The sequence below is a fragment of the Thalassophryne amazonica genome, chromosome 18 (assembly GCF_902500255.1).
Source record: "Thalassophryne amazonica chromosome 18, fThaAma1.1, whole genome shotgun sequence".
In the NCBI taxonomy this organism is placed as follows: Eukaryota; Metazoa; Chordata; class Actinopteri; order Batrachoidiformes; family Batrachoididae; genus Thalassophryne; species Thalassophryne amazonica.
The window spans coordinates 67,423,565-67,493,847 of NC_047120.1; the positions used below are offsets into that span (position 1 = coordinate 67,423,565).

Sequence of the window (70,283 nt, forward strand, 5' to 3'; positions counted from 1 at the left end):
ATAACAACCTAAACAATTTATAAATACATTAGGACAGTAAATTAACATAAAATAATTACGTAAATCAAGCTGGTAACGTGTTAGTGACTCACTGTCATCCTACATACAGAGAATATCTCTGCTTCCTCTTTGTCTTTTCCACCAGCTTGTCTTCTTAAGACACTGGGCTTCTTAAAAGTCTTCCTCTCTGCTCTTACCGGTTTGGCACCTTAGGAGCTCTCTTAAGGCCTATGGTGCTTTGCAAACAACTTTCATCTTACCAAGGGAAAATTCTAAGAAATGTCTAAGAATTCGAGAAATTCTAAGATTTTTCTTAGAATAACGTCACTAGGACCTATTTTTAGCCTTAGGAAGCTTGGTGCATATGGGCCCAGACGCCAACACCTGGGTCAGAACCAGGTCACGGGGCTATGATGCATGAGATAAACCACACTATTAGAACACATTATTATCAAACCGAATGTGTGGACTGCACGACTGGAGCAGAAACCATGTCTTTTGGCCTGGATTTGATGTTCCTAGAGTATTATTTTTAATAGATTTATTCAGCATTGTGCAACAGAGTTCTTCGTGTTCTAATCATAATGATCCCCTTCTCATTTTGCTTTCAAACTCTGGTGCAGAGGCTGTATTCATGGCCAGAATAAAACAAGACACATCATGCATTTTTAATTCATTGTGTGGTTTTTCTACATTATTTCATTTTTGATTCATGAAGTCGTTTACTGACATTTCCAACTGCAAGTGAAGGCAGCATTGGAATAGCAGTGAAGCTTAGCCACAATAAAGTAATTAATCATCTGAGAGGAAAATAAAGAGGTAAAACAAGACTATTTAAATACCCCTGCAGTAAAAAAATGTTGGCTAATGTCTCTTATATTTCCATGAGAGACTCCTAATGTTGTCTGTTGAGTTAATGTTGGAACAGAAGTGTTAGCATTAGCCAAGCAATTTAGCAGCAGTGTTAGCTTTTTTTGGCTAACTTTAAAGTGTGTGGTATTATACTGTCCAAAGACATAAATTAATTTCATATATTATAACGCAAATTGAATTAAATCCAACTGATGTGTGTGTGTTATTCAATTTCTCCTCAAGTTAAAGAAATACAAGAACAGACGGCAGTGGAAAAAGATTGTTTTAAAAAATGTCCACTGAAAACTGCATCGTCATCTCTGAGCTGCATCCAAACTTCTCTCATCCGGTGAGCTAACAGTCAGTTAAAGGAGTTTTACTGTGCAAAATCTTCTTGTCTCTAATTGTTTACATTTACATACTGTATGGTTGGATTTTTATGCGAAATGTCACCAAATTCACACAGTAGAGATGGGCGGATCGATCCTAATATCGATAATATTGATACCAACGCAGGTATTGATATTGAACGATCCTTGTGTAAAAAGATCAATACTCAAGCTTTTTTCTCTCCCGCACGCACTGACTGCTGCGCACAAGTCTACTCTCTGTCTGTAAGAGCAGCGTTGTGCTGTGTCACACAACATGGAGCAGCGCACCCTTGTATTGTGGTTTGTCAGCCCTCTACCTCAGGAGATTTTGTTTTAAGTTGTGTTGTGTGATATTTTTTTAAACAAAAATGTTGATTGTGATAATAAAGTATTTTGTTGTCACGTACAATGTTTGGCGAAATTCTATCCTAGGTCTTTTGGATCCTTTTGATCTATGAAGCTTAAATATGAAAAAGTATCGGTATTGATGTCGATATCGGTGATACTCCTGTATTTACTTCGTATCGGATCAATACCAAAATTCCCGGTATCGCCCACCTCTATCACACAGTACTGTCTGCATAGAGAAGCTCTCTTGTTTTAAGCATAATTTAAGCTAATTTTTGGCTTCTGTGACATACGTATGTAACGGGGGTCTACATCTGGACTCTTCCGTTGACAAAGACTTTGACAGCTTTACAAAGGGTAAAGTAAATCGGTTATGAGCATAGAATACGAGCATTTTTGGAGATTCTAGATGTGTATTTACATGGATTTACATAACAAACTGACCAAAAACTTTGTGTTACAGTGTCATCAACGTCAGGTGATCAATGTAGCAGCACGGCGCCACAACCTGTCAGAATATTCATTAGCACTACACTAGCGTAGAGCGGGTAGCTCAATGGATAAAAAGCTGGCCTGCCAATATATAGACCTAGGCTCCAATCCCGCTCACACTACCTGTCTGTGTCCTTGGACAAGACCCTTAATCTAGATTCTCTCAGCCCACCCAGCTGTAATTGGGTACAAGCCTCAACTGGGAAAGTAACATGCATCAGGCTGGCGTCCTGTCTAGCAGGAGTCGTAGACTCTCATCCGCTTCAAACTACAGAATCTGGAGATAAGCACCGGTGTTCTGACGAACCATCCTACTTAGTCGAAACATCCTACTGTAGGCTGAATTTATAAACACATCTGTCAAGTGGCTTACTGTTGTTGTAAATCCAGTCATTTACCCAGTATCTGATGTTTGGAATGACATAAAGCCAGCAAAACTAGAATGCAGGGATAAATCTAAACAGAACTCTGTTGGTGATACCAAATGCACGGGGTCCACAAAGCTAACACCATGCTTACACAAGTATGCTAATACAGAGAATAGTAATCAAAAAGCTAGTATGAACAATTAATTAAATGATTCAAAATTAAGTATTTACTTTATTGAAGTTGTGTTTTGAGCATGTGCACTATGCCTCGGTACGATGTCGCAATAGGTAGGATGAGATGTTGGGACACTGGCACCAACAGGCCTTAGGGTCTATACAGGGCTTACTACGACACTAGCATAGATGGAAAGCAGGTTGACAACATACCTTCTGTAAAATATGAAGAGCAAATGTAATTTAGGCCAAAATAGTGTAGTGATAGTTAGAGGTAGCACCTCACTTGGAGTTATTTTTCTCTTCTTTCTGTCTCTGTTGTCTTTGGTTGGGATCAAGTAAAATAAGAGATTTCATTCTTAGCACTATTGCACTTTTTGCGTATGATTAAATGACAAAAATGGCACAAACCTGCCCTCACAGCTGTCCTGGGCAATGCTTTGTTTTAGCCTTTGCACTGGTCGCTAAAGCACACAGTCTTACAGACCTCAGTGACACATGGAGGAGGCGTGCTAACTGTGGCCAACCATCAACACCTGATAGATATTTTCTGCAATTTTACATATATTCGAAGACCATGACTTCAAGCGTCTTGTGTCTCCTTATGTCAGTCTAAATAAGTCTCAGAAGTTGAAGCTGTGATTGTGCTTTCTTTTATCAGAAGGTGCTTGGTATTGTGATTGGAAAATCTGATGTCAGAAGCTTCCCAGACAGAAAAAGTAAGTATATATAAATATACAAGAATGCGAAAAGGTATTAGACAGCATAGAATTGTAATAAAAACCAATGGTTCAACAGAAAATCAACTTTGAAATGTCTGAGCACTTCTGTTCAAACTAAAATCAAATGTAATGTTTTATTATTATTATTGTTATTATTATTCATAGTAGTAGTAGTAGTATTCATTAATTTACATTACGTACCTTACATTCAGAATTGTTTTACAAAATGTGAACTCTTTGTTGATGTATGGTACACAAAAATAAAAAGGCAGTTCCTGATAGCTGCTCGGCAATAAAGGCCACACCTTTTACTTATATATAAGAGTTATATATTTAGCAGTTTTCCATCCGTTTAGGAAATAATTGATTAATAATGTGCATTATTATAGAAACATTATAGAGAATAGCTTTGCACCTCTGTGTCTTGTATGTCAGCTCCCTCTCCTGGTAATTAGATGAACTGAAATCTTTCCCCTTTTTTTTTGCTCCTTCCATTTATGTGCACTGCTAATTAATATTAATGACTTAAATTTCAGATGCTGGTGCAGACAGGTTCACTTTTGGCTTCACCATTAAGGACTCAGTTGATTATTTTATCAACGTATCTGCCTGGGGAGACGAAAACTACATCAGCGGGCTGTCAAGCAGCTTCAGCATTGGAGACTGTGGTGAGGCAGACATAGTTAAAAGATCTTGCAGAACTTAAAATATCACTGTGGATTTGGCAAAAATTACATTTGAAGGAAATGCATGAAAATGTATTTATAATGTGTAGAATACGACTTATTCAAATTGGTCCAAAATGGAAATGACCTGATGTTTAGCGTTGACAAGTACGAGGTCTATTAGAAAAGTATCCGACCTTATTATTTTTTTCAAAAACCATATGGATTTGAATCACGTCTGATTACATCAGACATGCTTGAACCCTCGTGGGCATGCGAGAGTTTTTTCACGCCTGTCGGTTACGTCATTCACCTGTGGGCAGTCTTTGAGTGAGGAGTGGCCCACCCTCTCGTCGATTTTTTCATTGTTTAGGAAAGGCTCAGAGACTGCTGCTTTGTTTGATCAAACTTTTTTCAAAACTGTAAGGTACAACTGAGTGGACACCATTCGATAAATTCAGCTGGTTTTCGTTGAAAATTTTAACGGCTGATGAGAGATTTTGGTCTGGTAGTGTCGCTTTGAGGACGGCCCACGGCGCCTGATGGCGATCTGCGCTCTGAGGCAGCATCATCTCGCTGTTTCAAGTTGAAAACTTCTACATTTCAGGCTCTGTTCACCCAGTAAGTCGTCAGAGAACAGAGAACTTTCAGAAGAAGTCGGCATGAGGAGTTTATTCGGACATTCCACTGTTAAAGGTCATTTTGTAATGAAAGAACGTGCGGGCAGAGTCACATGTCGGGCCGGACCCGACCGCGGGGGGTCACGACAGGAAAAACACCTCCGTTGGAAACCTTAACGGACAAGTTGGAACATGCCCAAGCTGTTAAACAATTTCTCAGTTACTCACTTGTTGAAAGCCATCAAAAGCCGCCTGAATTTTACAAATGGTTTTCAACACGGAGGTGTTTTTCCTGTTGCTGCGCACACAGATTCGCCGAGTCGTCACGGAAACGACTCGGCAAATTTGCGCGCACGTTCTTTCATTACAAAATGACCTTTAACAGTGGAATGTCCGCATAAACTCCTCATGCCGGCCTCTTCTGAATCTTCTCTGTTCTCTCACGACGTCCTGGGTCAACAGAGCCTTAAATTAGGATGATTTCAGCTCGAAACAGCCAGACGATGTCGCCTGGAAGCGCTGCACGACGTCCCGCTCCGTGGGAAGTCCTTAAAGCGACAGAAACACCCCATAATCTCTCATCAGCCGTTAAACTTTTCACCGAAAACCAGCTGAATTTCTCGAATAGTGTCCACTCGGATATCCCTCACAGGTCCAGAAAAAAGTTTGATAAAGCAACGCGCAACGTCTCAAACAAAGGAATTCAGCCGAGAGGGCGGGACCAGTGCTCACTCAAAGCCTGCCCACCGGGAAATTACGTCACCGACGCGTGAAAAAACTCACGCATGCGCACGAGGGTTCAAGCATGATTGGTGTAATCGCATGTCATTCAAATCCATATATTTTTTTTTTTTTAGAAAACTGCCGGTTAGTTTTATAAGATACCTCGTACATTGTTCATACTGCAACAACACAAATTTATAGTAATTAATGTGTTCTTTATATCTTTTTTCCAGTCACTGTTGAAAATCCTTTAGTCTCTCACAAAGACCCAGAGAAAGGCGATAAATTCTGCCCTGTAACACCGAGGTAAAAAGCATTTGTGTCACAATTCAACCTCAGGCTTGCTCTGTCATTACTCGAGATGTCTAATATTGAAAGGAAACTCAAGTTAACCCTCAGGGTTACAAAAACATAAAACATCGTGGATAAGGACCCCAGTGTGATGTAACGCTGTGTATCTTATGCTGTTTCAGCCCGTACAGGCTGCTGGTGACTGACGCTCATTCCCTGGTGTGTTTGTGTGCCGACACGGACACCATTGACAGGCTGCTGCCACTAATCCATCTGCCAGTTAAGGATTCCAGAGACTTCTACTCTCTGGGTGACATAGTGGCCAACGGGCAGCGGCTGGATGGCAGTGTGATAAATATACTGGCTGCAGTGAGATTGGTGGGTCATCTTAAGGACGTAGTCTTTCAGTATTTCACCCATGAGACAAAATTCTCCCCATGTGGTTAGTTTAGAGCCACCTATAACTCACAAACTCGCAGCTTAAAGCAGATAACCCGTAAGTTGGAGAGGAAATGGCGTCTCACTAATTTAGAAGATCTTCACTTAGCCTGGAAAAAGAGTCTGTTGCTCTATTAAAAAGCCCTCCGTAAAGCTAGGACATCTTACTACTCATCACTAATTGAAGAAAATAAGAACAACCCCAGGTTTCTTTTCAGCACTGTAGCCAGGCTGACAAAGAGTCAGAGCTCTATTGAGCCGCGTATTCCTTTAACTTTAACTAGTAATGACTTCATGACTTTCTTTGCTAATAAAATTTTAACTATTAGAGAAAAAATTACTCATAACCATCCCAAAGACGTATCGTTATCTTTGGCTGCTTTCAGTGATGCCGGTATTTGGTTAGACTCTTTCTCTCAGATTGTTCTGTCTGAGTTATTTTCATTAGTTACTTCATCCAAACCATCAACATGTCTATTAGACCCCATTCTTACCAGGCTGCTCAAGGAAGCCCTACCATTATTTAATGCTTCGATCTTAAATATGATCAATCTATCTTTATTAGTTGGCTATGTACCACAGGCTTTTAAGGTGGCAGTAATAAAACCATTACTTAAAAAGCCATCACTTGACCCATCTATCTTAGCTAATTATAGGCCAATTTCCAACCTTCCTTTTCTCTCAGAAATTCTTGAAAGGGTAGTTGTAAAACAGCTAACTGATCATCTGCAGAGGAATGGTCTATTTGAAGAGTTTCAGTCAGGTTTTAGAATTCATCATAGTACAGAAACAGCATTAGTGAAGGTTACAAATGATCTTCTTATGGCCTCAGACAGTGGACTCATCTCTGTGCTTGTTCTGTTAGACCTCAGTGCTGCTTTTGATACTGTTGACCATAAAATTTTATTACAGAGATTAGAGCATGCCATAGGTATTAAAGGCACTGCGCTGCGGTGGTTTGAATCATATTTATCTAATAGATTACAATTTGTTCATGTAAATGGGGAATCTTCTTCACAGACTAAGGTTAATTATGGAGTTCCACAACGTTCTGTGCTAGGACCAATTTTATTTACTTTATACATGCTTCCCTTAGGCAGTATTATTAGACGGCATTGCTTAAATTTTCATTGTTACGCAGATGATACCCAGCTTTATCTATCCATGAAGCCAGAGGACACACACCAATTAGCTAAACTGCAGGATTGTCTTACAGACATAAAGACATGGATGACCTCTAATTTCCTGCTTTTAAACTCAGATAAAACTGAAGTTATTGTACTTGGCCCCACAAATCTTAGAAACATGGTGTCTAACCAGATCCTTACTCTGGATGGCATTACCCTGACCTCTAGTAATACTGTGAGAAATCTTGGAGTCATTTTTGATCAGGATATGTCATTCAAAGCGCATATTAAACAAATATGTAGGACTGCTTTTTTGCATTTACGCAATATCTCTAAAATTAGAAAGGTCTTGTCTCAGAGTGATGCTGAAAAACTAATTCATGCATTTATTTCCTCTAGGCTGGACTATTGTAATTCATTATTTTCAGGTTGTCCTAAATGTTCCCTGAAAAGCCTTCAGTTAATTCAAAATGCTGCAGCTAGAGTGCTAACAGGGACTAGAAGGAGAGAGCATATCTCACCCATATTGGCCTCTCTTCATTGGCTTCCTGTTAATTCTAGAATAGAATTTAAAATTCTTCTTCTTACTTATAAGGTTTTGAATAATCAGGTCCCATCTTATCTTAGGGACCTCATAGTACCATATCACCCCAATAGAGCACTTCGCTCTCAGACTGCAGGCTTACTTGTAGTTCCTAGGGTTTTTAAGAGTAGAATGAGAGGCAGAGCCTTCAGCTTTCAGGCTCCTCTCCTGTGGAACCAGCTCCCAATTCAGATCAGGGAGACAGACACCCTCTCTACTTTTAAGATTAGGCTTAAAACTTTCCTTTTTGCTAAAGCTTATAGTTAGGGCTGGATCAGGTGACCCTGAATCATCCCTTAGTTATGCTGCTATAGACTTAGACTGCTGGGGGGTTCCCATGATGCACTGTTTCTTTCTCTTTTTGCTCTGTATGCACCACTCTGCATTTAATCATTAGTGATCGATCTCTGCTCCCCTCCACAGCATGTCTTTTTCCTGGTTCTCTCCCTCAGCCCCAACCAGTCCCAGCAGAAGACTGCCCCTCCCTGAGCCTGGTTCTGCTGGAGGTTTCTTCTTGTTAAAAGGGAGTTTTTCCTTCCCACTGTCGCCAAGTGCTTGCTCACAGGGGGTCGTTTTGACCGTTTGGGTTTTTACGTAATTATTGTATGGCCTTGCCTTACAATATAAAGCGCCTTGGGGCAACTGTTTGTTGTGATTTGGCGCTATATAAATAAAATTGATTGATTGATTGAATTGATTGACCTATGAACCTAACCTGCTTGTCTTTGGATTTGTGGGAGGAAGTTAGAATACCCAGAGAGACCCATCTAACAGCAAAAAACAATTGCAAAAATGCCACGTTGGACTCGAACCACAAACTGTCGTTCTGTGAGACAATAACCGTTGTATAGCTATGATGCGTGAATGTAGTTAAATCATTCAATCTGAATCCTTTCAGGCACATTGGTAGACTTTATTGATGATGAATTCTCTAAATTTTAGGAGTATGTATAGTGTAGTACTTTGCAAAAGTCTTAAGCACCCCAGTGTTTCTGTAATCAAATCAATTTTATTTATATAGCGCCAAATCACAACAAACAGTTGCCCCAAGGCGCTTTATATTGTAAGGCAAGGCCATACAATAATTACGGAAAAACCCCAACGGTCAAAACGACCCCAGCAGTCTAAGTCTATAGCAGCATAACTAAGGGATGGTTCAGGGTCACCTGATCCAGCCCTAACTATAAGCTTTAGCAAAAAGGAAAGTTTTAAGCCTAATCTTAAAAGTAGAGAGGGTGTCTGTCTCCCTGATCTGAGTTGGGAGCTGGTTCCACAGGAGAGGAGCCTGAAAGCTGAAGGCTCTGCCTCCCATTCTACTCTTACAAACCCTAGGAACTACAAGTAAGCCTGCAGTCTGAGAGTGAAGCGCTCTATTGGGGTGATATGGTACTATGAGGTCCCTAAGATAAGATGGGACCTGATTATTCAAAACCTTATAAGTAAGAAGAAGAATTTTAAATTCTATTCTAGAATTAACAGGAAGCCAATGAAGAGAGGCCAATATGGGTGAGATATGCTCTCTCTTTCTAGTCCCCGTCAGCACTCTAGCTGCAGCATTTTGAATTAACTATAGTAATAATGCTTGATTTTTTTTTTTATTATTGGTAAAATTTAAAAGTTTCAAACCTTAGCTGTCAAAATAATAATAATCAAATAGAACAGAGATTGTTCTCTGTTTTATTAACAAAACAAGTACAGGTATATTAAAGTTGAATTAAAAACAAATATTAAACAAAATAAAAGTGAACACTCAGGGAAGAAGACAAAACCTGACATTGCTGCTGCAATGCTTCACCTCAGGGAGCTTTTGCACATTTGCACTCAGCACCTGAGTTTACATTTCCCACCATTTAAATTTGCACTTAAACTCTGCCGAATTCTTTGTTGCATTTACCACCAAGATAAAGCCTGAAGGTTCAGAGTTCAGAAAAATGGTGGATGATACAGTTCAAGTCACATTTTGTACAGGAAGAAAAGGTTTTTGTGATCAGTCTGTTTATGTTTCAGATTGGAGAACCAAAGTCTTTCATCACTTCTGACAAACGCAAAGGACAGAGGCTGGAAGTGAAGCTGTTTGATGACTCTGTCTCATACTTCCCCCTCGTCTGGTGTGTCACAGCCATTTATTCATTTGGAAAAGAAGTGAAGATGCATTCCCTCTTTTTTAGCCCTGAAGCACAGCCATGTGTCTTTATGTTGCCGTAAATTTAATTGAGATTAACATGCTGAACTCCACGGGTGTTTGGTTTTCACTGAGTGACCTCTGCTTCACCCACAGCTGGGACAGAGAAGCCATTCAGCTTCTTCAGGCTTTGATTCCGAAGGAGACGGGTAGGTTAAAACCCGCTGCTCATTCTCAGCCACAAAACTGGATCCTTTGTGAACTGCTGTTTCTGCATGTCATGGCCTATTAAGACACTGTAATAAGCTATTTTTCAAAAGAAATGTGGACACTGGTATTTGAGGTGAACGCTGTGTTTATGTTTGAGAGAACATACAATTCTGCCTCTTATTCTTCTTCCAAAGTGCTCTTCATAGCAGACACAAAAATCGGCTTTGACAGTTTTCGCAACTGCATGGCAGCAACTGTAAATTCCAAAACCATTATCACAGTCAACCCTGGTAAGGATATCATGGAAACTCTGACCAAACTCTGACTCATCTGACATGACTTTTGTGTGTGTGTGTATATATATATATATATATATATATATATATATATATATATATATATATATATATATATATATATATATATATGTTGCAACAAATCACCCAACACTCAGATCAGCTCCAGCCCTATTGTGCTGTATAAGAAAAAATAGAATGTTTGCAGTTGCATATGTTTTTAAGTCAGTGATAATGTGTTTTCAGATACAAGGGAAGCCAGCCTGCTCTACAACTACGTTAAACAGATGTCTGAATCTGGAAGTCTGGATCAAGATGAGAAGCCAGAGGACGTGTCTGGTACGTTCAGGTGAACACTTCGTCATATCTCTGTCCACCCTAAAACCATTGCAGAAAAAGCATCGGTGAAATTTACCATCACTTCAACCAAAACGTGTTTGTTTCACATGAAGTTATGAGTGTAGTAATTGTCAATCACTGATTATCGTTGCACATCTTCTGCAAAACAAATAGCTTTAATTAGCCGCTCTGGTGAGTTAAGGTGTTAGGTTGCTGGTTCGAATCTGGCTTGAAGGACCAAGAAATGTCAGAAAAATAATAACTGTCCTGACTATGGCTGGAGGAAGAGGGAGACAGACATCTTGCTTCAATTGAAGTCTTTATTACCACAGGAGCGAAACAGTGATATTGCTGTTTCCTTTTCAGTGAAGGCATGCTAACAAAACCACAGATAATATACAGCCCACTAACCACATGGACGGGGTTACCTAGCAACAGTTTCCCCATCATAACTCTCCCCGCCGTCCTACTTACAGCTGCCGAACTTGTCTAAACCAAGGTTGGCTTCGGCCTTTCTGAGATGATAAGTGTACATTCTCACACAAGCTTTTAGCAATTTAATTTCAATTTCAATTTATTTTCATTTACATAGCGCCAAATCACAACAGAGTTGCCTCAAAGCGCTTCACACAGGTAAGGTCTAACCTTACCAACCCCCAGAGCAACAGTGGTAAGGAAAAACTCCCTCTGAGGAAGAAACCTCAAGCAGACCAGACTCAAAGGGATGACTCTCTGCTTGGGCCATGCTACAAACATAAATTACAGAACAATTCACGGACGAATATCCAAGAAATGCTATTGGTGCACAGGACAGGAGGATCACCAACACGAATACAACTCCCATCTCTGGATGGAGCTGCACCTTAAACAGAGAGAAAAAACAGAATCAGGCATCAGAAAGACAAAAAAAAAAAAAACTGTATAATTTGCCAGCTTTAAACAACAAGAAAAACAGAGAAATACTAAGGTGATCGCCGGCCACTAGCCCTAAACTTCACTATAAGACCCAGAATTTAGGTAAAGTTGAGGCCGCGGCCCGCTCCAATTACTAATAAATGAATTAAAAGAGTAAAAAGATGTAAAACAAAACTGTACCAGTATGCTAGCCATATGAAAGGGAAAATAAGTGCATCTTAAGTCTGGACTTGAAAATCTCCACAGAATCTGACTGTTTTATTGATGCAGGGAGATCATTCCAAAGAACACGATAAGAGAAAGCTCTGTGACCCACAGACTTCTTATTCACCTTAGGGACACAAAGTAGTCCTGCACCCTGAGAACGTAAAGCCGGGCCGGTACGTAAGGTTTAATTAGGTCAGCTACGTAGGGAGGTGCCAGTCCATGAATATTTTATAGGTTAGTAGCAGAACCTTAAAATCTGATCTCACTGGGACATGAAGCCAGTGAAGGGATGCCAAAATGGGTGTAATGTGGTCGAACTTTCTGCTTTGTGTCAAAAGTCTGGCTGCAGCATATTGAACCAACTGGAGACCCCTAATGCTAGACTGCGGTAAACCAGAAAATAGAACATTGCAGTAGTCCAATCTAGAAGAGATAAATGCATGGATCAGGGTCTCAGCATCAGCCATAGACAGGATGGGACGAATCTTCGCTATATTTCGCAGGTGGAATAAACAGTATTGTTAAAATGCAAGCATGAAATACGATATATGCAAAAACCTATAATCACACCAAAAAATAAAAGACACACACTTTTCTGATGTTTCTCATAATCCCATAATGATATAAAAAACATATTGTTTCTCACACACAAAAGAACCATTAGATAAACAATGATGGTGACACTTACTGTGACGGTGACAAATCACGGTTGAAACAGACTGAAACAGTGACAAGAATGACAACAACGAAAAAGAGGAGCTAAAACAGATCAAAGCAAAAGATAATGCGTAATGGAGGAGGTACTCATGATAGCAGCAACCATAGAAATATGCAGAGTTTGATGCAAGTTAAGGGATATATTGAATGGGAGTGAGTTAGTTGCTCGTGTGTGCACATGCAAGCATGAGAACCGCATGAATCCATGTGCAGAGCATGACAGACACAATGAGCTGTGTGATGACGTGAATTGGGAGTGATTGTGAGATGTTGTGTCCGTGCCACATAGCCCCATCGCTGCAGCCCCACAGGCCCCAAAGCTCCACAGGCTGCAGAATGACAGCTGTGGATGTGTGTTGTTGTTGTTTTTGTCTCTGCAGTGGAATCCATCACTGACATGTACACGGTGAGCCAGCTGAAGCAAAAGGCTCTGGAGAACCCTGAAGTGTTCTTTGGCATCATGTACTGCTTCATGTCCAAGCTTGACCTCGACTCTTCGGTTTCAAAAGTCATCAAGACACGCTGGTAGGTTCCCACAACAGGACAGACTGGATTTGTTCTTCAGCGATTCTTGTGCGAAATCACAGCAGTGGACTTCCACCTGTCCACCTGTCTCAGCTCGAGGTGTAGGTTCCAGGTGGCTGAGGACCTGCAGAGCTGCACCAACCCGCTGTGTCTGGGGAAGGATCAGGCCTTTTCAGTGAGCACAGGCTTTGACCTGCTGGTGGACTTCACGGACCACACGGGCACCCTGCAGAGCTGCAGCCTCAGGAGTCCAGTGGCCGAGAAGACACTCGGCTGCACTGTGAGTCCCACTTTAAAACAATGCTGAATCTCCAGTTTTAACCCTGTAATAAACCTGCAATTAAAGAGCACAAAGCACTGACATCCATCAGTATTGTTTATATCATAATTCAGTCTTTCTACAAGTCACAAAAGAAGAGAAGAACAATTAATCATTTTCCTGCAGTGTTCACATTTTGTGGATTTTAAGTCAAGGCTCTTGTTCACGTGAGCTTTCAGGCAGGTTTAAGTTGTAAACGCATGTGACCCAGCCAGTGTCAGCGTGCATCCTCCTGTATTCCTAAAACAACCTCCTGTTTAAAGAAGGAACTTTTGATTAAATGAGGATGAAATGTGTAGTTGAATATCTGCACCTAAACTGTCCACGAGATAAGTAGAGTTTTGTATCTGAGCTCATCTGTGCGTCCTCTGTTCCAGACGGACGACTTTACCTGTTTGACTGATGACGAGCGAACTGCCATGAAGTGGAAATTTCTGTTGGAGAGATGTAAAATCGTTATGAAGGTATCTTTCTCTTCTCGAGCATTGTTTTTTTTTTTTTTAAGAAGATTTTTGAATATACAGTTGTGCTCAATAGTTTACATACCCTGGCAGAATTTTTGCTCTTTTTTTGGCCATTTTTAAGAGAATATGAATGACAACACAAAAACTTTTGAAAAAAAAAAAAGGTTTTGTGTTGTCATTCATATTCTCTTAAAAATGGCCAAAAACGCAAAACTTCTGCCAGGGCATATAAACTTTTGAGCACAACTGTACGAGTCAATAGTATCGGTGGGTAGGGAGACAGGGAGGGCTAAAGCAGACAGGAGGGGCAAGTGTGGCATCAGTGAGAAAGTGGTCATCTTGTTTAAATCTAACTTTTGAACCCTATGTCTTTGACCTGGACAATTCCAGAGCCCACATACACGTGTGTGTGCAAAGTTATGTGCAAATGAAGCTGAAAAAGCAAACTCCTGCAGATAAAAGTTGCACAAATAAACGTTTGATTCTGTGCTTCAGATCCTCCCGTCCACCAGGACGAAGGCTGGAATCAGGGGGACGGTTCTGTCCTGCTGCCTGGCAGATCCAGGGGAGGTCAAGCAGCACATGGTGGCTCTGCAGTGACACATGTGCTCGCCACAGGAAAGTAGTGTACCCGAAGCCTGTTACTGACCGACTGTTCTGAATGACATGTTAACCGTGTCTTTCTTTATCTGGACAAACAACTTGAATGATCTGTGAGTTTACTGTCATGTTTATTTATGTAACTTATTTAACCATATTTATGAAAAAACATGTTTGTTTCATTAGTTCAGCTGCATTCAATAAACTCATGTCTCCTTGTGTGCATTATGAAGTTCTGTGTTTTTAAGTGAATTTTTGGAGCATTAAAACATCACAACAGCAACTCGCTGACAGCCACACATTAAAGCCAGCACTCCTCTGTTCATGCTTTATTTCTGTTTTTGTTTTTTTTTGTTGTTTTTGTTTTTTACTGAGCTGACGTTTAGTTAGGAGTTCAAATGAAACAGTCTTGTAGTGTTGCATGTTCTCCTTGAATTGCTGTCTGTCTGAGTGGTGTCCAAAAAATGAGGTGGGCTTCATAGATAATTGGCAAAGCTTCTGGGGAAAACCTGGTCTTGTTAGGAGAGACGGCATCCATCCCACTTTGGATGGAGCAGCTCTCATTTCTAGAAATCTGGCCAATTTTCTTAAATCCTCCAAACCGTGACTATCCAGGGTTGGGACCAGGAAGCAGAGGTGTAGTCTTACACACCTCTCTGCAGCTTCTCTCCCCCTGCCATCCCCTCATTACCCCATCCCCGTAGAGACGGTGCCTGCTCCCAGACCACCAATAACCAGCAAAAATCTATTTAAGCATAAAAATTCAAAAAGAAAAATAATATAGCACCTTCAACTGCACCACAGACTAAAACAGTTAAATGTGGTCTATTAAACATTAGGTCTCTCTCTTCTAAGTCCCTGTTGGTAAATGATATAATAATTGATCAACATATTGATTTATTCTGCCTTACAGAAACCTGGTTACAGCAGGATGAATATGTTAGTTTAAATGAGTCAACACCCCCGAGTCACACTAACTGTCAGAATGCTCGTAGCACGGGCCGAGGCGGAGGATTAGCAGCAATCTTCCATTCCAGCTTATTAATTAATCAAAAACCCAGACAGAGCTTTAATTCATTTGAAAGCTTGACTCTTAGTCTTGTCCATCCAAATTGGAAGTCCCAAAAACCAGTTTTATTTGTTATTATCTATCGTCCACCTGGTCGTTACTGTGAGTTTCTCTGTGAATTTTCAGAACTTTTGTCTGACTTAGTGCTTAGCTCAGATAAGATAATTATAGTGGGCGATTTTAACATCCACACAGATGCTGAGAATGACAGCCTCAACACTGCATTTAATCTATTATTAGACTCTATTGGCTTTGCTCAAAATGTAAATGAGTCCACCCACCACTTTAATCATATCTTAGATCTTGTTCTGACTTATGGTATGGAAATTGAAGACTTAACAGTATTCCCTGAAAACTCCCTTCTGTCTGATCATTTCTTAATAACATTTACATTTACTCTGATGGACTATTGGACTAGCTTTAAATCAGAAGTGTCTGACTCCGTGGTATAACTCACAAACTCGCAGCTTAAAGCAGATAACCCGTAAGTTGGAGAGGAAATGGCGTCTCACTAATTTAGAAGATCTTCACTTAGCCTGGAAGTGACTTTCTTTGCTAATAAAATTTTAACTATTAGAGAAAAAATTACTCATAACCATCCCAAAGATGTATCGTTATCTTTGGCTGCTTTCAGTGATGCCGGTATTTGGTTAGACTCTTTCTCTCAGATTGTTCTGTCTGAGTTATTTTCATTAGTTACTTCATCCAAACCATCAACATGTCTATTAGACCCCATTCCTACCAGGCTGCTCAAGGAAGCCCTACCATTATTTAATGCTTCGATCTTAAATATGATCAATCTATCTTTATTAGTTGGCTATGTACCACAGGCTTTTAAGGTGGCAGTAATTAAACCATTACTTAAAAAGCCATCACTTGACCCAGCTATCTTAGCTAATTATAGGCCAATCTCCAACCTTCCTTTTCTCTCAGAAATTCTTGAAAGGGTAGTTGTAAAACAACTAACTGATCATCTGCAGAGGAATGGTCTATTTGAAGAGTTTCAGTCAGGTTTTAGAATTCATCATAGTACAGAAACAGCATTAGTGAAGGTTACAAATGATCTTCTTATGGCCTCGGACAGTGGACTCATCTCTGTGCTTGTTCTGTTAGACCTCAGTGCTGCTTTTGATACTGTTGACCATAAAATTTTATTACAGAGATTAGAGCATGCCATAGGTATTAAAGGCACTGCGCTGCGGTGGTTTGAATCATATTTATCTAATAGATTACAATTTGTTCATGTAAATGGGGAATCTTCTTCACAGACTAAGGTTAATTATGGAGTTCCACAAGGTTCTGTGCTAGGACCAATTTTATTCACTTTATACATGCTTCCCTTAGGCAGTATTATTAGACGGCATTGCTTAAATTTTCATTGTTACGCAGATGATACCCAGCTTTACCTATCCATGAAGCCAGAGGACACACACCAATTAGCTAAACTGCAGGATTGTCTTACAGACATAAAGACATGGATGACCTCTAATTTCCTGCTTTTAAACTCAGATAAAACTGAAGTTATTGTACTTGGCCCCACAAATCTTAGAAACATGGTGTCTAACCAGATCCTTCCTCTGGATGGCATTACCCTGACCTCTAGTAATACTGTGAGAAATCTTGGAGTAATTTTTGATCAGGATATGTCATTCAAAGCGCATATTAAACAAATATGTAGGACTGCTTTTTTGCATTTACGCAATATCTCTAAAATTAGAAAGGTCTTGTCTCAGAGTGATGCTGAAAAACTAATTCATGCATTTATTTCCTCTAGGCTGGACTATTGTAATTCATTATTATCAGGTTGTCCTAAAAGTTCCCTGAAAAGCCTTCAGTTAATTCAAAATGCTGCAGCTAGAGTGCTAACAGGGACTAGAAGGAGAGAGCATATCTCACCCATATTGGCCTCTCTTCATTGGCTTCCTGTTAATTCTAGAATAGAATTTAAAATTCTTCTTACTTATAAGGTTTTGAATAATCAGGTCCCATCTTATCTTAGGCAGAGCCTTCAGCTTTCAGGTTCCTCTCCTGTGGAACCAGCTCCCAATTCAGATCAGGGAGACAGACACCCTCTCTACTTTTAAGATTAGGCTTAAAACTTTCCTTTTTGCTAAAGCTTATAGTTAGGGCTGGATCAGGTGACCCTGAACCATCCCTTAGTTATGCTGCTATAGACTTAGACTGCTGGGGGGTTCCCATGATGCACTGAGTGTTTCTTTCTCTTTTTGCTCTGTATGCACCACTCTGCATTTAATCATTAGTGATTGATCTCTGCTCCCCTCCACAGCATGTCTTTTTCCTGGTTCTCTCCCTCAGCCCCAACCAGTCCCAGCAGAAGACTGCCCCTCCCTGAGCCTGGTTCTGCTGGAGGTTTCTTCCTGTTAAAAGGGAGTTTTTCCTTCCCACTGTCGCCAAGTGCTTGTTCACAGGGGGTCGTTTTGACCGTTGGGGTTTTTACGTAATTATTGTATGGCCTTGCCTTACAATATAAGGCGCCTTGGGGCAACTGTTTGTTGTGATTTGGCGCTATATAAATAAAATTGATTGATTGATGATTGATAGTGTAATTGTCAGATTGAATTTAAGAGTCCTGTCTCCTGTCTGCTGTTTTGTCTGGAGGTCTTCAGTGAAAAGTCTTTCACCACATTTCATCCTTCATCCTGATCTAAACCCGACACGGACTAGAATAATCCGTTAATCATCGAAATGATCCAAAATCTGAACATGAAAAGAATGAGACCGACTGTGAGAACGACAAACGTCACAGTCGTGTAAACGGAAGGGCGGCCACTAGATGGCGGTAGGGCACTGGTTTTCACTGCGGAACGTTTGAAACGGCGGGAGTTTGTTGCTGGCGGACGTGTGACGGAGGCGTACCGATTTATCGTCAACGTAAAGGTGAGGTGATCTTTGTTACATATATTTTAAACGTTTTATTACTCATGTCACAGCGCGTTAGTTGTTGGCATTACAGTAAAAATACCGCGTAATGTGGACTTACGTGAATTTATAGTCGACAGTGGAAACGTGCATTTGTCGCTTTTTGTGTTACACTATTTTATTTTTATTTTTACATTATACAAATCAAGACTGTATAGCTAGTTTAGCTACGATTGGCTGAAACAAGTGATTAGTTTTAGGCAGTGGGTGTCAAAGTGATGATTTACTGAAAAGTATCCAAAGTGCTAATAATTGTGTAAAATGTGTTGGGGTTTTTTTTTTTTTTCTTTCACTATATCTGGTCAGGGGTGTGTGTGTGTGTGTGTGTGTGTGTGTGTGTGTGTGTGTGTGTGTGTGTGTGTGTGTGTGTGTGTGTGTGTGTGTGTGTGTGTAAAATGTTATTATTTTTATTTTTTAATGTATCAGTTGAGTTGCAGCTCTTTCCATTTTGCATGCAGGTTTACACCGAGTATCCAGCATGAATGTGAACCAGGGCACTGTGGGCAGTGACCCGGTGATTCTGGCCACGGCCGGATACGACCACACTGTCCGTTTCTGGCAGGCCCACAGCGGGATCTGCACCAGGACAGTCCAGCACCAGGACTCTGTATCCTCAGTGTACCTGTTATTTTCTGCTGATTGACCCTCCCCCCTCATGCTTTATTATGAATTTAAAAACTTTAAATTGTCTGTAGGTGTTCGTGGGGGTGTGAATGTGTTTGTTTGTCTGTATGTGGCCCTGCGATAGATTGGTGCCCTGTCCAGGGTATACCCTGCCTCACGCCCCATGACTGCTGGAATAGGCTCCAGCCCCCCATGACCCTTAATTAGAGTAAGCAGGTATAGAAAATAGATGGATGGAATCCTTTATTTGCTAATTCATAAATTTGTTAAAGGTGATCATGTTGTAATATAATCGGTTTTTATGAACCTTTTTAATGATTTTTGTGACTTTGTTAAACATCCTTACAGTAAACTTTAAGCCTCAAACAGTTTGTTTTAGTCTTCTGTGATATAAGTTGTAGACACACGTGTCTGAGAGACGTGAAAATAAGTCATTACCCCTCAGCAGAGGGATGTTATTACCACCTGTGCTGTCTGTCACGTCGCCATGTAAATGCGACGCAAGCAGTTGATTTTCTTTACATTTGTACCCAGCAAGTAAACTCTCTGGAGGTCACGCCTGACAGGAGCATGATTGCAGCTGCAGGTTGGCTGGCATCACACGCACAGCTGGGATGATTAAATTTAACGGTACTATGTTTGAAGTTTGTTGAAGGCTTTCACTGCGTTTTTTAGGTTATCAGCACATCCGCATGTATGACCTAAACTCCAACAATCCCAACCCAGTGATCAACTATGATGGTGTTAGCAAAAACATCACCTCAGTGGGCTTCCATGAAGATGGACGCTGGATGTACACCGGAGGAGAGGACTGCATGGCTCGAATCTGGGACCTAAGGTATAAGAGGTCACGGTTACTGTCCTGTAACAAATCCTGTGTCTGAACAATCCCGATTCTTCTGTAGATCAAGAAATCTGCAATGTCAGAGGATCTTCCAGGTCAATGCTCCCATCAATTGCGTGTGCCTGCATCCCAACCAGGTGAGCCATTCACACGACTGACTGAAAAGTGACGCAAATGTTAAAAATAAGACTGACGCTTACTTATAAAAGGATTCAGGTTGTGGAGCAACGTGTCTATGAACCTTCAGGGGTGTATGCTTTTCAGGCAGAGCTGATAGTGGGAGACCAGAGTGGAGTAATTCATGCCTGGGATCTGAAGACAGACCACAATGAACAGCTGATCCCTGAGCCCGAGGTCTCAGTCAATGCTGTTCACATTGATCCAGATGCTAGCTACATGGCTGCAGTGAACAGCTCGGTTAGCGCCTAAACAGTCACAGAAAAGAACATATTTGTCCAAATCTGTTTGCAAATATGCAAATAAACCCACCTCTTTGTTTTATCAGGGGAACTGTTACGTGTGGAACCTCGCGAGAGGCCTCGGAGATGAAGTGACTCAGTTCATCCCTAAAACGAAGATCCCTGCTCACAAACGTTACGCCCTCCGCTGCAAGTTCAGCCCCGATTCCACGTGAGCTTCTCACTCCTCTGCATCAAACGATTCTTCATAGAATCTTTCCATCCTCCTTTTTCCTTCGTGTGCCCAGTTTGCGGTCACGGAGGACGTTGGAGCTTGTCCTAGCTTATCATGAGAGATGGGACATTAACGTTAGCCTCGTGTGCACATGTTTGGACTGTGGTAGTTCTGATTCTCATGATGAACCCTCACCCTCCTTTTGTTTTTATATGTGTAGTCTTTTGGCCACATGCTCAGCAGACCAGACCTGCAAAATCTGGAGGACTTCTAATTTTTCACTTATGACGGAGCTGAGCATCAAGAGCAACAATCCCGGGGAGACCTCCAGAGGCTGGATGTGGGACTGCGCCTTTTCTGGAGATTCTCAATATATTGTCACTGGTCAGTGCAGATGGGTTCTACTCAAAACCAGTGTCAGCAGACCTATCTTTCATGCTAAGATCATAAATAAGTATATTGTGACGTTGAATAATTTTAAAATGTATTTTCAGAAATGATTGATAAAATATGCAAACAGGAAACAGATAGCATCAAGGACAATTTACACTTGAGAGTAATTTTTCTTTAAAGTTGAAACATTCACTAACAGTTAGTTTTCTACATAATTCACGTGAACAGTAATTATGTATCATTCGTTACACCCTTAGTCTGTTGGCTTTTTGGTGGAAATTATGTTTATACCACAGCACTTACACCGCTATTCCACAGCGCACCGTTCTACTACAAATGCCCACGATCCAAAAAAGTGCAAAAAATGGGATGAAACTGCTTAATCCGGCTTGTCTCCTGGCAGGCTGCTTTATAAAGTACCAATCTGGCAACTGACTGGCTTATAGAGTGCAAATCTGGCAACCTGCCCGAAAACAAAAGTAAGGCGCTGCACCCTCAGCCGGAACCACAACAAACGCTGCTTTGGCTTCAAATTTTTGCCCTGATGGAGCACAGTCAAAGACGTTTCAAGCCGTGCTCACTAGGAATACCATTTAAAGACGTTCAAACATGATTGACGTTCTTCAGATGTTAAGACTGTGAACACCCGGAAGTCATGCACTATTGATGATTTTGGGAATCTGGATGAAATTTTTGAACGGTTTGAAAATTGGCCCCCAATTTCAAATCAGGTGCCGATGACGGTTGTAACACCTACGTATACCAAGTTTTTTCAGGAATGACAAAGATTGATGGATCAAGAAGTTACTGTGATGCTTCAAAGCGACCCCCAATTTACTATTCGGGATTAAACGGGCAGGAATTCTGTGGAACTCTGTGCTCTGTGGAACAGCCCCGCCTGGCAGATATACAATAAAATAGTCATGTGAAAGATGTCCAGATATTATCCATAGTTCTTCTTGTTATCTGGTGGCCTTTGGTTATTGGTTCTGTCCATTGCTGTGTCTCTGTTTTTGGTGTTTCTTTTGTTGTTGTTTTGTCTTTTGCACTTTTACCTGCATTTTAAGGTTGACCACATTTCGGCTGACTGATGATAACTTCGGCATATGTAGTGTAGCTGTACCGCTTGACTGTCAAAGCATGCTGGGAAATTGTGTCCCAGAGATTTGTTGTATCTGCTGGCTGCATTTCAATGAAACTGTTTCCATAAAAGGTGAATTTAGGAGATATTGGCAATAAAAGATTATGATTATTCATCCACAAACACTATTCCCAGTCTGGGAAAAGCAGTGATATCAAGTAGCGCTTTTTGGAATGTTGCAGCACCGCCTGAGCTGACATTTTCAGAGACGAGTTGAAAAAATTCTTATAAGCTTTTGTAAAAATGAAGAAGAACTTCAGGCTGTGACTCTTGTTTCATCCACAGCATCGTCGGATAATCTGGCTCGTCTGTGGTGTGTGGACACCGGCGAGATTAAGCGGGAATACAGCGGCCACCAGAAGGCAGTGGTGTGTCTGGCCTTCAACGACAGTGTGCTGGGCTGAAATGGTGGACAGTCGCCACAAACGCCACAGCACACGATGGACATTCTGGAGGACGTGAGAGACACTCGATTCCAAGAAGATGCAACGGAACGAGGAAAGCTAAAAGTGGAAGGTGAAGCTCAGCGGTTCCAAAAATACACGTACAGCTGCATTTAAGGTCAGACTCTTAAAAGCATTTAACCAAACAGCAAGGAGAAAAAAGGTCCACGGCAAACACTTTGAAATGACGTAACCGCTCCAACTTCATCTCACATGATATTGATTCTCATCCTTCAAGCTTCTAAAAAATACAGAGTTCTGGATCAACACCAGTGTGTAAAAACTACTTGTGAAATCAATATCTGTATCTCTCTGTAGAGAGAACATTGAGACCTTTCTTCTCAGAAATGTGTGAAGCTGTAAGATGGATCCTGAATGACTAAAGGTTCTGTTCATAAATGTGCCGTACAGTAGAGATACTCTGTTGTATTCAAACACGTGCACAAAGTGCTTTCACAGAATGGTTCTACAGGCAAAGCTCCCCTTTTTACTACTTCATGGCATTGAATCAAAATCCAGACAATGAGGGTTTTCAGAAGGTTTAGATTTCCAGAAAACTATTTCAAAAGTTACATGTTTCAGCTTCTCTGTCCACATAATGTGTTGCCTTTGGAGTTTATGGCCATCGGTTTGTTGGTGAATTAGAACAAAACTGTGTATCAGTTTTTGCTGCTTTTATGTGTGCCAAATTTCATGCTTTATCACAAACTGCAAAATTATTGTTGGTTTGCTGCCCGACTAGAAACAGGTTCACAGTGTTTTAAAGCTGTTCCAACTGAACAGAAATGAAGATAAATCACATGGTGGAAGGTTCAGATCAGAAATCCTGTGGTATTGAACATTCAAAACTGATCTGTTCCTGATATGGAAATTGATATACAACCCCTGGCAAAAATTATGGAATCACCGGCCTCGGAGGATGTTCATTCAATTGTTTCATTTTGTAGAAAAAAGCAGATCACAGACATGACACAAAACTAAAGTCATTTCAAATGGCAACTTTCTGGCTTTAAGAAACACTATAAGAAATCATGAAAAATTGTGGCAGTCAGTAACGGTTGCTTTCTTAGACCAAGCAGAGGGAAAAAAATATGGAATCACTCAATTCTGAGGAAAAACTTATGGAATCATGAAAACAAAAGAACGCTCCAACACATCACTAGTATTTTGTTGCACCACCTCTGGCTTTTATAACAGCTTGTAGTCTCTGAGGCATGGACTTAATGAGTGACAAACAGTACTCTTCATCAATCTGGCTCCAATTTTCTCTGATTGCTGTTGCCAGATCAGCTTTGCAGGTTGGAGCCTTGTCATGGACCATTTTCTTCAACTTCCACCAAAGATTTTCAATTGGATTAAGATCCGGACTGTTTGCAGGCCATGACATTGACCCTATGTGTCTTTTTGCAAGGAATGTTTTCACAGTTTTTGCTCTATGGCAAGATGCATTATCATCTTGAAAAATGATTTCATCATCCCCAAACATCCTTTCAGTTGATGGGATAAGAAAAGTGTCCAAAATATCAACGTAAACTTGTGCATTTATTGATGATGTAATGACAGCCATCTCCCCAGTGCCTTTACCTGACATGCAGCCCCATATCATCAATGACTGTGGAAATTTACATGTTCTCTTCAGGCAGCCATCTTTATAAATCTCATTGGAACGGCACCAAACAAAAGTTCCAGCATCATCACCTTGCCCAGTGCAGATTCGAGATTCATCACTGAATATGACTTTCATCCAGTCATCCACAGTCCACGATTGCTTTTCCTTAGCCCATTGTAACCTTGTTTTTTGCTGTTTAGGTGTTAATGATGGCTTTCGTTTAGCTTTTCTGTACGTAAATCCCATTTCCTTTAGGCGGTTTCTTACAGTTCGGTCACAGACGTTGACTCCAGTTTCCTCCCGTTCGTTCCTCATTTGTTTTGTTGTGCATTTTTGATTTTTGAGACATATTGCTTTAAGTTTTTTGTTTTGACGCTTTGATGTCTTCCTTGGTCTACCAGTATGTTTGCCTTTAACAACTTTCCCATGTTTTGTATTTGGTCCAGAGTTTAGACACAGCTGACTGTGAACAACCAACATCTTTTGCAACATTGTGTGATGATTTACCCTCTTTTAAGAGTTTGATAATCTTCTCCTTTGTTTCAGTTGACATCTCTCGTGTTGGAGCCATGATTCATGTCAGTCCGCTTGGTGCAACAGCTCTCCAAGGTGTGATCACTCCTTTTTAGATGCAGACTAACGAGCAGATCTGATTTGATGCAGGTGTTAGTTTTGGGGATGAAAATTTACAAGGTGATTCCATAATTTATTCCTCAGAATTGAGTGAGTCCATATTTTTTTCCCTCTGCTTGGTCTAAAAAGTAACCGTTACTGACTGCCACAATTATTTTTCCTGATTTCTTATAGTGTTTCTTAAAGCCAGAAAGTTGCCATTTGAAATGAGTTTAGTTTTGTGTTATGTCTGTGATCTGCTTTTTTCTACAAAATTAAATAACTGAATGAACATCCTCCGAGGCCGGTGATTCCATAATTTTTGCCAGGGGTTGTATTTCATTTTTCTGGCCTCATCGTGTCGTTTAAATGATGGCTTCCTGTCTGTGTTCGTGTCAGCAAAATTTCTGCAGCACACTTGGACGGGAACTAGACTTGAATCTTTCCGAGTTCAGTACGTGGCTGATTACAGCATTAAATATGATTAGGTTTGTTGAAAGACATACTGGGAAGTTTCGTAACTTGGACAACTGGAAAAATCCCATGATGCTTTTCCGCCCTGCATAATGGAGTCAATCAACAGTCTGTGGTGCCGTTTCATGACCATCTGGTATCACCACAAAAGAGCAGGACGGTCAGTGCATTTTATGTGTAAAATGTGTTCTTGAGTTTGTTTTTTTTGTGTATTTGAAGATTTGGGAAGAGTTTTAAGAGTAAATTATGGAGAGGAGGATAATTCAGTACTGAAGAAGTTCTGTCCAACGCCGTCATTCTCTTGAGACCCTTTTTGTGTTTAATGAGGCAGGATTGAGCAAAAATAATAAATAAATACACACCAGACTTTTATTGGACAGGTCAATTCACTCAGATTAAAACAGGAGCGGTTACACAATGTGGCGTTAAGTTACAGAAAATGCGCTTAAAGCCACACACAAAAAGACGCTGGGTGTTTGTGGTCTCTGAAGTGTGCCACCAGAGACAGTATTAAACATGAAGAGAGCGACGACGGGACTTTGGCGATAACAGTGACAGCCTGTCTCCCTCTCTCCTCTGTCGGAAGGATTGAAAAAGAAAGTGATTTAGTGGAAGTCTTGGCTGGTCACTGGGCTGGTCACTGGTTTACTGGCAGCTGTATGGCAAAGTCAAAGCTGGTTTTTGTTCTGTGTGTGCGCGTGCGTGTAGACGGAGCTAAAAAAGACCGCTTTGTTTCCCTGATCTTTGCTGGGAGGGGAGGAATAAAATGCACACGGTCACTCTGGCAGGTAGTAGAAACACACAGACACACAGATGTTGCTGGGAAAGCAGATGTCGATGCAGAAGTAGACCAGCCTCTGCCTCCCTGGTCCTAAGACAGAGGAAAAAGAGAGAGAGAGAGACACTGAAAACACGATCTAATAGTCGTTAAGTCAACTTTACGCAGCAGCCACAGCCTGCAATTGGTCAAAAATCTTTGTGTTTACAGCTCAAAAGTTCTACAACAAACAGTTAATTTAATTACTGATTAATCTTTTGTTTATCTTCTCCAATAATTGATTAGTTGTTTGGGCCACAAGATGTTTGAAATTGTGATAAATGTCTGTCCGTAGTTTCCAGAGCCTGTGCTGACGTCCTCACGTCGTCTCTTCTGTAAAATCCAAATGAATTCAGTTTACTGTCAGAGAGGAATGAAACTACAGCGTAAAGAAACCAGAAAATACATTTAAGAAGCTGAAACCATAGAATTTTGACTTTTCAATGACTCAACAGTGAATAATTTAATCCTCTTCAGCCCAGGCAAAATTATAATCTTTTTACATATTTTACAAACTTCATGTCTTGACAGTAGCAAGGCTCCCATTTTGACTTAAATGGGAATTGGTTGGTAATTCATGCAGATACAGTTTGTCCACAGTAGGTTCTGTGATGGATGATATGTGCACAACTTAATCATGGGTCTTATCAGACGGTTTCACCATACAGCAAAGTATAGAACAGCTGGGAGGGGGAGGATTAAGTTGGTTTATAGTTGTTTACTGACTGTGTCTCTGGCCCAAGCAGAGGGTCACCCCTTTGAGTCTGATCTGCTTGAGGTTTCTTCCTCAAATCATCAGGAGTTTTTCCTTACCACTGTCACGTGTGCTTGCTCTGGGGGTTGGTAATGTTCGACCTTACTTGTGTGAAGCACCTTGAGGCAACTTTGTTGTGATTTGGCGCTATATAATCTAAATTAAATTAGGCCGATTCGGTAGTTTGGGATGATGTAAATGGAAAAGAGTGGATCAATGCGTTGGTGTTACTTTCATCAATCCAATCAATTCAAATCAATTTTATTTATATAGTGCCAAATCACAACAAACAGTTGCCCCAAGGCACTTTATATTGTAAGGCAAAGCCATACAATAATTACGGAAAAAACCCCAACGGTCAAAACGACCCCCTGTGAGCAAGCACTTGGCGACAGTGGGAAGGAAAAACTCCCTTTTAACAGGAAGAAACCTCCAGCAGAACCTGCCTCCCATTCTACTCTTACAAACCCTAGGAACTACAAGTAAGACTGCAGTCTGAGAGCGAAGCGCTCTATTGGGGTGATATGGTACTATGAGGTCCCTAAGATAAGATGGGACCTGATTATTCAAAACCTTATAAGTAAGAAGAAGAATTTTAAATTCTATTCTAGAATTAACAGGAATCAATGACCTTTTATTTCATGACTAAGACCATATGATGACGAGACGGCACCAATGTTCTAAATCACTGACGAAGACTAAATTAACATATTATTGATGACCAAAAAACGCAACTAAAATGCTTTGTGTGAAATAAAATCTTTTTGTGTACAAGCACTTAATTGCATTTCGAATGTTGCTGCAGCCACCCAGGCAAATGGCTATATTTGCTGTACTACTGCTGCCACCTTGTGGCTACAACACAAAACTACATGGAGTAAACAGATGTGGAAGAGGCTTGATATAGTAAGTCCCTTCAGCTACTCCCTTGTTTTAACTCTGGGTCACGACAGAGGATCCAGTGTGGATCTGCACATTGATTTGGTAGAAGTTTTACACTAGATGCCCTTCCTGACACAACTCCACTTTACATGGAGAAATGTGGCAGGGGTGGGATTTGAACCGGAAACCATCCACACTGAAACCAATTAAACCACCTTTGAAAAATGTCAGCTACCTATTTTAGAAACACTACCCAATCTAGAGCCCATGGATCCCCACAGGCAACACTAGTTTTAAATATCGTGAGACTGACAAGAAAATCGAATGTCTAATTGTATCTGGCAGGAAGCCTTGTGGATTTAAAATATTGGGGAAACACCACAAACCTTTAATCGTTCAATAAGTGAATTTTGTCACGTAATTACTGTATAACATTTGTTTCAGGTGTGTGAAGCACTATAGTGACTGAAATGATAATTAATCTAATTGGTTTTTATCAAAGTCTTATCTTTACCAAAATAACCAGACTTTTAGTCGATTAAAACCCGACTTAAAAAAAGGTATGTGACTGACTAAAACTAAAAAGGGCATTTAATACAAGACGAAATTAAAAAAAAAAACAGGTGAAAAAATTAACACTACAACACATTAAGGGAAAAACTGTTATGTTGCTTGTTAGCATAGTAGCTCTGGATACACACACAGGCTGCATTAAATAGATCATTTGATGTTGTTAGCTCAGTTCTAATGTTGACCGGTGAGGTCGGCATTAGTCATGTTGAACACGAGTGTAGCTCTTCTCACCGTCCACCCTCCTGGTCCAGCGGATGGACCTGTCCTGACACAGTGCCTGCATGGGCTCCTCCAGAGTGGACACATCCACCTGACTATCTGCCAGCACCCCAAGGAACTCCGTCTGCCGCAGTGTGTCATTCCCAGAGAGCTGGAACTGGCTTTGCTGAGGACAGTATTGGGGGTGGGAGAGATCATAATAGCAAACTGACAAGAAGCACTGGAAATCCTGACATGCAGTGTTAATAAGCGTGAGAAATCCTGTTTAGTAAATGTAACAGGGGAATATGGATTAATTATTCAGAAGAAAAAGTAGTGAAAATGAAATCTGAGCAGCTATTAGACTAGTATCTTAATCGATGAGGTCAACAAGGTTGTTTATTTGACACAAAGGCTGCATGTAATGACACCACTTACACCTTTTGATTTGTGCTGATAGTGAACCATTTGGAGAGCTTTTCTCCTTGTAACACTTTAAAGAAACCAAAAAGGCCTTTTGTGCCCGTGAGAAGAGGGACAAACCACATCCCGTCTCCATCCATGAGGGCCAATCCCACGTATCAAATTTTAAATGACCACAATCGAGGATTGAATACCGAGGATGTGTATGAGATATGTGACACCATGAGAGGACCCTTGTCTCCAAACACTCCGGAGACCCAGCAGCTAATTTTGATGTGTGGAAATGGAGTATTGTGCAAAAAAAAAAAAAACTCTAGTAAGGTAGACCAAACTCCTCTCAGGTTACATGATCTTTGGTCTCCATTGAACCACAGCCACCATCTTTTATCTGGTCAAATTGTTAGGTCACTATTAAGACTCCACACAAACGGAAAACAGAAGGTACAGTTTAAGAGTATGGACATCGATATCCGCCCTGTCACCCGGCAGATACACCCACAACCTTTGCTGGTGAGTCACCAATAGGTCAGGTTGTATTTTAATCTAACAGAGGAGTTCTAAAAGCTTAAAAGCACTCGCACAGAGCGCTCATTGTGCCCGCCGCAGTGCTTGGGCGAGCAGCACCTGTAAGAAGATCCCCGGTACGGAGAGGGGGCTGGAAAGATCGGATGTTACGCGGAATTCATCCGTGGAGGAGAATAAGGGAGCAAGCGAGCTAGGGAAGGAGACTGTAAGGCGGCATGCTTCACTGCTGGCACCTTTCTTTGAGGAAGTCGCACACAAAAGCTACAGCAACTAGCCAAGACCAGTGCACTGAAGGCAATGAATCACACGACAACTGCCAGGTCACACATTAGCAAGGCTGAGCTAAAAGAGCAACCCCGGCATATCCTTTTTGTGTTCTCACGTGTTGGAATGCCTGTTACCTCGTGTGTGGACTCGCGACGGAGGGAGCGCACGTTTTCGTAGTCGGACTTGTCCATCGTCTGCAGGAAGCAGCTCTCCTGCTGGACTGGTTTGTAACATATCAAACCCTGAAGAACACAAACACAGTTCCCATCAGCCGCCACTTTCCATCTACGCCGTTTGCGAGCACAGAAAGATCAGCCATCGCGTGTGGTTCGAATCACCTGCACATACATGTTTGATGTCAAAGAGCACCCTAGACGTCTGATTGGACACTGAAGAAACGAAAAAGGTCACCAGGTCGTTTTGCTCGTCTACAATGGCTGACTGGTTGATGAGCGTGCCGGCCTGATCCAGAGCCGTGATTCTGATGACCTGTAAAGACTGCACACACACATACCAAATGACGGTGAGAAACATCCTGCTGTCACGGGGTGACGGAGGGAATGAGGCGTGTCGCACCTGAGAGCGGGGTCGCGGCAGCATGAAGTGACCCGTCAAAGCGAGCGCGATGACCACCAGCAGCAAAGAGGCAGAGAGGCCGACCCAGAATGCCTTGTGCGGGAAGTGATGCGACACAGTTGGACCCCCATCCTGAAAAAGTGTTAGCATAACAACGGAACCCTCAATCGTAGTCGCCAGCCAAAAAAAAAAAAAAAAAAAAAAAAACCTAAAATAAAGCAGATTTCAGTTCATTTCAATGCAACTGTGGCTTCATCTGCGAAGGAATGAAATCTCGTTCATCAGCTCGTGAAATAAATATTAAACAAAAAAATCATCTTACTGTACACGCTGCTTCCCCCAAACTGTTTTCTGAAGGTTTCCAACACTTCACCATCCTGTGTCCCTTGGCGGCTCCTCACTCAGTCTGCTCTCTTCTGACAGCTATCGTCATGGAGATGTGGTCATGACCAGCGCTGCCTGTGACTCGCTTCGCCTGCCCGGCTCCTCTTGGTCCCCCGCAGACCCTCAGACCTCCCCTCCTCCCCTTGTGGTTCCATCCCTCCCACTTCCTCCTGTGGCCTATCTGCTTCTTTCCCAAAATGATAAAGTTCATTCTGTTGTGCCAAACTCGCCATTTTTTTTAAATTGGTCTCTGCTATGTGTCTTTATCAGTATTCTCCATCTTCCACCCACCCCCTACACACGACAGCAATTGGCCGCCAACCTCAAACCAAACAATGGACAAAGAAGTCTGGAGGGTGCAGCTCGGGAAGCCTCTGTCCTCACCTGTGAGGTGATACGTGCTTCTGAGTTGTCGCATCCAAACGATGACAAACCAAGGTGACTTTAAACAGAATTTGGCTACAAAGACACTGACTCCGTGAGTGCAGCTTACAGGATGCGTCATTTACCTTCTTTCCCCATCGTCTCCTCAGGGCGCGATGTGAAACAGGTCACTGCAGGTGATCATCGGACCAGCATTCATAGATTTCAATCCCGAAAAGGAATACCTGCTGCTGTCTTTCACCGGAGGACAGCACACATCGGAGCTGAGTTCAGCACATCCAGATCTCCATTCACGGAATAGAAGGAATGGTCACACGGTTGCAGGGCTCAGGTCCCTCGGGGTTGGTGTTGGTGTCAGCTGCTGCACAGCAGGGCTCAGGTCCAAACATGGTGCAGATGCCATCAGATAGGTGCAGTGTTCATGTGATTGACCCTGCCGCGCCGTACGTGGACATAACTCAAAGACTGACAGATTTTGACAGAACTTCGTGCGGGTGTTTTCTTTTGGGTGTGGAAGAGTTGATAGAATTTTGAGGCTGTCATGCATGTTCCTTTTAGAACTTCCCAGTATTTCAGTAACCAGCTTTATGAGTGTTGCTCAGCAGGTAATTCAGGGGGATAGTTGTTGGACTATGGGTTCAGTTCCCAGTCATGCTTCCTGTCTGTGTCCTTGAACAAGACACTTCATCTGCATTGTTGCAGTCCACCCAGCTCCAAATGTGTCCGGCTTGGCCTGTAGTGCAGCGGATAACTGAAAAAATGCTTCAAATGGTGATGCAAGCACCAAATTTGGCACACATACTCCTTAGACATTACTCTTTTAAAAATGCTGGGTACCCACGTGAACTTTCAATAGGCGGCCAAGAAGGGGTCAATTGAAGTATTACACAGAGGTCAAAATTTAAAAATGCTCCAATCATATTGAAAGGTATTCCATATTATTTGTCTGATCATAAAGATTCCAAAAAGGTATAGTTTGGACTATCTGAATGAATGGTCTGGAGTTATGGGGTAAAAACAGCAAGAACACTGAGAAAGGTCAATTTCAGTTTGTACAGGGGTCAAAAGTTAAAGTTGCTCCAATTTTGGTTAAAAAGTGGTGCAAATTACTGGTTGAGCTAATGGGATTAATAAATGGAATAGTTTTGACTGTGTTGCGTGCTTGGTTTGCAAAGTAAAGGTTAAACAATATCAGCATCCATTGGATTTTATGACGTGACATATGCTACCCTGTAACATGATAACTAAGCATGATACATGATGCAAACTATTCCTTTTTAAAACCGTATTCACCCAGCTAATAATTTGCATCACTTTTTACCAAAATTGGAGCAACTTTAACTTTTGACCCCTGTACAAATTGGAATTGACTTTTGTCACTGTTCTTGCTGTTTTTACCCCATAACTCCGGAACATTCATTCAGATCAAATAATATGGAATACCTTTCAATATGATTGGAGCATTTTTAAATTTTGACCCCTGTGTAATACTTCAATTGACCCCTTCTTGGCCGCCTATTGAACATTCATGTGGGTACCCAGCATTTTTAAAATTTGGTGCTTGCATCACCATTTGAAGGATCCCTCAGTAAATATTCACTTATCTGCTGCACTACTGGGAAATTAACGTGATAGGCTGACATCCCGTCCATGGACTTCTGTCTACTTCATTATTTGGTCTCTGGGGAAAAGCACCGGCACAAAGGTCCTCTGGACCTATATACAACTTCTACTATATGACTGCCTGTGTGTGCAAGTGTTCACTCCATTTGTCTGTTTTGAGATCCTAGAGGTCAGTGATTTAAGTTGTCCATCCATCCATTTTCTATACGTGCTTATTCACATTAAGGGTCATTGGGGGGCTGGAGCCAATCCCAGCGGTCATTGGGTACGAGCTGAGGTACATCCTGGAGGGGTCACCAGTCCATCGCAGTGCCACATATGAACAGTCAAGCACATTCACACTGACAGTCAATTTAAAAGTGTCCAGTTCATTTAACCTGCATGTCTGTGAAAGTGGGAGAAACTACAAGCGATCCCAGGACCTTCTTACTATGAGGCAACAGTGCTAACCTCTCTGCCACCTGCCTCTCTTTCCTGTCCAGATATTCATGTATTGCTGTCCTCAAAGGACAAAGTTGACGTCTTTAATGTCTCACAACCATCAGATAGACCACGTTAAGGTGCTCTTTGAATTACCCCGTGAGCAGAATGTTTGGCATCCTGGAGTTAGAACGTTTGATTCTGGAAGCTCAGTGGAATGCTGCTCCCAAAGGCCGAAGACAATGTATAGTTTAAAAAGAGTAAATGCACCACAGAAACATGAGACGAAGACAAGTGCCTTTATGGTGACTGTATAATGCAAACAACAAAATCTGTCATCTGCACGTAACCAAACCCAAATAGAGTTAAACACAATTCATCCAGTGGAAGGAGCAGTTTACCGAATTCACTCTGCTGATCATTTTAATAAAATATTATCAGTGAGCATTGCACTTCCCCTTTAAGCGTACAAAGTAGCACCATTAGATGAAATCTAAAAAAATTAAGGCTGCATCTAATGATTAACCTTTTTTAATGGTTAATAAAAAGCCCATCATTAATTCTGAGGCAATTTACAATTAATTGATTTGAACAAATGGTTCAAGTTTATTTCGCTAGTTTGTGACAAGCAGCCAAAAATACCTTCTTAGTTATATTAAAATAATCAATGTAATTAACATTATCATTTGGTAACAGCTGTTCTAAACAAATTCCTGAACTCTTTTCGCTGTTGCTGATTTAACTCGCATTATTACAGTGGGGGCGTGGCTTGTAAGTACTTTGAAGGTATATTTAATTGACTCAGCCTTTACACAATCATTCATATCCTATTTTAACATTTAACTAAGTAAATGGACACATTATTTTTGGACATTGCTGTGCGAGACTTTCATCTTCCTTCCCCCTCCCAAACAAAGCAGGAAGTGGTGAAACCAGAAGTGATGTCATCGTGTGCATGTGCAGCAAACAGACTTAAATACTTTGTTATAGTCCGCGTCATTGAGGAAAACGGTCGCATCAATCTCCGATGGATTGTGGAAGTTAGCAGGACATGCTAGCAGTGCCGTAGAGTTGCAGTAGAATAGTTTGTGATGTACTTCAAAAGGCCAAGATGTTTAAACGGCGCATTCCATTTACCGCTGAGTCCGGATCGCCACCATGCCTGCGGTAACTGTGTCAGAATCCAAAGTTTGGAATTGAGTTTGGTCTGAATGTCCAACTTGGCGTTTTGACTTCAGGGTGTTCCACTTGAACCCTCTGGCTTGGAACTCTGGCATTCCACGTACAAAAACACCCATAGATCAAAACTAGCTCTTACCAGCAGTGGTTGGATGGCACCCATACACCAGTCTATGTGTTCACCGGGAGCTGCATCAGGAAGGGCATCAGTGTAAAACATGTCCATGTGCTGATCCACGCCAGATCACAGCTGTGGTAACCCCAAACATTGAAGAAATCAAAACAAGAAACTAGTTCAGCAGACGCTTTGCCCACCAAGTGCTCCCTGGAACTCAACTGAAGTCTATGTAATCCATCCATGGCACAACTCTCTTAATGGCTCTGGTTACACTGGATTTATCAACTACTGAAAACTAGAAACATACAACCAGTAAACCCCTTAAAGCAGAACTCCACTAAAATAAAATGCAGCATTCTGTTGATCGACTAATTTCAATTCAGCTTTAGCAAAAAAAAAAAAAAAAAAAAAAAAAAAAAAACAGTTCAGTGCATCTTAGTCCAATTCCAGAAACTGGAAGCCTGCACCAGTGTTGCCAAACTCTTAAGTTAATATGTACCCATTTTCTCAGTGTTGACTTTTAGTTGCTCAAAATATTGCACAAACAGCATGTCTTTAAAATACGCCCGCCCCAGACACAGAAATATGCACACACAGTAAGTTTTTGTTCTTGGATATCGAGTCCCAACATTGAAATAAGCAAATTTTATCAGCGATGAGGTGAAAGATGAAGGTTATTTTAAAAGTAAGAACACCCCTACAGTTAAAGCTTTGTCCCCCCTCCATCTGATTGTCCATTTAAACAGATGATTACAGAATACTGACTTCCACTCTACATTCTGGATGGCGTCATTCCTGCAGAGCAGGAAGGAGGTCTGCGATGCTGTCCACATAGTAATCAGGCACCATGCCCTGCCTCTCTGCACACCCGCTCTGCTGATGGGCTTCAGCATCCTCCAGAGTGCTGACCCCAGTGAGGGTGAGGAGTGTCTTCAAACCACAGTTAGTCCCCAACATGATGTCTGTGTCGAGGCGGTCGCCAATCATCAGACAGCGTTTGGGGTCCACGTTGAACTGGGAAGCAATGCAGTCGAACATGAAGCTGTTGGGTTTGCCCACCGTTTGGGCATGGCGCTGGGCTGTCATCTCAACAGCCTTCAGCAGTGAGCCGGTACCTGGAAGGAAGGTGAAGCAAACAACGGCGTCACCTGTTGCCTCATATTCAAACAGACGACAGGTATTTTATTAAATTTGTGTCACATAACTACACAATAAACTATACCCACTGACGGAAGCATTCCAATAACACTGAAAGTCTCAATGAAAGTAAAATGGTAAATGGACTGCATTTATATAACGCTTTTCCATTTGCATCAGACGCTCAATGCGCTTTACAATAATGCCTCACATTCACCCTGATGTCAGGGTGCTGCCAAACAAGGTGCTCACTACACACCGGGAGCAACTAGGGGATTAAGGACCTTGCCCAAGGGCCCTTAGTGATTTTCTGGTCAGGCTGGGATTTGAACTGAGGATGTTCTGGTCTCAAGCCCAACGTTTAACCACTAGACCATCACCTCCCCTAGTAGTAAGTTTATTTTAATATAAAAACATGAATCTGTCAATACTGTAGAACTCAATGATGCTGATCTTTTCATAAACAATTAGCTCCCTATACCAACAGCCACTTAAAGAACATTTTAGAGTGATTCTTAGACTACGGGCACTTATAATGTCCTTTGATCATATTGTATGAAAAACATAAAAAGGGAAATTTCACACTTTTATAGTTATCTTTACAAGGAAAGTGTTTTAAGAAATTTGTTCTAGTAGTCTATGGTGACTTTTTCATCTTTTTTCAGCATCATTATATGCAAATATTGCCGTTTTGTGCTTGTCCCACACCCAGACTTTTGACCTTCAATGATAAAAATGAATGGTAAAAAAAACATTTTTTCTAATGTTTTAAAATATCTCTGAATGAAATATCAGTAAAATAATCAAAACATAATTGGGGTATTCAATGTCATACAACTGTTGTGATTTTTTTTAAACAAAATGTACTTGTCCCACACTATTGCCGTAATTTCCACCACAACACTGTAATGTCCCTTTAAATAGTTTGTATGAAAGATTGTTTGGGTAGTTTCTATGGAGATAAACAATGACATCAGAGCACATGTATATAGCGCCAAATCACAACAAACAGTTGCCCCAAGGCGCTTTATATTGTAAGGCAATGGTGTGGTGGAAATTACATTTACAAGGCCAATAGTGCCCGTAGTTAAAGAATCACCCTTTAATATTTTCACCTTAAAACTCATTTACAGTGGAACTGTGATGTCGTGGCATCCTGGTCCCCCAATGGCGTTTGAGGACCACAAGATCCTCCATTCAAATCCTAGACAGAATTATTCTGACCAATGAATGTGGAAAATAAAACTCATTGACTTGTTCACAGACATAAAATTAAGAGTTATTTTTTGTGTCCCTCCCCCCACCTGTAAGTTGGGCTTGTCAGGAGAAATAACATCTTTCTGACAAACTTTGGTATCAAGAACTGCAAAACTCTTAAAATCCAAATTTTGATACATCAATACTGAGAGGTCAAAGTGCTGATGCATTTCTGACATTTATAAATCCCTTTTTCACTGAAATTTTTAGGTTTTAAGTTGGAAATGTACCAGAAGCCCTGAAATGCTCAGATTGCCTGATAGATGGCGACAAAAGCTGCACAAATGTGCTTCAAGGTCTCGACTGTTTATTTGTTTGAAAGGTTAACTTTTGGCAAAAAATAATCCAAAAACCTGGAAACATTCGGAGATACCTCAGAAACATCACTTAAGCAGTTTAATGCATTTTAGGATATGTCTGTGTGTAAAGCAGGGGTGGGCAATCATGTGCCATAAAGGGCCGAGACACTGCAGGTTTTCCGTGCAACCAATCGCCTCAGCAGGTGATTTCATTGACAACCAGGTGTTTATGTTCAGAGCAGAAGCTCATCAGCAACCCACCTGCTGAGGTGATTGGTTACATGGAAAACATGCAGTGTCTCGGCCCTCGATGCCCACCCCTGGTGTAAAGTAATATTGGAGATTATTATCACTTTACCGAGGCGTTGCTAGGCTTACCGGTAGCGTAGATTTACATCGACGCTACCTGGCTATACCTGCCCACAGTAGCGAACGAGTATCGGCATACCCGCCCGCTGTGCGTAAACAAATGATGTAATAGTGTGCAGCCCAAGAACTGTACGCAGCGAAAAAGATAAAAAGGTGAGAAGTGTGTGTTGGTCCCAATATGGATATTCCGATTGATTTTCTCATGGATAGTACGACAATGAAGAGCAGCCACAGCAGCCTGCTTGATGAGGATGCACTGCCGAATTTGGAGAGCAGCGCGCGCTAGACGACACGACAAAAGTTAAAGTGAGCCAACTTTTTATGTATGCGTTATGTATCTCAGTAAAATGATAATAATGCAAATAACATGCTTTTGGAGGGCGGTATGCATTTTCAGAGGTCTGACGTCCATGCCCAGTCGCAGGGCGGTATGCATTTTCAGAGGCCTGACGGGCGACTGGGCATGGACGTCGGGCCTCTGAAAATACATACCGCCCTCCAAATGCATGTTATTGTATTATGATGATTGAAGTGGCCTCACATGCTATGACTGCTGGGATAGGCGTATGCAGGTATAGAAACTGGATGGATGATTTAAATACGGCAGTTTTAAGAATGCCTTACGGAGAAATCATTTTGTTTCCGACGCTGGGTTGTGGTTTGAAACAAACAAAAAAAATTAGTACATCATTCTTAAAACTTCATTAAATTACCCTATTTAAAACATCTTGTACAATATTATGTTTAATTATAGACAAAAAATGTCACAGAATGCATCTGCATAATAATGTTTGAGTTTGAGGATCCACCTGGTAAATCCCTTGTCCGAGGGCTGGATACAAAAATCCCAAAATTCAAGCTCCCGAAACCAACCTCTATTTCTCGGATGGTCACCTGAAATGTGTAAAACGTCTATAAAAGAAATGTTTTCGGGAATGTGACCCCTTTAAGGGTCGATACCTGGGACGGCCTTTCCTCCCTCCAGGGGCAGCCTGGTGTCCCGGTTGGTTCCCACAAACAGACAGTCCGGCTGGCTCAGGTACTGCAGGGCTCGGTTCAGCTTCATGTAGCTGAAATGTTGATCGAACCCGACCACCACCGCCTTCACGTCCGGATCCAGCGGCACGTTGGCCCAGTCGGCCTGCTTGCCGAAGATGTGGTCCGGTCCCACGCCGGTCTGCTGGATGCCCACCGCTTCCAGCTCCTGCCGCATGGCGTCGCTGCCGATCAGATAGACTTTCCCCCGCAGCCCGCAGACGGTCTTCAGGTAGACGGCGGAGCAGTAGGCCGTCCCGAACACCTCGTCCGCCGCCGCCTCGAAGCCCAGCAGGCGCAGCTTGTCGGCGTACATCGTCCTGGTCTTGCTGCTGTTGTTGGTGACGAAGAAGACCTTCTTGCCGTGTTCCCTGAGCAGCTGAACGACCCGCGGGGCGCCGGGGACGGCCTGGTCTCCCCTCCAGATGACCCCGTCACAGTCGAACAGGACGCAGTCCACCGAGTCCAGCAGCGGCTTCACCCGCGGCCCGCTCAGCCGGCAGCACTTGGAGCCAGACATCACTGCCACTTTATCACCTGCTTACACAACGAAGACGGTTAAAAACCTCCGCTGCTGCTGTCAGCGTTTCGTCAACACGCTGCGGTGACTTCCGGGCCGGCTTAAAGGGACCGCGCACCGGGCCGGTGTTCCGCCAGAGACTGTGACCCGTCAGATTGTGTGACGGACACTCCGAGTGCATACAGGTGGTTTTTCTCTCATATTGGAAACTGGGATCTCGCAGTTTCATTCTCCGAGTAGGAAAAATAAACCCGTACCGGGAGCAGGATTTCTTCTTCTGCATTTGACATCATTCCCAAAATTATATTAAACTAGAAGCACTCAGAGATTGCAAACCTCCGCCAAGGCCATGGCACAGTGATCTATTCAACAATTCAGTGTTACAACCAAAACTATGATACATACACTTTTCTTTCCTGTATATTTGACACCCTTGACCATGAAAACATACCACTAGAACTTGGAATCACTTTTATGTCTTTATTAGTTCAAAAAGTTATTGTATAAAAGGGTGATTCTTAGACTACGGGCACTTATTATGTCCTTTGATCATATTGTATGAAAAACAGAAAAAAGGGGAAATTTCACACTTTTATAGTTATCTTTACAATGAAAGTGTGTTAAGAAATTTGTTCTAGTAGTCTGATGACTTTTTCACCTTTTTTCAGCATCATTATATGCAAATATTGCCATTTTGTGCTTGTCCCACACCCAGACTTTTGATCTTCAATGATAAAAATGAATGGTAAAGAAACGTTTTTTTTATAATGTTTTAAAATATCTCTGAATAAAATATCAGTAAAATAATCAAAACATAATTGGGGTATTCAATGTCATACAACTGTTGTGATTTTTTTTAAACAAAATGGAGTTGTCCCACACTATTGCCGTAATTTCCACCACAACACTGTAATGTCCCTTTAAACAGTTTGTATGAAAGATTGTTTGGGTAGTTTCTATGGAGATAAACAGTGACATCAGAGCACATGTATATAGCGCCAAATCACAACAAACAGTTGCCCCAAGGCGCTTTATATTGTAAGACAATGGTGTGGTGGAAATTACATTTACAAGGCCAATAGTGCCCGTAGTTAAAGAATCACCCAAAAACGATTTTTCGGTAATGGCGATTTTCTTCTTCTAGTTCCATAACATTTAAAGCTACATCAAATCTGATGACACCTTACTGAATCAGTACAGATTCAGCTACAATTTGGTGTTAGTTGTGCATCTCTAGCTTCATTTGTCACCTCACACTGATACATTTTCTATTTTCCCTATATTTTTGCATATTCTGGATCACCAGATCCAGAATTCGGATCCGATCATCACCAAACTTTGTTGCTTGATAGAACATTTGACTATGTTACACCCTAATTTTTTTCAAGCCTTTCTGCTTTGTTTTTATGGAGTTAGAAACTAGAATGTCAAAATTCCCCCTATCCCACAATGGTGAAGAATCCTTTAAAAAATTCCTGGATCTGGATCGTGATCCGGATCACCACTAAAATTTAATCACTTGTTCCTCTTGTCATTTTCAACAACTCCACAAAACTTCATCAAAATCCGTTCAAAACTTTTTGAGTTATCCTACTGACAAACAGACAAACAAACAAACGCGACCAAAAACATAACCTCCTTGGCGGAGGTAATTAAAACATCATGGCCAAAACATCAGAACACTTATTCTTGATATAAACACTTGACAATGTACCTTTCTCATTGTTTCTTCAGTTAAGTTCATTTGTTCTTAAAAAATAAAAAAAAGTAATGTGAAATATGTGAAACTATTATGCATTTTAAGGCACCAAACGTTTGCTGTCTTTCCGATACACACACTCATCTAGAACCACTTGGTCCAACTGAGGGTTGTGGGGGGCTGGAGCCTATTCCAGCAGTCATGGGGCGCAAGGCAGGGGTACACCCTGGACAGGGTGCCTGTCTGTCACAAAGGCACAAACAGACAGACACACTCACACCTACAGACAGTGGTGGGCACAGATAACCAAAAAATTAACTTCGATAATAGATAATCAGATAACTGAAAAGTTATCTTTGATAAAGATAACCATCCAAAATGTATCGGAAGTTACAGATAACCGATAACTTCCAATATTGTCTCTGGTACATTTGCAACCACTAATAAACTGAATTTGAGTTTTAACACCACAATAGCTTCTAATAATATTAAAAGTGACAACAAACCCAAACAATGAAACCTCACTTTTATCTTTGAACATCCAGCCCCTGCTGGCAGCTCTTGTTTACTGCACAGCTTCCAGCACAGAGGCACCGAGAGCCGCCATAAATCCCAGCTCTCTATCAATTGTTGGAGAAATGAAGAATTGTCTGGACAAAGGCCAAGTTGTTGGTGCAGTGTTTCTAGATCTTAAAAAGGCCTTCGATACTGTCGACCACAGAATCTTATTAAAAAAGCTCCAGTCCTTCAAAATCTCATCCAATACACTACAGTGGCTGAAAACATATCTTGAAGGCAGACAACAATGTGTTAGGGTGAATGGGAGTAAATCAAGCCTGAAGCCTAATAACATGGGGGTACCGCAAGGTTCTGTGCTTGGACCTTTGCTGTTCACCATGTATATAAATGACCTTTCAGACTGCTGCAAAGGCGTAAACTGTCAGCTCTATGCCGATGACACAGTCATCCATGTGTCTGCCAAAACTTCCACTCAGGCAGGGCAGCAGCTGACCCAGGTCTTATCTCACATCTCCTCTTGGCTTGAGCAATCACACTTAACCCTAATTGTAAAGAAAACTGTTGCCGTTTGTTTTTCTAGCAAATCACGACCTTTAAATGACCCCTTTGTCGTATCCATTAATGATGAAATAATCCAAGAGGCAATAGAAACAAAATATCTTGGGATCATAATTGATAGCAACTTAAAGTTTCAAAGTCATGTAAAGTACATCTGTAAAAAAGTAAAACCAAACTTACATTGCTTTCGCTTCATAAGACGGGAGCTGTCACATCAAGCTACTCTGCTGTACTTACATGCCATGATCTTCTCCCATCTCTCATACTGTCTCACCTCATGGTCACAAATGTCTGCATCCACGCTCAAGCCTGTAATATCTTTGTACAAGCAGGCTACCAAGGTGTTTGACAGAAAGCCTATGAGGTGGCACCATTGTGATATCATCCAAAAGCACAAACTTTTTACATTTGAGAATTTTGCACATTGAAATTGTTTTTTAAATGTCTACATAATCATGTGTCACCACTGTTCTCTGGTTTGGCTGTCAGACATCAAGGCTCTCTCAGACCAAACACCAGAGCCTCTGTGAGTGGGGACTGTGTGGTTCCAAAGCACAGAACATCTTTTGGACAGTCCAGCTTCTCCTCTGCTGGAGCCCGACTGTGGAACTCACTCCCCACACATTTAAAACTGCAGACTGATATGACCACCTTTAATAGGTGTGTGAAACTGTGGCTAAAATCAGGACAGAACTGTGCACATGGTGATGTATAAAATGAAACGTATCGTATATAGTAGGTACAATTGTGTAAATTTTGTATTGTGTTAATTCTAAAAGCCCTCTATGGACAGGTGTTGAAAATTAGCATATTTTGCTATAACACTTAAAACATTGCGTCTGGTTTGTCCAATTTGAATGTTATGTCCATATTAAATAAAATAAAATAAAAATAATTACAACGCTCTGGTCAGGCGGAGGTCTTGGAAAATAGTCATGCTGACTTATGGTTTTGATTTATAAATAACATTAATACCGATAGAATAACTCCATTAATGTCAATTCTGTCATTTGTACAAAGTTAAAATATAACATATCTTTTAATGTTGAATAATGCACTAATGCTGAGGTTTTGTAACAAACAGACAAATTGCAAAGGATTCTGGGTAAAAGTGCCTCTGCTAAACACCGATTGGTTCAGTCATTCATTATGTAAACCAACACGTTAATGTGACGTGTGTTGGTGTTTACAGATAAATGTGCTTTTGTAAAATATTCCATTTTTTTATTTGTAAAAACGCATTTTTATGGAGCTTTGGAAGTGTCATCGCAAAATGTTTTGCATGTGGAGAGAATGTGTGCTCATTTTATTAGTGCCGTGCGCACGTTTTATGATGTTGTAAAACATGCACTCAATATTATCTTGACACATAAATGTTGGCTTTACACTGTGCGAGTTTTGGCCCTTTTTCAAATGATTTTTCATTCGTGTGAGAATTTATCGCTGTGAGGTGAGGTATATAGGTCCAGGATCAGGACTTACTGGTTACAGATGTTACATACGAATGTCACTGTATACATCTGGAAGTGCCCACATATGGGCCTATGTACATATCATGTATCTGTGGACTCTTGAGTCTGGAACAAAGTCGTTATTATATAATAATATGCACTATCACAGTGACATATTACAAATCTGCCCTGTTAGATATGCTGCCCATTTTTATTTAGTAAGTCCAACATCAAATTACATCTCTACATCCATATTTATTATTTTTACTACTACAATTAATTATAATGTTCAACAGGAGACCATGAATTATTTCAGAAAAAAAAAAAGAAAATCGTCAAAAGTGAAACAAACCTTTCTGATTCCAGCTCCATATAAATTTTATTTATTTTTCTGGTCCCATAACTCATTCCTTCAACATAAAACACACACACACACACACACAAATTCAGTCCATGTCTTTTTGGGCAGTGGGTTGCTAAAGGTGTTAGCCATTATTACTTTATTGTAACAAATGCTCCATCACACATTATGTTTTCATACTGTTCGACTACCCCGTCTTTTTGATCTCATAGGCATCATATGCAGGGCTTTTGATTCTGAGGATTCATATTTAGCACATTTGCTTTATAACGTGTGAGGAAGCTGAAACAATGTAGCCATCGTAACTGAGAAAAATTTATTCAAACTGTCAACTACCTTTTTTTAAAAAGTTATACAAGATAAATTACAACATTCAACAGCAGAGACTTAACGCCGTCTTCATCTTGTGTGAAAAAGCAGACGAACATCATGTCTATTGTTTGAAGTGTTAACATTCTGACAATATAAAGGCAAAAAAAAGGGGGGGGGGGGGTGTCAAACAAATTGTCCTGAGCTTACCTGGTCCTGTCTTTTAACCTCTCGGTGGCTGACAGGAAGTGCATTTCTCCCACTGCCAGATGTTTTCACAGACAGTTAATCTGGCTGACGTACATGTTGTCAAACATCATAGTTCCTTTAGTTGTCTTTTTTCTGAACAGGCTGCAGAGGAAAGAAAATTTCTCTGAGGTTTTGGACTAGTCCTCTGCTGTAGTAGCGTCTTTTGGACTGGTCTGGTGCTGCTGGGCTACAAAGATGGTCAACCGTAGCGGCCGGGTTGCAGTGCTGGCAAATGTAACCGCGACTCTTGTACCATTCATTGGAGGTCTGGTTGACTAACGCCAGGTAGAAGTGAAACAGGGTATAACCCGCCAGCAGGAAAAAGACAAAGACTACAAAACCCAGCATGAAAACAATTCGGGGAAAAGCCAGGAACAGATGCTGCCGGGACAAAGAGAAAAAACTAAATATTTGCAAATAAGATACTAGGACTAAGGTGTTTACAGGAAATGTGATTCCGCTGTTCTGTTTGAGCAACAACAATAGAACTACGACATCAAGCAAAAGTAGCTTTTTGGAAAACACGCCGAGTCTCACCTGTACGACAAACAGAGGCCCCGCCAGCTGCTGCTGGCCGTGCTCGTCTATGTAACTGGCCCTCAGAAGCCCTGATCGTAGTACAGCGTGAAGAAACATGTCTGCTATTAGCACGGCGATGTCACCCGCCATGGCACACACGCTGAGGAGGTAAAGCAGGAAGTAACGTGTATTCTGAGCGCCAATGCAGTTGTTCACCCAGACACAGTGATGGTCGAAACGCTGAACACATCTGTTGCAAAGCCCTGGAATCAATAAATAAATATGTCTTACATGAAAAATGCACCTTAAGGATGTGAGTTCATGTTAGATTCATGTCTGAAAAAACTGAATCTCAATTCTACCCCTTGACCCTTCCCCTCCATTTTGCGTGGGCACGAGAGACAGAGGGGTGTCTCAATTCTCTTTTTGGAGCGAGGCGGAGGGGAAGGCGGAGGGCTACAAACCCTTCCGTTTGGAGTGAATCTGGATGCACACTCCGTTTGGAGGGGTAGGAGGAGCTTACCGCTGTCTCCACAGAAACAAACATGGCGCCAAAAGAGCTGCACAAATGAAAGCGGCTTTCATTACAAATTACGTTGTTTAGAAAGTTAGAACTTGCCAAAAAACTTTACAGGCAGTTGCCTATGACAGGACAGTGCATGCTGCTGGATGCATGTTGCGTATATTGTCGTTCTGAAGAATATCGTAACTTCGCTCGTGCGTTGAGGCGTTATAATGCATATACACACAAACGCTATGATAAGACACTTTTATATCTCACAATGGAGAAAATCATGATAAAGGATAAGCAGGTTAATTTGTATGTTCATAAATCGTTGGATAATATCGATCCCTGCTGTTGGATTTCAAGGTCTGTAAGGTGTGTGTATTTTGTAAACAAACAGGGAGCCCTAATAAGCTTTCAGGCAGAAAATGAGAAGTTTCACCGATGGGAGTAAGTTGGAAAATATCTACACACACACATGTATATATGTGTAACACATAACCTGACGTCCTAATAGACTGATATTATTGGTCAAGGAAATTTCTAAAGGAAATAGGGCTGGATGCAAAAAATGGGAACATTTGAAAAAGAAATCTAAGGTTAACAGAACTAGATGCAGCCCATAAACATACATACAGGTGCTGGTCATATAATTAGAATATCATGAAAAAGTTGATTTATTTCAGTCATTCCATTCAAAAAGTGAAACTTGTATAATGTATACATTCACTGCACACAGACTGATATATTTCAAGTGTTTATTAATTAATTCATTAATCACTAATCAATTAATGATTAATCAAACAATATTAATTACTATTATTAATTATTAGTATTATTAACATTAATTAATTATTAATTAATTATTATTATGAATTACAAATTAATTAAATTAATTAACATGACATGATTGCTATGCGTCGAAGAAATCTGCGACTTCTTCTATTTCTTTGCATTTACGCAGAAAGGTGAGAAAATAAAAAGAGCAAACAGGCTACTGCAACAAGATGCATTTCGGTTGCCATGTTAAACAGTGAAGACGGCAGTTTGATACAGGTAGTTTTTTTTTTTCTCCTAAGGTGGAGGGGTGTCTCAATTCATAGGACTAGAGGCATACCCCTTCACCTTACTCCTTGTTTTAAAGGGGTAGGGGTAGGGCCAAGGGGAAGGGGTTCAAAAGAGAATTGAGATTGGGGGTTAGTCATCTCAGACCTGAGCTTTAAGTTTGTGTGCATTTTTAAATAATGATGCCGTAAAGTATGTGGATGCAGAGTCTCGGAAGAAATGCATTTGTACAGAAGAACTGTGTGGCAGAAAAGTTTTTATCAGCCATGACACTATAGACAATGAAAACACAGAATTCAACCACCAACAGCAGCTGACTGGGTCGGGTCAGGTTTGGGACAATGGGCCTCATGTATCAATGTTGTGCACTTGTGGCGTAAATTTACGGTGTAAATCTGAAGTACACCAAAGTTGCCGTGACATGTATCAAGCAGTGCGCACCTGCCCATTTCCAGCGTACGCCTGACGTGACCTTGATAAATGTGGCGGGTGAAAACAATCGTAATTATAATAAACACGCCCATAAATATTCAGACTCCGCTTCAGACACACCCTCATTTTATGACATGGAAGCCAGGTAGACGGCAAAGAAAAAGAACTCCACCAATCACGACGCGTGCCAAAAGAGCGCCAAAAGCGGCTGTCGTATAAATTGTTTTGTAGTATAATCAAAAAAGTGTTACAGTGGTCCCTCGTTTATCGCGGGAGTTACGTTCTAGAAATAGCCCGTAATACGCGAAACCGCGACGTAGTCAGCGTTATTTTTTACAATTATTATAGATGTTTCAAAGCTGTAAAACCACTTTATACACTTTTCTCAATCAGGCATGATTTTCTCTTTTCTCTCGTGTGTAAACACTCTCAAAGTTCAAACCTTTGTAGAAAAATAAGACCAAACTGTTTTCAGGCCCAAACATTTGTTTGAGAAATAAAAATAGAACGTTTTCCTATAAATAATTATGATGGCTTTTAGAACTAACGAATTTAATTTTAACGATCAACGTACGAGGTTGGACACATAAGAAATTATTAATAGTGACTGACCAGTATTTCACAGTTCCTCTGATCGCGCCTCTGCGTCCTGACGCCACGCCTTTTTCCACTCACACCTGTCTGTTTCCGAGTGACAAACACTTATGAGTAGTTGTTGGCGCTCTTTTTTCTCCTGGGCGAGAAGATTCTTCTAAACAGACATGCAGAACACAGAACACTGTAAAAAAAGGCATGCAAAATTGGACTAAAAACTCCACGAAACGGCGAGGCCACGAAAGGTGAACCGCGTTATAGAGGGACCACTGTATTCTCTCATTCATTTGACATAAAGTTATTCCACATTCTGAGGGTGTGACCTAGCTCCAGACATCTAAAGATAGTACAAGAGCTGATCTCATAAGGTACTCACAACAGTGTTTGGAGCGGGCCGGTTTGACGAGCTGGCAGGTTGGACAGGTGACCCCTGGGTGGAACAGTCTCCTGTCATAAGGGTAAATCTGCAGCTGGTTGGTGGCCCTCTTTTTCACCACTGTGCCTGTTGGATGGGGAGTCATGATTAACAGAGGAACTCCTGCACCATGCAAACAGTGAACAGTCTGTACTCCAGACTTTTATCATGACCAGGAACCATTTTGCCTGTTTTTAAACCAAAAAAAAAAAGTGCTCTGTGACCACATTGGCAAAAGTTCAAACAACACAATCAACAAAAAGAATTGTTTGTCTTCCTCCTAACTCAGTGTGTGAATGCACTCTTTGACCTGGATCTCTGTTGATGCAGAGGTAGAAGAAGAAAGTTTTGATAGCCAGCAGGACATAAGGCACCGACAGGCTGGTCAGAGTGATGTCCATCTGCCGACAGTAACCAAACACTTCATAGGTGAACTCTGCGTACACGGCTCCCTCCAGCGCGATGTGCAGGTAGATGAACATGTTGTTCCTGAAATTACCAGCAACAAAAGCTCAGAAGGACAGAATATTTAATGAAAAAAAAAAAAAAAAAACCGCTGAAAATATCAGTTTAGGAAAGTGCAACCATGTTTTATTTATTGTATGTATATATATATATATATATATATATATATATATATATATATATACACACACACAACCCCTGGCAATAATTATGGAATCACCGGCCTCGGAGGATGTTCATTCAGTTGTTTAATTTTGTAGAAAAAAAGCAGATCACAGACATGACACAAAACTAAAGTCATTTCAAATGGCAACTTTCTGCCTTTAAGAAACACTATAAGAAATCAGGAAAAAAAATTGTGGCAGTCAGTAACGGAATCACTCAATTCTGAGGAAAAAATTATGGAATCATGAAAAACAAAAGAACCCTCCAACACCACTAGTATTTTGTTGCACCACCTCTGGCTTTTATAACAGCTTGCAGTCTCTGAGCCATGGACGTAATGAGTGACAAACAGTACTCTTCATCAATCTGGCTCCAGCTTTCTCTGATTGCTGTTGCCAGATCAGCTTTGCAGGTTGGAGCCTTGTCATGGACCATTTTCTTCAACGTCCACCAAAGATTTTCAATTGGATTAAGATCCGGACTATTTGCAGGCCATGACATTGACCCTATGTGTCTTTTTGCAAGGAATGTTTTCACAGTTTTTGCTGTATGGCAAGATGCATTATCATCTTGAAAAATGATTTCATCATCCCCAAACATCCTTTCAATTGATGGGATAAGAAAAGTGTCCAAAATATCAACGTAAACTTGTGCATTTATTGATGATGTAATGACAGCCATCTCCCCAGTGCCTTTACCTGACATGCAGCCCCATATCATCAATGACTGTGGAAATTTATGTGTTCTCTTCAGGCAGTCATCTTTATAAATCTCATTGGAACGTCACCAAACAAAAGTTCCAGCATCATCACCTTGCCCAATGAAGATTTGAGATTCATCACTGAATATGACTTTCATCCAGTCATCCACAGTCCACGATTGCTTTTCCTTAGCCCATTGTAACCTTGTTTTTTCTGTTTAGGTGTTAATGATGGTTTTCGTTTAGCTTTTCTGTATGTAAATCCCATTTCCTTTAGGCGGATTCTTACAGTTCGGTCACAGACGTTGACTTCAGTTTCCTCCCATTCGTTCCTCATTTGTTTTGTTGTGCATTTTCGATTTTTGAGACATATTGCTTTAAGTTTTCTGTCTTGACGCTTTGATGTCTTCCTTTGTCTACCAGTATGTTTGCCTTTAACAACCTTCCCATGTTGTTTGTATTTGGTCCAGAGCTTAGACACAGCTGACTGTGAACAACCAACATCTTTTGCAACATTGCTCTCCTTTGTTTCAATTGACATCTCTCGTGTTGAGATGATTCATGTCAGTCCACTTGGTGCAACAGCTCTCCAAGATGTGATCACTCCTTTTTAGATGCAGACTAATGAGCAGATCTAATTTGATGCAGGTGTTAGTTTTGGGGATGAAAATTTACAGGGTGATTCCATAATTTTTTCCTCAGAATTGAGTGAGTCCATATTTTTTCCCTCTGCTTGGTCTAAAAAAGTAACCGTTACTGACTGCCACAGTTTTTTTTCCTGATTTCTTATAGTGTTTCTTAAAGCCAGAAAGTTGCCATTTGAAATGACTTTAGTTTTGTGTCATGTCTGTGATCTGCTTTTTTTCTACAAAATTAAACAACTGAATGAACATCCTCTGAGGCCGGTGATTCCATAATTATTGCCAGGGGTTGTAGGTACAGTCAGACATCCAGGTCCCTGATGCATGCGCACATAGCAACGTGCATAGTAACCAGCGAGCCGCTGAAAACAAACCGCTGTCACGCTCATTTCCTACTTGACGCCCATCACGCTCGCAGCGTCCTGCTGCGGCTTTTTCTACTTAATATACACCAGTTTTCACACAGAATGCCACGATCATGTGTTGCAGTTGGCTGTACCAACCATGATAAGTTAAAAGATCAAAAAGTGCGTTTTTTTTTTTTCGAGCTCCCAAAGCGCCACATTCTGCTTCTCTCCTCATTCTGTTCAGATCGCAGAAACGCATTCTGTCTTCAGCTGTGAGTTCTCCACTCTCAGGCGTTCCAACTCTTCCTTTTAGGACACCTGTTCCATGTTAACGTAATCATGTGACGTTAGACAAGGTGAGTCCTCAGTCACTCAGGTCAGCTGGAGGCAGGAACTCTCTGGGTGATTTACTGCTGTAGCAGGTTCACCAAGAGAGGCAGCTGCAGGTGAGCCAAAATGAAGCTCTGACCTCGCCCTCATTGGCCTGGGGCGTGGCTGGTCGAGACGCTTCATATTTCTGCTTTGGCTGCAGCCGTGGTGTTCCACAGCCTTTGAAGCACGAGTACTGCAGCACATGATCGTGGCATTCTCTCTGAAAACTGGTGTATATTAAGTAGAAAAAAATGTGGCAGAACGATGCGAGCGCAATGGACGTCAAGTAGGAAATGAGCACGACAGCGGTTTGTTTTCAGCGGCTTGCTGATTACTATGCATGTTGCTATGTCAGGAACCCGGATGTCAAACTGTATCTACGCCATTTGGCATGGCCAAATTGGCAGGCCTTTGTGAATAAACAGCAGTAAAGATGACTATATCAACAATGTTTGTCGATCCGCCTGAAGTCTTTGAGTTCAATCAAGGCCCTCTGGGAGGAGGATATAGGAGAGGCTTTTTCTGATGAGCTCTGGTCACGTATTTTAATACAAGTGCAATAAGTCTTCTATATGTGCTAGGCACTGTCTTATTCAATGCAAGCTTGTGCACCGTGTTTACTATACCAAGGCTCGTCTGTCTAAATTCTATAACACTGTCTCCCCAGTCTGTGATACAACCCCTGGCAATAATTATGGAATCACCGGCCTCAGATGATGTTCATTCAGTTGTTTAATTTTGTAGAAAAAAAGCAGATCACAGACATGACACAAAACTAAAGTCATTTCAAATGGCAACTTTCTGGCTTTAAGAAACACTATAAGAAATCAAGAAAAAAGATTGTGACAGTAACGGTTACTTTTTTAGACCAAGCAGAGGAAAAAAATATGGAATCACTCAATTCTGAGGAATAAATTATGGAATCACCCTGTAAATTTTCATCCCCCAAACGAACACCTGCATCAAATCAGATCTGCTCATTGACATTGACCCTATGCCATGACATTGACCCTATGTGTCTTTTTGCAAGGAATGTTTTCACAGTTTTTGCTCTATGGCAAGATGCATTATCATCTTGAAAAATGATTTCATCATCCCCAAACATCCTTTCAATTGTCCAAAATATCAACGTAAACTTGTGCATTTATTGATGATGTAATGACAGCCATCTCCCCAGTGCCTTTACCTGACATGCAGCCCCATATCATCAATGACTGTGGAAATTTACATGTTCTCTTCAGGCAGTCATCTTTATAAATCTCATTGGAACGGCACCAAACAAAAGTTCCAGCATCATCACCTTGCCCAATGCAGATTCAAGATTCATCACTGAATATGACTTTCATCCAGTCATCCACAGTCCACGATTGGTTTTCCTTAGCCCATTGTAGCCTTGTTTTTTTTCTGTTTAGGTGTTAACAATGGCTTTTGTTTAGCTTTTCTGTATGTAAATCCCATTTCCTTTAGGCGGTTTCTTACAGTTCGGTCACAGACGTTGACTCCAGTTTCCTCCCATTCGTTCCTCATTTGTTTTGTTGTGCATTTTTCGATTTTTGAGACATATTGCTTTAAGTTTTCTGTCTTGACGCTTTGATGTCTTCCTTGGTCTACCAGTATGTTTGCGTTTAACAACCTTCCCATGTTGTTTGTATTTGGTCCAGAGTTTAGACACAGCTGACTGTGAACAACCAACATCTTTTGCAACATTGCGTGATGATTTACCCTCTTAAGAGTTTGATAATCCTCTCCTTTGTTTCAATTGACATCTCTCGTGTTGGAGCCATGATTCATGTCAGTCCACTTGGTGCAGCAGCTCTCCAAGGTGTGATCACTCCATTTTAGATGCAGACTAACGAGCAGATCTGATATGATGCAGGTGTTAGTTTTGGGGATGAAAATTTACAGGGTGATTCCATAATTTTTTCCTCAGAATTGAGTGATTCCATATTTTTTTCCTCTGCTTGGTCTAAAAAAGTAACCGTTACTGACTGCCACAATCTTTTTTTCTTGATTTCTTATAGTGTTTCTTAAAGCCAGAAAGTTGCCATTTGAAATGACTTTAGTTTTGTGTCATGTCTGTGATCTGCTTTTTTTCTACAAAATTAAACAACTGAATGAACATCCTCCAAGGCCGGTGATTCCATAATTTTTGCCAGGGGTTGTAGGTGCCAACAGTCTCCTGCGAACCTCATACATATGTTTTGGCTGTGCCCTCAGCTCAGGAGTTTTTGGACAGAGGTATTTGTTGTTATATCAGATGTGGTTGGCAGAAAAATTGATCCGAATCCTCAGAGTGCTGTGTTTGGGGTTTTTTCAGGGCCGTCTCCTTTGTCTTCCTCCCAAGAAAATTCTTTATCCTTTATGACCATTATTGCAAGGAGGATAATCAATCAATCAATTCAATCAATCAATTTTTTTATATAGCGCCAAATCACAACAAACAGTTGCCCCAAGGCGCTTTATATTGTAAGGCAGGCCATACAATAATTATGTAAAACCCCAACGGTCAAAACGACCCCCTGTGAGCAAGCACTTGGCTACAGTGGGAAGGAAAAACTCCCTTTTAACAGGAAGAAACCTCCAGCAGAACCAGGCTCAGGGAGGGGCAGTCTTCTGCTGGGACTGGTTGGGGCTGAGGGAGAGAACCAGGAAAAAGACATGCTGTGGAGGGGAGCAGAGATCGATCAAGTAACTAATGAAAATAACTCAGACAGAACAATCAGAGAGAAAGAGTCTAACCAAATACCGGCATCACTGAAAGCAGCCAAAGATAACGATACATCTTTGGGATGGTTATGAGTAGTTTTTTCTCTAATAGTTAAAATTTTGTTAGCAAAGAAAGTCATGAAGTCATTACGAGTTAAAGTTAATGGAATACTCAGCTCAATAGAGCTCTGACTCTTTGTCAGCCTGGCTACAGTGCTGAAAAGAAACCTGGGGTTGTTCTTATTTTCTTCAATTAGTGATGAGTAGAAAGATGTCCTAGCTTTACGGAGGGCTTTTTTATAGAGCAACAGACTCTTTTTCCAGGCTAAGTGAAGATCTAAATTAGTGAGACGCCATTTCCTCTCCAACTTACGGGTTATCTGCTTTAAGCTACGAGTTTGTGAGTTATACCACGGAGTCAGGCACTTCTGATTTAAAGCTCTCTTTTTCAGAGGAGCTACAGCATCCAAAGTTGTCTTCAATGAGGATGTAAAACTATTGACGAGATACTCTATCTCACTTACAGAGTTTAGGTAGCTACTCTGCACTGTGTTGGTATATGGCATTAGAGAACATAAAGAAGGAATCATATCCTTAAACCTAGTTATAGCGCTTTCTGAAAGACTTCTAGTGTAATGAAACTTATTCCCCACTGCTGGGTAGTCCATCAGAGTAAATGTAAATGTTATTAAGAAATGATCAGACAGAAGGGAGTTTTCAGGGAATACTGTTAAGTCTTCTATTTCCATACCATAAGTCAGAACAAGATCTAAGATATGATTAAAGTGGTGGGTGGACTCATTTACTTTTTGAGCAAAGCCAATAGAGTCTAATAATAGATTAAATGCAGTGTTGAGGCTATCATTCTCAGCATCTGTGTGGATGTTAAAATCGCCCACTATAATTATCTTATCTGAGCTAAGCACTAAGTCAGACAAAAGGTCTGAAAATTCACAGAGAAACTCACAGTAACGACCAGGTGGACGATAGATAAAAACAAATAAAACTGGTTTTTGGGACTTCCAATTTGGATGGACAAGACTAAGAGTCAAGCTTTCAAATGAATTAAAGCTCCCGGTCTGATTGGGGAGGGGCCCAGAGAAAACTACAGAGTCCGACATTGTTTTTGCAAAGTTACACACCGATTTAATGTTAATTTTAGTGACCTCCGATTGGCGTAACCGGGTGTCATTACTGCCGACGTGAATTACAATCTTACCAAATTTACGCTTAGCCTTAGCCAGCAGTTTCAAATTTCCTTCAATGTCGCCTGCTCTGGCCCCCGGAAGACAATTGACTATGGTTGCTGGTGTCACTAACTTCACATTTCTCAAAACAGAGTCGCCAATAACCAGAGTTTGATCCTCGGCGGGTGTGTCGTCGAGTGGGGAAAAACGGTTAGAGATGTGAACGGGGTGGCGGTGTACACGGGGCTTCTGTTTAGGGCTACGCTTCCTCCTCACAGTCACCCAGTCGGCCTGCTTTCCCGGTTGCTCGGGATCTGCCAGGGGGTAACTAACGGCGGCTAAGCTACCTTGGTCCGCACCGACTACAGGGGCCTGGCTAGCTGTAGAATTTTCCACGGTGCGGAGCCGAGTCTCCAATTCGCCCAGCCTGGCCTCCAAAGCTACGAATACGCTACACTTATTACAAGTACCGTTACTGCTAAAGGAGGCCGAGGAATAACTAAACATTTCACACCCAGAGCAGAAAAGTGCGGGAGAGACAGGAGAAGCCGCCATGCTAAATCGGCTAAGAGCTAGTAGCTACGCTAAGCTAGCGGATTCCTAAAAACACGCAAAGTGAATAATGTGTAAATCATTTAGAGGTGATTCAGCAGAAGGAGTGCTTTAGTTAAGGCACGTAAAGATTACACTGGGAAACAAATCGTAATCTAGATAACTAGATCAATCTAACTGCGCAGATTAAACAGCTAACAGATACAGAAAAACACCGCTGTGCTCCGGAACAGGAAGTGATACAATACCGCAGTGAGAGCCAACCACCAGTAGAGGCAAGCCTAAACTGGTTGAGGGACATTGTTTATTTTCTTAAACTTGAGAAAATTAGGATGTCACTACGGGGTTCCTCTGACAAATTTGCAGAAATTTGGCAGCCATTGCTATGATTGGTTGGTCAAGTTGATTTTCATTTTATCCCAGGCTAGTCCTTGCTACAAACTGTACTTTCTTCTGGGCATTGCAGTTTGTATTTTAATTTTACTTTATTTCCTTTTTTTTTTTCTTTTCTTATTATTTTCTCTTATTGCCTGGGAGTGATTGGAGGTTGTTTGTTTGTGTGTTTGTTTATTACCTATGGGAATTGTATGGTTTGTTTTATATGTATCACATTGTGAGTGGTTGTATGGCTGTGCAATTCCTGTTAAAAACCAAATAGTAAGTCACTTCGGCTGCTCCCTTGTTTGCACTTGGGGTCGCCACAGCAAATCCAAGGTGGATCTGCATGTTGAATTGGCACAAGTTTTACGCCGGATGCCCTTCTTGACGCAACTCCACATTACATGGAGAAATGTGGCAGGGGTGGGATTTGAACCCGGAACCTTCTGAACTGAAACCAAGCGCATTAACCACTTGGCCACCACCCCTCCTGTTAAAAACCAAATAAAGTTTGTAAAAAAAACAATGGTTGTGAGTGCGTATACAGTTTGTTTTCAGCGGTGACCCAAAATGGCGACCGTAACTACGCATAAGTGACGTAGGCCCGACCGTACCTTTTTTTTTTTTTAATCCAGTCTGCTTGTAATAGCAGTGGGCATATTTTCTGTATTTATCATTTCTTTACTTTTTCTTTGCTGCTGTATGGTAATGTTACTGTTTTCTATTAATGTTCTAATTATTGTGTTTCCTGGAATGTACAAACCACAAACAAGTTCCTTCTATGAGTTTTGTGCAGTTTGCAAACGTGGAAAATTAGAGAATGGTACCTGGACCACACTGGAATTCCATATTGGATTTCTTTTTCAAAACAATAACAACAAACCTTTGGTGAAACAATCTGTGCAGAGTCCACTTTGAGAACCTCTGGACCCATTTTGGAGTAAACGGTGCAACCACCTGTGAAAAAGAAACGTCCATCAGGTCATGTGCTGCAGCGCCACACAGCGTCGGTTTGCAGTAGTACACGCATCTGTCTCACCTTTACAACAGAGTTAAATATGACGTTAAAAGGTGTTTGCTGCTGGTTTGAGTATTTGCAGAGCAGGACGATGCATGTCAGCACCACCACGACATAAATGGCAAAGAGTGTGAGGAAGTCCATGCCTGTGAAGCACAAAATATAAAAAAACAGGCTGACGGATCAACAAAAAGTCTCCACCGAACAGAAAACTTTACCATTATGCAGTTGTTTTTGTGTCAGCACAGTTAAATCAAAAATCAAATCAATTTTATTTATATAGCGCCAAATCACAACAAACAGTTGCCCCAAGGCGCTTTATATTGTAAGGCAAGGCCATACAATAATTACGGAAAAACCCCAACGGTCAAAACGACCCCCTGTGAGCAAGCACTTGGCAACAGTGGGAAGGAAAAACTCCCTTTTAACAGGAAGAAACGTCCAGCAGAACCAGGCTCAGGGAGGGGCAGTCTTCTGCTGGGACTGGTTGGGGCTGAGGGAGAGAACCAGGAAAAAGACATGCTGTGGAGGGGAGCAGAGATCAATCACTAATGATTAAATGCAGAGTGGTGCATACAGAGCAAAAAGAGAAAGAAACACTCAGTGCACCATGAGAACCCCCCAGCAGTCTAAGTCTATAGCAGCATAACTAAGGGATGGTTCAGGGTCACCTGATCCAGCCCTAACTATAAGCTTTAGCAAAAAGGAAAGTTTTAAGCCTAATCTTAAAAGTAGAGAGGGTGTCTGTCTCCCTGATCTGAAGCACTGAGGTCTAACAGAACAAGCACAGAGATGAGTCCACTGTCTGAGGCCATAAGAAGATCATTTGTAACCTTCACTAATGCTGTTTCTGTACTATGATGAATTCTAAAACCTGACTGAAACTCTTCAAATAGACCATTCCTCTGCAGATGATCAGTTAGCTGTTTTACAACTACCCTTTCAAGAATTTTTGAGAGAAAAGGAAGGTTGGAGATTGGCCTATAATTAGCTAAGATAGCTGGGTCAAGTGATGGCTTTTTAAGTAATGGTTTAATTACTGCCACCTTAAAAGCCTGTGGTACATAGCCAACTAATAAAGATAGATTGATCATATTTAAGACCGAAGCATTATTAGTTAGAAGTCTGTACAAAAACAATTAAATGCCAAAAAGACTGCACGATAAACATGTATGCTACCAGCGTTAGCATAACCACGCTTGTTTCACTGCTAACATTTACTCATTCATTTACCGTCTTAACGTCTACTCAGAGCTTCACAGTTTTCCTTCTTCTCACCTCAACATCGTTTTAACAGCAGCTTCACGTCCACTCTGTCCATTTATCAGTAAACTAAACGAAACCACTTAATCCTTCCTGAGCTTCGACGCCGCTAACTTCCGAGCTGAGCTAACACACGTTAGCTTGTGCTAACTAGCCGCAGCAGCCGTCGGTGAGTTTAAACACTAAAATGTTGAAATAATGATACACAAATCGAACCGCTGGGCATATTAGATTCCTTTTGTAAAAACTTAAGGTTTTCAAGGGAACAAGGTCCAAACTTTTAAAATGTTGAAACTTCTATATAATTATATTATCAATATTGATTTTTTTTAAATTGTTTGAGAACCTTGCGCTTCTCTGGAAATGTATATTTTCATATTAAAAAATCCAAATTTGTTTTAACTGTTTAAAATGATGTATTTACAAAACAATTTCATGCTCTTTAGAGGTGGGTGGATCGATCCTAATATCGATACTAACGCTGGTATTGATATTGAACGATCCTCGTGTATAAAGATCAATACTCAAGTTTTTTCTCTCCCGCACGCACTGACTGCTGCGCTCATCAAAGTCTACTCTCTGTATGTAAGAGCAGCGCTGCGCTGTCACACAATACGGAGCAGCGCACCCTTGTATTGTGGTTTGTCAGCCCTCTGCCTCAGGAAATTTTGTTTTAAGTTGTGTTATGCGATATTTTTTAAAACAAAATGTTGATTGTGATAATAAAGTATTTTGTTGCCATGTACAATGTTTGGCGAAATTCTATCCTACGTCTTTTGGTCCTTTGGATCTATGAAGCTTAAATATGAAAAAGTATCGATATCGGCGATCCTGGGCCTGTATTTACTTGGTATTGTATCAATACTAAAATTCCCGGTATCACCCACCTCTAGAATACAGGCATAGAAACAGGGTGGCCTTGGTGGCTAAACCCACCCTTGGAATCTGGCTGGTTGCCTTAAGGTGGTGATTTTTAAGGGCGGACCATTTGGTCCGCCCTTAAAAATCGGTCCACCTTTTGCATCTGCGTATGCATCGTTTCGGAATACAGCAGCACGCCTGAGACAGAGTCTCTTCACCGAAAGCAATCAAATGGATTAATGGGATTATTAACCAGGTAAAACCTCTTAAATCATTCTAAGGTTAGTTTTAAGCAGAAACAAGGCCGTTTTAAGCAGAAACAAGGCGAAATTTTGTGAGCTCATTTTAAAAAGAAATGTGCTGTAATCAGCCTGTAATTAATGTCTGTGCTTGTTGAAAAAATCAGCAGGCATCAGTGCTTCCCAAACATTTTTGAGTTATGTGCCCCAAAAGCAGTGTTGCCACAGTTACTTTGAAAAGTTACTTTTTTAGTTACTTTATGCAGTTACTTCATTAGCAATTGCCAACAACTTGTAACTGATAAGTAATGTAACTAATAAGATAACTAATAATCTAACTTGGTTACTCTTAAGATTGAGTATCAATCAGTCAATCAATTTTATTTACACTCAACAAAAATATAAACGCAACACTTTTGTTTTTGCTCCCATTTTGTATGAGATGAACTCAAAGATCTAAAACTTTTTCCACATACACAATATCACCATTTCCCTCAAATATTGTTCACAAACCAGTCTAAATCTGTGATAGTGAGCACTTCTCCTTTGCTGAGATAATCCATCCCACCTCACAGGTGTGCCATATCAAGATGCTGATTAGACACCATGATTAGTGCACAGGTGTGCCTTAGACTGCCCACAATAAAAGGCCACTCTGAAAGGTGCAGTTTTATCACACAGCACAATGCCACAGATGTCGCAAGATTTGAGGGAGCGTGCAATTGGCATGCTGACAGCAGGAATGTCAACCAGAGCTGTTGCTCGTGTATTGAATGTTCATTTCTCTACCATAAGCCGTCTCCAAAGGCGTTTCAGAGAATTTGGCAGTACATCCAACCAGCCTCACAACCGCAGACCATGTGTAACCACACCAGCCCAGGACCTCCACATCCAGCATGTTCACCTCCAAGATCGTCTGAGACCAGCCACTCAGACAGCTGCTGAAACAATCGGTTTGCATAACCAAAGAATTTCTGCACAAACTGTCAGAAACCGTCTCAGGGAAGCTCATCTGCATGCTTGTCGTCCTCATTGGGGTCTCGACCTGACTCCAGTTCGTCGTCGTAACCGACTTGAGTGGGCAAATGCTCACATTCGCTGGCGTTTGGCACGTTGGAGAGGTGTTCTCGTCACGGATGAATCCCGGTTCACACTGTTCAGGGCAGATGGCAGACAGCGTGTGTGGCATTGTGTGGGTGAGCGGTTTTCTGATGTCAATGTTGTGGATCGAGTGGCCCATGGTGGCGGTGGGGTTATGGTATGGGCAGGCGTCTGTTATGGACGAAAAACACAGGTGCATTTTATTGATGGCATTTTGAATGCACAGAGATACCGTGACGAGATCCTGAGGCCCATTGTTGTGCCATACATCCAAGAACATCACCTCATGTTGCAGCAGGATAATGCACGGCCCCAAGTTGCAAGGATCTGTACACAATTCTTGGAAGCTGAAAATGTCCCAGTTCTTGCATGGCCGGCATACTCACCGGACATGTCACCCATTGAGCATGTTTGGGATGTTCTGGACCGGCGTAATATCCAGCAACTTCGCACAGCCATTGAAGAGGAGTGGACCAACATTCCACAGGCCACAACTGACAACCTGATCAACTCTATGCGAAGGAGATGTGTTGCACTGCATGAGGCAAATGGTGGTCACACCAGATACTGACTGGTATCCCCCCCAATAAAACGAAACTGCACCTTTCAGAGTGGCCTTTTATTGTGGGCAGTCTAAGGCACACCTGTGCACTAATCATGGTTGAGTGCTCAACAAAAATATAAACGCAACACTTTTGATTTTGCTCCCATTTTGTATGAGATGAACTCAAAGATCTAAAACTTTTTCCACATACACAATATCACCATTTCCCTCAAATATTGTTCACAAACCAGTCTAAATCTGTGATAGTGAGCACTTCTCCTTTGCTAAGATAATCCATCCCACCTCACAGGTGTGCCATACCAAGATGCTGATTAGACACCATGATTAGTGCACAGGTGTGCCTTAGACTGTCCACAATAAAAGGCCACTCTGAAAGGTGCAGGGGGGGGATACCAGTCAGTATCTGGTGTGACCACCATTTGCCTCATGCAGTGCAACACATCTCCTTCGCATAGAGTTGATCAGGTTGTCAATTGTGGCCTGTGGAATGTTGGTCCACTCCTCTTCAATGGCTGTGCGAAGTTGCTGGATATTGGCAGGAACTGGTACACGCTGTCGTATACACCGGTCCAGAGCATCCCAAACATGCTCAATGGGTGACATGTCCAGTGAGGATGCCGGCCATGCAAGAACTGGGACATTTTCAGCTTCCAAGAATTGTGTACAGATCCTTGCAACATGGGGCCGTGCATTATCCTGCTGCAACATGAGGTGATGTTCTTGGATGTATGGCAAAAGAATGGGCCTCAGGATCTCGTCACGGTATCTCTGTGCATTCAAAATGCCATCAATAAAATGCACCTGTGTTCTTCGTCCATAACAGACGCCTGCCCATACCATAACCCCACCGCCACCATGGGCCACTCGATCCACAACATTGACATCAGAAAACCGCTCACCCACACGACACCACATACGCTGTCTGCCATCTGCCCTGGACAGTGTGAACCAGGATTCATCCGTGAAGAGAACACCTCTCCAATGTGCCAAATGCCAGCGAATGTGAGCATTTGCCCACTCAAGTCGGTTACGACGACAAACTGGAGTCAGGTCGAGACCCCGATGAGGACGACGAGCATGCAGATGAGCTTCCCTGAGACGGTTTCTGACAGTTTGTGCAGAAATTCTTTGGTTATGCAAACCGATTGTTTCAGCAGCTGTCCGAGTGGCTGGTCTCAGATGATCTTGGAGGTGAACATGCTGGATGTGGAGGTCCTGGGCTGGTGTGGTTACACGTGGTCTGCGGTTGTGAGGCTGGTTGGATGTACTGCCAAATTCTCTGAAACGCCTTTGGAGACGGCTTATGGTAGAGAAATGAACATTCAATACACGAGCAACAGCTCTGGTTGACATTCCTGCTGTCAGCATGCCAATTGCACGCTCCCTCAAATCTTGCAACATCTGTGGCATTGTGCTGTGTGATAAAACTGCACCTTTCAGAGTGGCCTTTTATTGTGGACAGTCTAAGGCACACCTGTGCACTAATCATGGTGTCTAATCAGCATCTTGGTATGGCACACCTGTGAGGTGGGATGGATTATCTCAGCAAAGGAGAAGTGCTCACTATCACAGATTTAGACTGGTTTGTGAACAATATTTGAGGGAAATGGTGATATTGTGTATGTGGAAAAAGTTTTAGATCTTTGAGTTCATCTCATACAAAATGGGAGCAAAACCAATAGTGTTGCATTTATATTTTTGTTGAGTGTAGCTAAGATAGCTGGGTCAAGTGATGGCTTTTTAAGTAATGGTTTAATTACTGCCACCTTAAAAGCCTGTGGTACATAGCCAACTAATAAAGATAGATTGATCATATTTAAGATCGAAGCATTAATTAATGGTAGGGCTTCCTTGAGCAGCCTGGTAGGAATGGGGTCTAATAGACATGTTGATGGTTTAGAGGAAGTAACTAATGAAAATAACTCAGACAGAACAATCGGAGAGAAAGAGTCTAACCAAATACCGGCATCACTGAAAGCAGCCAAAGATAACGATACGTCTTTGGGATGGTTATGAGTAATTTTTTCTCTAATAGTTAAAATTTTATTAGCAAAGAAAGTCATGAAGTCATTACTAGTTAACGGAATACTCGGCTCAATAGAGCTCTGACTCTTTGTCAGCCTGACTACAGTGCTGAAAAGAAACCTGGGGTTGTTCTTATTTTCTTCAATTAGTGATGAGTAGTAAGATGTCCTAGCTTTACGGAGGGCTTTTTTTTATAGAGCAACAGACTCTTTTTCCAGGCTAAGTGAAGATCTTCTAAATTAGTGAGACGCCATTTCCTCTCCAACTTACGGGTTATCTGCTTTAAGCTGCGAGTTTGTGAGTTATGCCACGGAGTCAGGCACTTCTGATTTAAAGCTCTCTTTTTCAGAGGAGCTACAGCATCCAAAGTTGTCTTCAATGAGGATGTAAAACTATTGATGAGATACTCTATCTCACTTACAGAGTTTAGGTAGCTACTCTGCCCTGTGTTGGTATATGGCATTAGAGAACATAAAGAAGGAATCATATCCTTAAACCTAGTTACAGCGCTTTCTGAAAGACTTCTAGTGTAATGAAACTTATTCCCCACTGATTCCTAAAAACACACAAAGTGAATAATGTGTAAATAATTTAGAGGTGATTCAGCAGAGGGAGTGCTTTAGTTAAGGCACGTGAAGATTACACTGTGAAACAAATCGTTATCTAGTTAACTAGATCAATCTAACTGCGCAGATTAAACAGCTAACAGATACAGCAAAACGTGAAAATGGTTGTTGTACTCAAGCTTCAGATATCTGTCGCTGAGATAGATGATAACTGGAGGCAGTTTGAAGCAGAAACGAGGTGGTAATCCATGAACTGGGTCATCAGGGGGGACTGATTTTTAGGGGGACCGTTCAGTCTGCGACAGCAGCATCACATGCAATAACCCAATATGAAATGAATGATGATTTATTGTCATTAAAACAAGTGCAATGAAATGATCTTAACACCCAATTACCTCAGAAATACAGTAATTAATCCACAATTATTACTGTTTGAACGTAATAATGGCACACATCAGAATTAAAACAACCGCACATATACATTTGATTTGTTTATGTACGCTAAACTTTGAAGCAGTCCGTCATCCGAATTGAAGCAAAGTGAGTGTAGGCCGCAGCAGAATCCTGTGCAGCCGAGCTTGGGGGGGGGGGGCTGCAGCTGTACCATGCGGCCTCCCGGAGTGGCAGAGTGGCAGCCAGGGTGAGGACAGAAACACAAAGGAGGGGTAGGGGTGGGGAAATGAAGCAGATTTGATGGGAAATCTGGTTCAGACTTATTTTAAGGAATAAATTTCCCCAACATATATTGGCGTGTTCACGTTCCATCATAGCAGGTCAACCACTGGGATAAATACTGGACTGCCAGTATGCGTGTTTGAGTTCCTTTCATGCTACGTGTCTGTGACCTTGGATAAGACACTCTGCATTGTCTCAGTCCTCCCATCTCAAAATGGATACTGGTCTTGACGGGGGAATTGATGTACAGTGAATCAGAGTCACCTATAGGGGGAGACGTAGACTCTCATTTGCTTCAAAGCTACACTCTCTGGGGTTTAGGCACCAGCACCAGTGGGCCTAATGCACCCTGTCAGACTTACTTCTACTTCTATGACTCCAAAAGTCACATTTTTAACTCATAATTTTTACTTTTTAATCTTATGATTAAAAAAGTTAAATGCTGACTCCGTCTCATAAATTAGTTTTTCTGACTTTTAAAAAAAAAATCATTTTATTATTTGACTTTTTAATCTCAAAATGTGTATTAATTTGAACTTTTTATCTACTATAACATTTCATAACCTTGATGGTGGAGAATTTACCTACGTGTTTTAATGTCTTTTTTTTTTTCTTTTCATTTACTGTATTTTAAATATTTTGATTTTTTTTTATTGTATCATATTGTGAAGCACGTTTGTCTCACTGCCTAGAGGGCGGCACGGTGCGTCACCAGTCACCTTTTGGATCTGGTTGCCAAACGCTCATGTTACAGTTGGCAATGGTGCAGAGGGCGAGCTGTGCTCAGGCGCTCTGCGTGCACGTCCACGGACGGTGTTTAAGGTAAGGGTGGTGCTGACAAATGTTTTCATCACATGTTTTGGTCCTTTCAGATGTTCCTTACATGGCAGACGTGATATTTCCTGATGTATTTTTGAGGACACCCTTTGCCTTTGATAAATTTCTACTTTTGCATGTCATAAAGTTGGCATCTTTTATGCGACTTCTGCTGTTCATGTTAAAATGTATTTTCAGATGTGGATTTTGTTGCAGTTTTCTCAGCTGCAGAGAAAATGAAGAGTTTGACTGAAGGGAACACTGTCTGTTTAAAAATACAGCAATTTGCCTTTAATTATTCAGTTGCTACGCGCTTGCTTTTGTATCATTGTGTACTAATGACAGCTCACACCGCACTGGGTCGGCCTGTTCGTTCCCTGACGAGTGCGGCGCTTTCATTCAGCGCATCACTCACGCCTTTCTCCCCACTGTATATCCTATCTGTGATATTGGGCTCCTCCAGATAACGGCTCGTATTCAGCGAGTTTGATTGTCATTTTGAAAGTATTGTCCTGCATCCGTCAGCTTTACTGCTCCTTTACTCCATCTCCCTCTCAGGCTTTCTTTGTTTTAATTTGCCAGACAAGATGGTGTGCTTCTAAAACCAATTTTTCTCCAATTTTGTGAGGTTTTGATTGGTATATACAATCCCAATTCCAATGAAGTTGGGATGTTGTGTGAAATGTAAATAAAAACAGAATACAATGATTTGCAAATCCTCTTCAACCTATATTCAATTGAATACACCACAAAGACAAGATATTTAATGTTCAAACTGATGAACTTTATTGTTTTTCTGCAAATATTTGCTCATTTTGTAATGGATGCCTGCAACACGTTTCAAAAAAGCTGGGACAGTGTGATGTTTACCACTGTGTTACATCACCTTTCCTTCTAACAACACTCAATAAGCGTTTGGGAACTGAGGACACTAATTGCGAGTGTCATGACTGGGTATAATAATAACATCAGATTTTGAGGTGCATCCAGAGAAAAAGATGGAGGAATGTTTCAGCATTTTGTTGTAGTGTAACAGAGCTGCAGCTATGAATCGATTAATGAATTTTTAAATGACTTAAATTAATTGACAACTATTTTAATATTCGGTTAATAGTTTGCTTGTATTTATCTACATTTTCTGAGTTCAGGTCCTTAAATGTGAATGTTTTCTGATTTTTGTGACGACTTTCTTCACTCGTTTTTGGCAGTAAAATGAATATCTTTGGACTGAGGACAAAAAGAGACATTTGAAGGCATCAAATGTTTCACCACATTTTATGAACTGAACAACTGATTGATTAATCTGTTGATTATCTTCCCTATTAAACAATTATTAAAACAATCAATAGTTGCATCTGTGTAGTGTAAGGTGTTTCACTAATGAAATGAAATGAAATGCATGTTTCCAGACTTGACTACATTATTGTGAGATGATGGCTTTTCACTGTATTCTGCAGTTTGCTTATGTTTGTCACATTTCAGTTTTATTATAATTTATATTATATAATATATAACAATTGAGTGAGTGAGACTGGGCAAGATAAATCAAAAGCTGCTGAATAGATTTCCTTCAAACTTGGTGGGAATATTACTTTGATTGAAATCTGGAGGTGATTACATTTTGGAGTAGTTTGGTCAAGGTCAAAGAAAACAAGGTCTGAAACAGACTTTTTTTGTGTGTATACCTCTCTATACCACTGTTAAAATCGGGCGACAAACATGTCTTTTCAAACTACAGGCCTATCTCATTGTTACCACAGTTTTCAAAAATTCTGGAAAAGATTTGTTGAATTGTATGAAATCATTCCTAACTAAACATCACATACTCGGTGAACAGCAGTATGGTTTTCGAAAAATCGTACTACATTGGCTTTAATTGATTTTGTTGAATAACTTACAAATGCAACAGAGAAGAAGAAATACACTGTAAGAGTTTTATTTGATTTGCAGAAAGCATTTGATACCATAGATCACACTTTACTATTGGACAAATTACAGAAGTACTGTATTAGAGGACTGGCCCTAGATTGGATAGCTAGCTATTTACGCAACAGGTATCAGTGTGTCCATTTTGGGGGGATAAATTCTGAATTTTTGAGTATTACATATGGGGTGCCCCAGGGTTCAGTCCTTGGGCCATTACTGTTTTTGTTGTATATTAATGATATAGGTTTGGTTTCCAAGTCTGTGAGATGTATTTTGTTTGCCGATGATACGACTGTGTTTGGTAGTGGGGATCATTTGGGACAGCTCCTGGACATGATGGAGAGGGAACTACAAAAATTTAAATATTGGTTTGATTCAAATAAATTATTGCTTCATTTGGGTAAAACAAAGTGTATTATATTCAGAAATAATCCCAGGAACGTAAGTAGAAACTTATTATTGAATGATGCTGAAATTGAAATAGTACCAAAACCAAGTTTCATGGAGTTTTTTATTGATGATAAATTAAGTTGGAAAACTCATATAAATTATGTTGGATCCAAAATCTCAAAAGTCATCTTAATTCTGTACAAAGCACAAAATCTCAACATTGTTGCCACAGTTACTTTGAAAAGTTACTTTATTAGTTACTTTATGCAGTTACTTCATTAGCTGCTGGGGAAAACTTGTTGACAGCTGCTGAATGTAACCAATAAAGTAACTAGTAATCTAACTTGGTTATTTTTAATATTGAATACTCAAAAAAGTAACTTTTGGTTACTTTGCTGATTAGTTACTTTGCTGAGTACTCAATCTTAAGAGTAACCAAGTCAGTTACCTTATTAGTTACATTACTTATTAGTTACAAGTTGTTGACAGTTACTAATAAAGTAACTAATAAAGTAACTTTTCAAAGTAACTGTGGTAACACTGTATCTCAATAACCAAGAAGCGTAGATGGATGATTTAAAAGCAGGTATTGTTCAGCAAATTAGTGATTGATTGGTATGATTGGCTTCATGTCACCAAGAAGTCATATGATGAAGGTATACAGAGTCAAAAACACCATTGCAGACAGATGTATATTTACTTGTAGATTTATATTGCGGTGTGTAGAGCACAGTAGGTATACATCAGGCATCTGATGCCTCTTATTTTACTCTGTGCCATCATCTGAACAGCATATTTGCCCCCAGTTTCTCTCTGACTTTGCCCTGCAGTCATCGTATGCATTTGTTTTCCATTTCATTGCACAATGATGACTTATTGCCAGATTGTCATGTCCTAAAGGCATTGCACCTTGTTTACATTGGTTCCACCATAATTATTGCAAAATAAAAAATCTGTTGATGGAGGGCAGCAGGCGTTGTTAGTAATCACTGGGGGTGGAGAAGAGCTGAAGATTCAGCACATAATCCTACTAATCCTGCAGGCTAAAGCCTTGAATTGCCCCCCACTCCTCAGCATTTATGTGTACACATAGAATGAATTGCAGACAGGCAAGCAAACGTTGCAATTAGTAGTACTCAGGCTTCTGTGCATCTAGGCAGCATGATTCTGGGCCAGCAGCGGTCCCTCTGAGAGCCATCTAGGCAAGAGAAGAGGAGGAGGCAAAACACACACTGGTGTATTTATAGAAAAATGAGGCCTTACAATACCCTGTTTGGAGAGAGAATTATTAAGGAACCGAGGTGCGCGGGTACGTGCGTCCCAGTTTTCTGATTAACACTGCATGCAGGCTGGCCCTAGGATGAATCAAGGATGAGATGCAGAACCAACTCCTTGACACACTCACAGGGAGACTTCACTCGTTTTTCATGCACACTCGCCAGGAGACTGCTGTCAGAACGGAGACATGGGCCAGGGTTTTGAGTTCATCACCGTGTCTGGGTGACTTTGGGTTGCAGGGTGGTCAGGGGACAGATTTCTTTTATCTCACTTGAAGAGACGGTGCTGGATGTTAGCCCGCTAGGAGGCCACCTGCCCTCTTTGATTATCAAGATGAAGAAGTTTTTGCAAAACAAAAAAGGCAGATACTCGTTTCGGCAGAGCAAACGGGGCCCTCGGAATCCTGCTAAAGATTTCTGTAAGTCTTTGATCGGTATCCGCCGTGTGGAATCCTCCTGTGGCTCTGGAAGCTGCAGCACACTTCGTCCATTTCCAACAGAGCTGGTGGCTTAATAGAAGATTATCTCATGCATATATCTCATGCTGTGGTGGTGGACTCTTTGGTAGTGGGAATACGGAGAAATGTTACTTGGCTTTTTGCACAGATTTGGCCTTCAAATACCGTCACTGATGATGCCTTCTGCAGCCGCCACCTCACCTAATTTGCCTTTTTGGCTGATGCTATTTCTGCTGTTGAAGGCTCTTGTCACTTTGGTGTTGTTGCTTCTGCACAGAGTGAAAAGGAACCTTTTATCTGAGAAGCTAATTAAGGTCACAGTCGCAGTGACGTCCAATTTGATTGGCTGCTTTGGAGTCTGTGAACCAGGTCAGGTTTGTGTCATGGTTTGGTGTCGAGGGTTGCAGAGCAGCTTTTTATTTTAGTTCGCATTGAAGACAGTAGAAGGAGCAGAGAAATATCCAGTATTCTGACTATTAAAGTGTCATTATTTGACCTTAAGGGTTTGTTGAATGCTGATGGGATTAAAGTCGATGGCAAAAGCAGGTAGGTTTTTATGTGGCCAGGGTTTTTTCTCCATCTTTTGGTTAATCCTGCCATTAAGTAAGGGTTTTGGACTCGCACTGCAGGAACCTTCACACTGGCATTTGTTATTCTTTTGAGATAATGAATCTTGTGTCACGCCTGTGCTCTCCTGTGCTGTCCTGTGCTGTCCTTCGCTCCCTTTAGTCCTCAGCATGCCTACATCCAACCAGGGGTGGCCTGAGGAGTTTGGATTCCAGCTGGGTGGCAGTGGACCCAGCTATATTCTGTCTGTGGAGGAAGGGAGCAGCGCCCATTTGGCAGGATTGCAGGCTGGTGACCAGGTCCTGGAGATTGAGGGTCACAATGTGTCAACACTGGGCCCTCAAGCCATCATTGCCATCGCACAGACTCAGAAGAACATCCCACCCAGCATCGGCGTCGTGTCACGCATACAGCAGGTTTTTGAATCGGTCAAATACTATACTTACTATAGTGATTGTAGCATATGTGTGTAACTGCCCCCAGTTGCCTTTGGATTTACGAGGTCTGTCCAAAAAGTAACGGACCTTTTTATTTTTTTCAAAAACTATGTGGATTTGAATCACGTGTGATTGCATCAGACAAGGTTGAACCTTCGTGCGCATGCGTGAGTTTTTTCACGCCTGTCGGTTGCATCATTTGCCTGTGGGCAGGCTTTGAGTGAGCACTGGTCCACCCCCCTCGTCAGATTTTTATTGTCAGGGAAATGGCTGAGAGGCTGCCGCTTTGCTCCATGAATTTTTTTTCAGAAACTGTTAGAGACAGCCAGTTGGAAACCATTCGAAAGATTCAGATGGATTTCGGTGAAGATTCTGTCGGCGCCACACGGATTAAGGAGTGTTAAAACCTTTTTAAAGACGGCCCACAGCGGCGGAGGGCGTGCGGCGCACCGAGTGGCCATCGACAGGCTGGAACGACCAGATCATTTCTAAACTGAATGCTGTGTTGATCTGGGACATCATGTGACTACCACAGAAATGGCAAGAGAGCTGGACATAGCACTTTTGCAGCACATTCCACTGTTACAGGAGATTTTGTAATGAAAGACGTGCGGAGGATTTCGCGCGTCGGCACGGAACCGCTCATGGCACACAACAAAAAAACACCTCCGTGTTGGAAACCATTCAGAAGATTCAGACGGCTTTCGATGGCTTTTCAGTCGGGTGAGTATTCGAGAAATTGTGTAACAGCTGGACATGCCACAACATGTCCTGTGAGACTTCCAACACGGAGGTGTTTTTTTTGTTTGTTTTTTTTTTGCGCGCCATGAGCGGTTCCGTGCCGACGCGCGAAATCCTCCGCACATCTTTCATTACAAAATCTCCTGTAACAGTGGAATG

General features: G+C 41.3%; 6 protein-coding genes across 9 annotated transcripts in view; 3 read left to right on the forward strand and 3 right to left on the reverse strand.

The window, feature by feature from the left end:
* The first annotated feature begins 1,118 nt into the window (after positions 1-1,118).
* Positions 1,119-14,488, forward strand: meiob (meiosis specific with OB-fold). Its single transcript, XM_034193515.1, has 13 exons — positions 1,119-1,201; positions 3,267-3,324; positions 3,864-3,995; positions 5,569-5,641; positions 5,809-6,004; positions 9,782-9,882; positions 10,053-10,105; positions 10,301-10,396; positions 10,649-10,741; positions 12,961-13,105; positions 13,199-13,385; positions 13,802-13,888; positions 14,384-14,488. The coding sequence occupies exons 1-13, from the start codon at positions 1,145-1,147 to the stop codon at positions 14,486-14,488; spliced, it is 1,383 nt and encodes a 460-aa protein (XP_034049406.1). The 5' UTR covers positions 1,119-1,144.
* A 3,887-nt stretch (positions 14,489-18,375) lies between these two features.
* Positions 18,376-22,730, forward strand: mlst8 (MTOR associated protein, LST8 homolog (S. cerevisiae)). The gene is made up of 9 exons (XM_034193394.1): positions 18,376-18,455; positions 18,956-19,104; positions 19,656-19,707; positions 19,797-19,959; positions 20,027-20,102; positions 20,230-20,382; positions 20,471-20,595; positions 20,819-20,982; positions 22,418-22,730. The coding sequence occupies exons 2-9, from the start codon at positions 18,976-18,978 to the stop codon at positions 22,534-22,536; spliced, it is 981 nt and encodes a 326-aa protein (XP_034049285.1). The 5' UTR covers positions 18,376-18,455; positions 18,956-18,975; the 3' UTR covers positions 22,537-22,730.
* On the reverse strand, positions 18,827-30,791 carry bricd5 (BRICHOS domain containing 5). Of its 3 annotated transcripts, XR_004566374.1 has the most exons (8): positions 30,608-30,791; positions 30,286-30,417; positions 30,058-30,207; positions 29,844-29,951; positions 28,528-28,681; positions 25,981-26,141; positions 19,904-19,908; positions 18,827-18,887 (listed from the first exon to the last, which is right to left on the reverse strand). XR_004566374.1 is itself a non-coding variant. In XM_034193397.1 (6 exons), the coding sequence occupies exons 1-6, from the start codon at positions 30,659-30,661 to the stop codon at positions 26,047-26,049; spliced, it is 693 nt and encodes a 230-aa protein (XP_034049288.1). In that variant the 5' UTR covers positions 30,662-30,791; the 3' UTR covers positions 25,622-26,046. The 3 variants fall into 3 exon arrangements, 1 of the variants encoding a protein (XP_034049288.1); XR_004566375.1 differs by lacking the exon at positions 19,904-19,908 and having other exon boundaries at positions 18,853-18,889; positions 25,973-26,141; XM_034193397.1 differs by lacking the exons at positions 18,827-18,887; positions 19,904-19,908 and having other exon boundaries at positions 25,622-26,141.
* A 2,591-nt stretch (positions 30,792-33,382) lies between these two features.
* On the reverse strand, positions 33,383-39,292 carry pgp (phosphoglycolate phosphatase). The gene is made up of 2 exons (XM_034193395.1): positions 38,416-39,292; positions 33,383-35,508 (listed from the first exon to the last, which is right to left on the reverse strand). Exons 1-2 carry the CDS (start codon positions 39,008-39,010, stop codon positions 35,183-35,185), a joined length of 921 nt encoding a protein of 306 aa, XP_034049286.1. The 5' UTR covers positions 39,011-39,292; the 3' UTR covers positions 33,383-35,182.
* A 4,826-nt stretch (positions 39,293-44,118) lies between these two features.
* Positions 44,119-69,802, reverse strand: zdhhc4 (zinc finger DHHC-type palmitoyltransferase 4). 2 transcript variants are annotated; one of them, XM_034193543.1, is made up of 7 exons: positions 69,791-69,802; positions 56,239-56,363; positions 56,083-56,156; positions 47,997-48,175; positions 47,648-47,773; positions 44,694-44,938; positions 44,119-44,537 (listed from the first exon to the last, which is right to left on the reverse strand). In XM_034193543.1, exons 2-7 carry the CDS (start codon positions 56,359-56,361, stop codon positions 44,235-44,237), a joined length of 1,050 nt encoding a protein of 349 aa, XP_034049434.1. In that variant the 5' UTR covers positions 56,362-56,363; positions 69,791-69,802; the 3' UTR covers positions 44,119-44,234. The 2 variants fall into 2 exon arrangements, with proteins under 2 accessions (XP_034049434.1, XP_034049433.1); XM_034193542.1 differs by lacking the exon at positions 69,791-69,802 and adding an exon at positions 57,496-57,632.
* The window catches only part of grid2ipb (glutamate receptor, ionotropic, delta 2 (Grid2) interacting protein, b), a 48,832-nt gene continuing 46,789 nt past the window's right edge, over positions 68,241-70,283 (forward strand). The window contains 2 exon segments of the mRNA XM_034193544.1: positions 68,241-68,340; positions 69,109-69,362. Coding sequence (XP_034049435.1) covers positions 68,256-68,340; positions 69,109-69,362 — 339 coding nt within the window. The 5' untranslated portion in view covers positions 68,241-68,255.

What these genes read in the sequence shown, in the direction of transcription:
- meiob (XM_034193515.1), top strand. Translation starts at nt 1,145, where the DNA reads ATGTCCACTGAAAACTGCATCGTCATCTCTGAGCTGCATCCAAACTTC. An exon ending in AAGCTTCCCAGACAGAAAAA is followed by an intron (nt 3,325 to 3,863) that starts GTAAGTATATAT and finishes CTTAAATTTCAG; the next exon opens with ATGCTGGTGCAGACAGGTTC. An exon ending in TTCTGCCCTGTAACACCGAG is followed by an intron (nt 5,642 to 5,808) that starts GTAAAAAGCATT and finishes ATGCTGTTTCAG; the next exon opens with CCCGTACAGGCTGCTGGTGA.
- zdhhc4 (XM_034193543.1), bottom strand. Translation starts at nt 56,361, where the DNA reads ATGGACTTCCTCACACTCTTTGCCATTTATGTCGTGGTGGTGCTGACA. An exon ending in CACAGATTGTTTCACCAAAG is followed by an intron (nt 48,176 to 56,082) that starts GTTTGTTGTTAT and finishes TGGTAATTTCAG; the next exon opens with GAACAACATGTTCATCTACC. An exon ending in CTGCATCAACAGAGATCCAG is followed by an intron (nt 47,774 to 47,996) that starts GTCAAAGAGTGC and finishes CCCATCCAACAG; the next exon opens with GCACAGTGGTGAAAAAGAGG.
- pgp (XM_034193395.1), bottom strand. Translation starts at nt 39,010, where the DNA reads ATGTCTGGCTCCAAGTGCTGCCGGCTGAGCGGGCCGCGGGTGAAGCCG. An exon ending in GGGAGGAAAGGCCGTCCCAG is followed by an intron (nt 35,509 to 38,415) that starts GTATCGACCCTT and finishes CCTTCCTTCCAG; the next exon opens with GTACCGGCTCACTGCTGAAG.
- bricd5 (XM_034193397.1), bottom strand. Translation starts at nt 30,661, where the DNA reads ATGGTGAAGTGTTGGAAACCTTCAGAAAACAGTTTGGGGGAAGCAGCG. An exon ending in TGGGGGAAGCAGCGTGTACA is followed by an intron (nt 30,418 to 30,607) that starts GTAAGATGATTT and finishes ACACTTTTTCAG; the next exon opens with GATGGGGGTCCAACTGTGTC. An exon ending in CTGGACCAGGAGGGTGGACG is followed by an intron (nt 26,142 to 28,527) that starts GTGAGAAGAGCT and finishes CCTCTGTCTTAG; the next exon opens with GACCAGGGAGGCAGAGGCTG.
- mlst8 (XM_034193394.1), top strand. Translation starts at nt 18,976, where the DNA reads ATGAATGTGAACCAGGGCACTGTGGGCAGTGACCCGGTGATTCTGGCC. An exon ending in GAGCATGATTGCAGCTGCAG is followed by an intron (nt 19,708 to 19,796) that starts GTTGGCTGGCAT and finishes TGCGTTTTTTAG; the next exon opens with GTTATCAGCACATCCGCATG. An exon ending in TTCTCAATATATTGTCACTG is followed by an intron (nt 20,983 to 22,417) that starts GTCAGTGCAGAT and finishes TTTCATCCACAG; the next exon opens with CATCGTCGGATAATCTGGCT.